The 72,089-nt window shown below is 41.1% G+C and overlaps 3 protein-coding genes across 3 annotated transcripts in view; 1 reads left to right on the forward strand and 2 right to left on the reverse strand.

Annotated features, from left to right (window-relative positions):
• The window catches only part of Rexo2 (RNA exonuclease 2), a 12,975-nt gene extending 4,675 nt beyond the window's left edge, over positions 1–8,300 (reverse strand). Inside the window, exons 1-5 of the mRNA XM_051197362.1 lie at positions 8,074–8,300; positions 7,098–7,181; positions 2,840–2,917; positions 2,123–2,234; positions 655–763 (exon numbers count right to left, since the gene is read on the reverse strand). Coding sequence (XP_051053319.1) covers positions 655–763; positions 2,123–2,234; positions 2,840–2,917; positions 7,098–7,181; positions 8,074–8,220 — 530 coding nt within the window. The 5' untranslated portion in view covers positions 8,221–8,300. The remainder of the gene's footprint in view (positions 1–654; positions 764–2,122; positions 2,235–2,839; positions 2,918–7,097; positions 7,182–8,073) is intronic.
• A 10,071-nt stretch (positions 8,301–18,371) lies between these two features.
• On the reverse strand, positions 18,372–25,612 carry Rbm7 (RNA binding motif protein 7). The gene is made up of 5 exons (XM_051197363.1): positions 25,368–25,612; positions 24,090–24,252; positions 23,260–23,347; positions 20,863–20,953; positions 18,372–19,952 (listed from the first exon to the last, which is right to left on the reverse strand). The coding sequence occupies exons 1-5, from the start codon at positions 25,461–25,463 to the stop codon at positions 19,593–19,595; spliced, it is 798 nt and encodes a 265-aa protein (XP_051053320.1). The 5' UTR covers positions 25,464–25,612; the 3' UTR covers positions 18,372–19,592.
• A 21-nt stretch (positions 25,613–25,633) lies between these two features.
• On the forward strand, positions 25,634–26,192 carry CUNH11orf71 (chromosome unknown C11orf71 homolog). Its single transcript, XM_051197364.1, has one exon. It carries the CDS (start codon positions 25,789–25,791, stop codon positions 26,140–26,142), a length of 354 nt encoding a protein of 117 aa, XP_051053321.1. The 5' UTR covers positions 25,634–25,788; the 3' UTR covers positions 26,143–26,192.
• The last annotated feature ends 45,897 nt before the right edge of the window (positions 26,193–72,089 follow it).

Below are 72,089 nucleotides of genomic sequence, written 5' to 3' on the forward strand. Positions count from 1 at the left end.
CCAGGGCTAGAATTACATGTATGTACTACTACATCCTGTGTATGCAGTGCTGGGGGCTCCAAGCCAGGACTTCCTGCATGCTGGGCAAACATTCCAACTGTACTATATCCCAGCATCCCTGTGTCTATTTGTCTTTGCTTTCAATTCCTTAGCATCCTCCTATCTCTGCTTACATTCAGGAATGCTCTCTCCTCATTCAAGCCTCTTTCAATCTCCCTGAAAAGGCCGTGTACTTGATGAAGCTCTCCGACTCCCCCTTTTCCTCCAGCATGCTGAGCTCTCTGTGGCCCCTGAATATTCTGCATGCACACTCCCATCACACAAGTCACCAGGCAGTTTATTTTTAGGGTGTTTTTTTTTTTACACCTCTGTCAACCCACTAGACTTAGCTACTCAAGAGCTTTTCATCTCCATGTCCCCAGTGGGTCGGCCAATGCCTACGTTCTCTGGTTTAATGAAAGCTGTGTGGAAGACTTCTGGCATTTCTCCCATGCCTCACCACTCAGAATAAATAAGGACCCCATACAAATGAGACTGGGATGAGAGAGACACACACCCACACAGCACCCTCATTCTATTCAATTATTTTCTACAAATTCTCCAGTAAAACATGCTACATGAGGCAATATAATGGATCCTAAATATAGCCCTTACCTGCACAGCTCTTTAACAGTGCTCACATCAATTATCCTATAATGAAGATGTTTCATGAACTGGGGCATGTATTTGTCAAGAAACTTCTTATCTGCATGAACTGAATTCCCTAGAAAGACACGAAGCATACCGCGTCTGCGTGTTTCTAACAGTGTACAACATGATACAAACATTCATAGAGCATATCTGAAATGGAAGTTAATTTTTTTTTTTCCAAACTGTTCCTAAAAACTAGTATGTCCATCGAATTTGAGTACTTCAAATTAGGTTACAAATATGGACTTTCCAGCAGGTCATCAGTCTAGCTCACAATAAACTCATAAGCAGCCTCTCATGGGCAGAATGACCGTCTAGTGTTCCATGTACTTAAAGAGTTTAAATCTGTTACTTTTCAAGTTCATACCAGATGTGCAAACTTGTTCCCAGTGTCACAAAATCCACACTACTAACACTAAAAATTTAACTGAATCATATAGTAGATAAACCTTTATTTCACATTCCAATATTTTTGACAAATAATATCCATATTCATGTTTCCATACAATAATTTATACTATAAACACTGGATTTTTAAATGAGAACTTTAAAATAGACATCAGCCACATTGGCTAAGAAAAATAAAATCATTTATACAATATATACTCTTATATATAAAATGCCAAAATTGTTCTTTGTATTTAAAGTGTTAAGTTACCATATCAATTTACATACACAAATGCAAACACCCCGTCACAGAACATTCCCTTCCCTCTGACAATGTTAACCCTTCAAAAAACCCTAGGTTAACAGACCTGGTCTCTTAAAGTCAGTGTCACAGGGGAGGAGCAGGGGTGGGGGAAAATAAGTGAATGACTTTAGACTAACCAACTAGAGGTGAAATAACCAAATAAAAATAAAATATATATATATATATATATATATATATATATATATATATGACTAAATCTGGGTTCAAAAACAGACACTTTAGGATGCTTCAAATGTGGGCTGAGTACCACGGATATTCTTAAATGGCATTAATGATTTCCAATGCAACAGTAATACTGTGTTACGTAAGAAAATGCCCTTACTCTTAGGAGCTGCTTGGGGAGGGGGAGGGGGCTTTAGGAAGTATCACAAAGCCTGCCATTTATTTTCAAATGTCCAAAAGCAGCAAGAAAAATATAGGGATAAAAGCAATGTGACAAAGGCTAAGGATGACCAAATCCAACTTTTCTGCGCATTTGGAACTTTTTCCATAATAAAAATATGGGGGGAGTTTTTGCTGAGTTCGTCTGTGTTTCTCAGATCTCAGATCAAGTTCCAAACCATTTCACCAATACACAAAAGTGAGACGTGTACTCCAAACCAGGGTGAGTGGAAGGCAAGAATGCCTCAGCTGGTCTCTCTGAAACTCTGGGATTCTCTGGTTTCTTGAGCCACTACTACAGAAGACTATCTACAAGATAGACATGGGATTGGATTTTACCTGCAAGTGGACAGAGCCCCGGAGGAGTCTGCTGTCGTACAAAGGACAGAAATTCATACTCTGCCTGCTGCAATGTAATTGTACTCTCCTTCACTGCCTTGGTAAGACCAGACTGCAAGAGAGAATCCCCAGCCCCCACCAGAAACACATCAAGTCAGTTTTCAAAAGTATCCGGAAATGAAATTTCACTTCTAAAATGGGTAAAGATAACCACAGCTGGACCAGTTTTGGGGGGCTGGAGTTTGAACTGAAACTGCCATCGTTACACCAATTCTGTTTCTTAAAGAATCCAGACCAAATTTAGTTATGCTCCTGATTGTTAGTATCCCTTTCACATAGTCAGAAAAGATGGTGCTCAAAGTCCAAGGCTAGAAGCTCTCGGAAGAGGCAGCTACCACCAGGAAAGCAGCAGTCCCCATTCTCTGTGGGTCGAGTTCTAACCTTATCCATAAGACTGACTTGAGTAACACTTGAAATTCCACAATGTGTTCGCGACAGACTGAATGTAGAAGAGAGAAAAAGGACATTCAGGAGAAGGTGATCTCGAGAGGTCCCAAGGATGCAAAGTGCACAAGCAAGCAGCTGCCCAGGTTTGCCAAGCCATCTTCCTCTAACCCTTTTCTAACACCATCCACCAAGGGCACAGGATTCAGATGTGGGAGCAACAAGCTTGTGACTGGTCCCCAAAGCAGCAATCCTGTTATTTGGTAATGTTACCTTCCCATGATGCTCCTTGCACCAATCTGACATGCTGTCCAGCAACTCATCCGGCTGTTTGATAATCAGGTTGGGACCCTGTGGGTAGGAAGAGCCATTAGTCATCGAGAAAATCAACAGAAACTGGGGGTGGTGGCGTACACCTTTAATCACTGCCCTTAGGAGACTGAGACAGAAATGGGACTCCTTGACTTTGAGGCCAGCTGGGTCTGCATGGCAAGTTCTAAGGCAGCCAGAGCTATGTAAGAACTAACAGAAACAACCCTACTGTCAAACTGCACTTATTTTTATGAGTGTATTAGGGAGAAGGCCATATATGCCAAGCATGTGAGGTCAGAGGACACCCTTGGGTGTTTGTTCCTCAGGAGTCATCCACCTAAGGACCTAGGGCTTGCCAATTAGGCTAGCCAGCAAGCCCCCAAAGAGGCACTTGATTCCACCTTCCTGCAACCAGGATTACAGATGCAGAGCACCAGGCTGGCTTCTTACATAGGGGTGAAGATCTAACTCAGGGTGCTCTGTTTACACAGCAAATACTTTACTGACTAAGCAGCTACCCTGACAACATCCCTTTGTTTTAAAATGCACATTGTATTTGCATACAAAATGTGAAGAAAACACAAACACTATGGAGAGGATAGGACTGAGAAAGAGGATCAAATAAACAACAGATTGAGATAGATGTGTGTGTGTGTGTGTGTGTGTGTGTGTGTGTGTGTACTGTGAAGTTACATTCTGTAGTTTTAGTTTTACATTTAAAGTTAATGTTTTTAAAGAAATAAGTAATATCTGAAGAAAAAAGTGGCCCTCAAATTCTCAGTTCCATGTATGAATTTCTTTGAATTAAGAAAACCTTTAAAGATCTAGTTTTAGCTATGAATTTGCTTGTGTGCCTATGTTCATGAGTGCTGGTATCCTTGGAAGCCAAGGAGCACATCAGCCCTGGAGCTGGAGTTACATGCAGCTGTGAGCTGCCCAACATGGGTGCTGGGGACTAAACTCAGGTGCCCCATGAGAGCACTATACTACTTTAACTGCTGAGCTTGCTCTCTGGCCCCTAAATTTTATCTGCATACACACGCATGCACTTGTGCACACACACACACTGTAACACAGCACGAATGTGGAGGTCAAAGAACTTGTGGGAATTAGTTCTTTCCTTCTAGCAGTTGGGTTCTGAGATCAAATTCTGGTCATCAGTCTTGGTTGCAAGCGCCTTTACCCACTGAGCCAGCCTGCCAGCCCTCCAGTCCAGCCAACAGAGTCTGTCACACAGCCTGACTAGTAGAACTAAGCTAATAATAATCACTTCTGTTTTTCCTCAAAAGACAAAGGTTATAAAAGAAGTTTAACTTTCCCCATCAGGAGCTAAAAGTGTGCAAGAAATTACAGGCAGCTTATCTGAACTCTGCAGAAGACTATCTGCTACTTTGGGCAAGGAAGTATGACAAGAAAGGTGGTAAAAATAGATTTCAATCACTGAAAGGAGTTCAAGTTTAATCAGCACAGCTTATATCCGCTTTTAAAATTTTTATTAAGTTTTTATTTATATGCAAGAATGTAAGTATAACACATTCCTCTCTCCCTCTCCCTCCCTCTCTTTCTTTCTCTCTCTCTCTCTCTCTCTCTCTCTCTCTCTCTCTCTCTCTCTGTGTGTGTGTGTGTGTGTGTGTGTATCAGAGAACAAGGTCCTCCTCTCCTTCTTCTGTATGGTTCCTAAGGATTGAACTCAGGTTGTTAGGACTGGCAGCAAGCAGGGTCCCACTGATCCCCTACAAATTAAACTCAACAGCTAGTCTAGAACTGTACTAAAATAGGCCTGCTGTCTAAAACTGAATTGTAGCCAAATACAAAAACAGATGCTGACAATCTCAGTGGAGAAATTAAAAAAAAAAAAAAAAATGTTTAAAAAAAACCTGAAGAACAGAAAAAACATAATATAAATCTACTGGCCTCTTCTGGACTGTCCTTTGGCAAACTAAGACATTCAAATTAAGTTTGCAAAACAGGATGCTTCTAGCAGCAAAAATAAATAAATAAAAAATCACGTTCCTCAGATCCTTGCATGAAAATAAAACATACTTTCCACACAACTGACATCCCTTAAATATTTTCTTTAACACCCTTATCCTCATATGACTTAAACCTTCAAACAAATTCCCCATTCATGAACAACTATATTGACATGCATCCGAAGTTCCCCTGGGTACGTATCAACCAACTGATCCATTAATCCCTATTTTGGGTCTAAAAGAAAAATACTTCTTTGGCCAAGGCTAAGCAGAGCTGGTAAAATAAAGATACTTGACTGTTTATTGCCAGGAAGTTCTAAGCCAGAAAAATAAGCAAGCAACCTAAAGCTTGGTGCTTGGTTTATTTATTTACAAGTTTTAAAGAAGTTGTTTTAAGAAATAATCTCTAGTTCTCTTCCACATAAGTCTGATGCCATTACAAGACAGGGACTCATCTCTAAATGTCCTTTGTTGTTCCTTTTTGTTTTTAAATTCTGTTGTTGTTGTTATCACTGTGTAGCTGTGGCTGATCTGGCACTCACTCTGTAGACCAGCCTGACCTCAACCTCACAGAGATCTGTCTGCTTCTGCCTTCCAAAGTGCTGAGATTAAAGGTTTGTAACATCATGCCCAGCTAAAAATGCCTCATCTCCTTTGTCTACCCAAGGAATAAAAAGAAGTCCTAACTGTAGGCTTAGGAGATAGCTACAGCTCCAGTATCCATCCAGTCTACCCTCTGAGAACCTGATTATTAACAAGACTCCTTTCTCCGCAGCATCCCTACTATCTACGGGTTTTGGTGCTGTTTTATTTGTTGTTTAATTTTATTCCTATGTGTATGCATAGAATGGGGGGATACCTGGATACCTATGAAGGCCAGAAGAAGGCCATCAAGTCCTTTAGAGCTGGAGTTATGGGTGCTTGTGAGATACCTGCTAAAGGAAGATACTGTGACACAAACTCTTCATGATTGAGTAGTACATGCTTTAACCACTGAGCCATCTCTCCACCCCCACTATGTAGCCTTGACTGGCCTGGAACTGGCCATACAAACCAGGCTGATCTCAAACTCACATTGGGAGGCCTGCCATTGCCTCCCAAGTGCTGGGGTTAAAGGTGTGCACCTTTAACTATGCCTGGCCTGTTTTGTTTTCTATTGACTTCAAATATTGAGGACAATATCAAGATCAGAGATTTCATCTATGGTTAAGAGATACCACAAACTTTTAAAATGCTTCCTGAGCGGCTAAAATACAAATGCCAACAGGTGTGTTTTACTTGCTTTGCTAAATGTTTCAGTTAAAAGCAGCATGGTCAACATTTTTATCAGGGCTTGTAATGTCACTAAGAGAACAGTCTAAGTGCAACAACAGACAGTCTACAACCCTAACACAGACGTGCAGGAAGCACACATCCAGCTGAAAAGGCAATCAGCCGTTTGAACAATGGGTATTGTTCGAGAGGATTCAACCAACTCAGACCTAACGTCATCTGTCTGTAAGGAATGTATATGGATTTTTTTTTATCATGCCTGATGTAAAAACTATTTACACACACAGACATTGCATCGGGTATTCTACAGGAAGAATGACAATAGGCAATCTAGAAGTAATTCAAAGTGCTCATTTGGTAAAAGATGTAGGCGCATAAGATTTTGATCTCTATAGAGGAATCCTGGAGTGTATACCCTATGGAGTGGTGAAGGGATAACTATATATGGAATTAAAGTCAAAGTTATGACGTTAAGATGGAACTCTGGAAGAGGTCACCAAACCTGATAGGACCACAGCTTGCTGGACTACTGGTTAAGAACACGTGAGACTGCCTGGGTTTAGAGAATAGTTTAACCAGCTTCCTCAATATCTAGCTAAGTCCCCCAAATTTCTGCAACATAATGTCTTCAGGTACAAATTGAGCATCAGTAATAGAATCAATCTTATCATCATAAGAACAAACCTGTATAGCCTTCAGGATTGTTTAGCCCTTGGAAAAAAGACAGGTTGGTTTCTATAGATATCAATTGAAAAATTAATCCAGTATGAGATAGATTAATAATCCTCCTCATAATTGGTTCTACATCAATGCTAGTTCTGGTACCAACTCTAATTAATGTCCTAGCATATTATGGTGGACCTTAATCTACATGGACCTCAATCCACTAAATTTTTCAATTAGAATAGAAGAAACCATCTTTAGATTCCCGGTGCCCTTAAGTGGTATGAAAGTATTTACATGGCATCACCTACTTCAGCCAAAATGTTAAGATCAGAGTCAGTTATCAGACAGGCCATCTCGATAATCTGATCCTTCTCAATGTCCAATCCTGTCATCTGCAAAATAAACACATAAGGATATAACACATGAAACCATCTTTAGTAAATCTCTTCTGCCCACGTTTATTTAATAGATTCCTTTGTGCATACTCAGCTTACATTCTAGGATAAATAACTATGTTTCCTGGGCAGTACTTAGGGTAGTAAGTACTGAGCACTAGCTCAGTGACTGCTACAGACATTTACTGTAGGTTAGGTACTGTCAAACTGTGTTTGTCCCAGGAACAGACGCAAAGTAAGCAAGAAGAACACAAACACTTCATCACAAAAAGTGAGCTCACCAACATTACCTATCTGAAGTTTATAAAAGTTCCCTATTTGCTCCAACATCTGATCTTTATCATAATCTAGCATAAAAAGTTAGCAACTAAACTCTTTTCATAAGGAAATAACTGGGGCTCGAGGGAGGCCTAGGTATGAATGCGTTAAAAGTAAAATGGGTTCGGTTCCCAGTGCACTTTGAGTAACTTGAATCTTCAACTGGGGCCTCAATTTTCTCTTCTATGGAATGAGGGGTTAGGCTGAGTCATCTTCTGAGTCCCAACCAGCTTAAGCAACCTAGTCTTTTAAGGCTAGGAGATGGAGGTGAGGGGCGCTCAGAGTAGCTGTTCCCACTCTCACCCTTGATCCTGATCCCAGAGACACTAGGCGTTAGGCAAATTCACATCTGGGTGGAGGTAGAGGCTGCGGAGAGGGAAGACACATGGATGGCTCCACCCAGATGGAAAGAAATCCCACAGTCCAACACAGTCCCAGAACCACGCAGAACTCCTGGCTCGGGCCGTGCTCACCTGCCGCACCTGACACCCGGACCCCCACCACCTCCCGGAACAGGTGGGTCCTTGGGTCCCATGCTCGCCTCCCCGCACCCCCAGCCGGACTCTCTCACCTCCAGGTCCACCCAGACCATCCGCTGAGCCATGCTCTCCCCTGCCGCCATGGCTGCGCCACTTTCGCTGACACCTCGCGCCCCGAACTGCCCGTGCCTGCCACCCACGCCCCGCAACAGCCTGGAGCCCAGGGATACGCCTAGCATCACCCGGCACGAGCCGCCACGGCCCCAGCCCAGCCGGCCCAGCGCGCGCAGGCGCCACAGTCGCTAAACGTCGCAAACCCACGGGGAGGTGCCGGGAGAAGACTACAAACCCCAACATGCCCGGCGCCGACGCTCCCTCCACAGCCACTCTTGGCTGTCGAAAGGGCTAGTGGGAGTGGGAGTCCTTGGTCCAGCCGCCAGCTCCCCTCCCCCGCCACGTGTTTTCGGATGTTATGGGACTTGCTTGTATTTCATTACTAAAGTTTGTTTCCAGGAGGTATCATTCCTGTTTTTATTTGTTCTGAGCCGCGGAGTTGAAAAGGTTTGACTTCGAAAAAGAATCTAATTATCTAAGTTTTTTTTAACTGTATCTTTCCCTTATTGCTACCCCCCCTTTTTTTTTTAACCTGCCCCTCCCTTCCACGTATTGAGTGTATTTCTTATTTACTTGGAATCCGAGAATGACGTGCTATTTTGAGCTACGAGGCCAAATCCGCCATCATCATTTAGAAGTCCTTAAATGGACTCTTGTCTGAAAGATGACTTCGCACATATCAGGTGTTCCATAAATGTTCCTTTCCCGTCAAGGGCAGAAGCCTTGTCTCATATTCCAGGTTGCTGGAACGTGTGGGATGTGTTTGTTAGATCCTATACTACTCTACCTTTAAAACTTCTCAAAGTTAAATCATGCCTTTGTATAATTTTTGCAACCTACTAAAGCAAACTGGAATAGCTCTGCCTGTTCTGTCGTCCACTCTGATTTTGTCGTCCATTCTGTTTTTGATCAAAGGTCCTTAATCTCCTACAATAGCTGCGGTTTTTATAACCTCGCTGGAAGAGGCCTCTGTCGGGATTGCTTACATTTAAGTTTAGTAGCAAACAACTCTGTAAAGGTCAGTTTTGTCACAAACGTGCTCAGTCTTGAATCACAGACTCTTGTGTCTTTTTCTGAAAGCTGTGTTGCCAGTAATTACAGAGCTTGTGGTTGATGGCATAGTAATTCCTACCTGGTGAGCTGGTTTTGTGAGACAAGCATTGTTGCCTAATCAGAGCTTTAGGGATGCTGCAACCTCCTCCTAGTGGATTTCAGCTACTCAACCTGACAAAGTTTGGTCAAAGAACTGAAAGCTCTTGGAAACATGTGACATTGTATGTACAATTTTACCGCAGAATAGATACCTATGTTATAACAGCATTACCTACTGAATCATACTGTTTTTAGTTTGTAATCATTTGTGGCCATATTCATAGGAAGCAGAATTCCACTGGCTTGTTGAGACAGACTACAGAACTCTAGGTGGCCTGGAACTCTACCTCCCATGTAGCACGAATAATAAAAACGCAGGGGTAGATATTGGAGTTCAAGCTAAAGAACAGAAGAGCAAAGCAAGTAGCTCTTACCTCTACCAAGGCTGAAATGGAAATCCTGCCTTCCCTTGACTGGAAACAGAATTTCACATGAGACCCTTTGCTTCTCCCTTATATATCTCTCCAGTGCTGGGACTGGACAGTGTGAACTCTGTTATTCTTTTAGACTAATTCACTCTTGTGTAGCCCAGGGTGGTTTTAGACTCATAGGGATCCATCTGCCTCTGTCTCCTAGGTCCTCGGATTAAAAGTGTGTGCCATTATTGACTGGCTTCTATGCGTTCTGATCCCCAGGCCAGCTTTATTAAATCATAAACAATATATCACCACACTCCCAAGTGCTGGGATTAAGGGTGTCCATAATCATGCCTGGCCATATAGAAACTTTTTACTCTAAAGTACTATTCTTTTACATTTTGAAGGAATACCTTCTGTTTTCCACATCTTTAGGCTGGGGAGATGGTTCAAAGATTAAGAGTACTTGCTGCTCTTACAAAAGATATATCCCTGATTCCATGGGATGTGTTTCCCTCTTCAGACCTCCAGGGCACCAATAACGACACACACACACACACACACACAGAGTGAGAGAATGCACAAATAAAATAGATCTTTTTTGAAATTACATCTTTGATGATGGTATTAACAGCTTACAACCTAAAAAGCCATGTCCAAGATTTTTTTTTTTAAACAATGAATGTTTAAAATTACAGCTATGTAAATAGGTCATAGGAAACCCTGCCTCAAAAGAAACAGAAATGATGTGGGGCTTTTGGAAAACTTCTGTGTTTATTCAGCTATAGTAATATGCTCCTGATACAATGCTAAGTACAGATTTACTGTTGTTGCCATAAATAAAACACTCATTTCCTCTAAATTCTAAAGATATCATAAAACAGAAAATGGTAAAGGAAAGTGGATTTGGATTTACACAGTTTGGCCAAACTAAGGAGAGTGGGTATGTGTGCTAATTTCTTCTCCACCATATCTATGGCCATTTGTAGCAAGCTATGCAGCAAAGGCTACAACATTGTGAACTGTGAGACAGGGCCTTTCCTGGGGGTGGGGGTGGGGGACATGGGTGGCCCATAATTTGCATTCACTGTCCCTTTTTTCTGCTACAAGAACATTTGAGGTTTTGTCTCTTTGTTTTATCTTTCTTTGTTTGAAACAGGGCCTTACTCATTATATAGTCTAGGCTGGCCTCAAACTTATGACAGTCTTCCTGCCTCCCAAGTTCAGGGACTACAGTTATGAGGTAATACGTTTGGCTCCGGAAATTTTTTTTTAATTCATATCTCCCCTACATCCATTATTAAAAATAAAATAAGCTGAGTGCACCTTGTATACAATGGCCACTTTTCTTTTATTAAATCTAAAGTGCATTTTACATCAATTCAGTTTAACAAACACATACCACGTACTTAGCACATATAGAGCACTGGACTACGAAACTGTTGGAATTTGATCTGCAAGTCTGTCAAAGGCCAGAATGTTAAAGGCTTTGGTCCAGCATCGTGTTGAGAGCTTGTGAAAACTTTGAAAGGTGGGACCTTATGATAGGTCATTGGAAGCATGGCCTTGATGGGAATAGTGAGACCTCTACTCCTTCCTCCTGCTCTTTCTTCTCAGCTTGGCTCCACAGCATGCTACCTGCTAACATGTACCACCCACCCCACCACAGGCCCAAAAGCAATGATTCCACCTGACCTCAGATTTAAACCTCTAAAACCGTGTGCCAAGGCAAACCATTCTTTTTCCTCAGTTGATTATCTCAGGTACTTTGTTACTCTAATGGAAAGCCAACACAAATGACAAGATACTTACGATACCAGACATGATAAGTACTCAACATATTAAAGTAGGGGTCTGTGAGTTATCTGTTTTCTGGGCTTGGGGAAGGGGCAGGGTATGTCAGCTCACATTTCAGTAAAGCGGCCTTTCAGGCAGGGAGATTATGCCACCAGGAGCTTGAGGAAGATACCTAAGTTGAGGAAGTTGCTCAGGAAGCAGAGACGGGTAAATCGTAGGTAGTTTTAATTTCTAAAATTAGGGTACCTTATTTGTGATCTGGAGCTATTTCCTTGATAGGTAAGGAAATGACTCCTTTCCCATCTGTAAAATGTGCTAGTAGCAAATAAGGGAACAAATGGGAAAAAGCCTTTGTCCTTGTCACCAGGTGCTAGCTCACCCTCCTGTTTCTCAGACAAAGAAATATTAATAATATTTCAGAATATTAAATTTTTGTTTTTCTAAAGGAAAGTATAATGTACACTGATGTCAAAATAAAGCAAGATAATAAGGCTTATAAAGACATTTGAATTATGCAAATCTACTGAAGACCATTCTTTACCAGATACACAAAAATTGCATTCAAATAATCCCAACTCAATGTTTATACTGTGTAGTACAAAAAATGAAAAAAAAAAAGAAAGAAGCGCTAACAAGCTGATTACTATGTAAGTACATTCTTTTTTCTATGAGATTAAAGATTTTTAAGACTACAACTAGTCATATTTTAAAATGGAATATCAATACATCTTTGTATATCAAAATCAGAATTTAAAATATTACACTGACTCCAATTTTGCATTTCATTTATTGGGACTCAAACTATGATCATTGCATAAGCAGTTAGGTCTCTGCCACCTTTTCTATTATCATTTAGAGAGAAAAGTGCTGAAATTACAAAATCAACAACCTCAAATTTTGTATTTTGTTGTTGTTAGTGTCTGTATATATGGTACGTGGTGAAGGGTGCAAGTGTGTGCCCATAGCCTCTGAAAGTCAGAGGACAATTTCCATTGTCTGTTCTCTCCCTTCCTCCTTGCTTGGAGGCACAGTCTCTTTTACTGTTTCTGCCTTGCTATATATTCCAGGCAAGCTGACCTTTGATATGCCAGGCAACTCTCCTGCTTCTGCCTCCCATTTCACTGAAGGAATACTGGGATTACAGATGCATGCCACCACAACCAGCTTTTTTTTTTGGGGGGGTGTGGAGACAGAATTTCTCTGTGTAGCCCTTGCTGTCCTGGTTCTCACTCTGTAGAGCTGGCTGAGCTCAAACTCAGAGATCCACCTGCCTCAGCCTCTCTGCCTCCCAAGTACTGGGATTAAAGTTGTGTGCCCTGTAACACATCCAGCTTTTTTATGTGATTCTAGAGAATTGAACTCAGTTCACTAGGCTTATGAAGCAAGTGCTTTTACCCACTGAACAATCTTGCTGGCCAACAATGTCTTATTTTACAAAAAGTAAAAACAGTAATGATATCTCAACTCTTGAAAATGGAGACAGGAGAATCATGAATTCAAGGTCATCCATGGCCATATAGGGAGTTCAAGGCCAGCCTGGGTCACATGAGACCCTATCTCAAAAAGGAAAACAAGTTTCAAATATTAAGCCATAATATAAAAATCAACTACTATTGTGGGATATTTTTAAACACTGTGTGAAGATGAGTTGTTTGATTGGTTTAATAAAGAGCTGAATAGCCAATAAGACAAGAGAGACTGGCAGGATTCTCAGGGAGAGAGAGGACAAAAAGGAATCTATGTGCTAGGGTTATGACACATAGGCACCAGGGAGACAACAGGAGATGAAGAACAAGTCAGAGGTAGCCAAGCCACGTGACAGGACACAGATTAAAACATTGGGTTAATTTAAGTTATAAGAACTAGTTAGGAACAAGCCTAAGCTATAGGCTGAGCTTTCATAATTAATATTAAGTCTCTATGTCATTATTTGGGAGCTAGCTGGCAGGACTGAGGAAGACTCAATGCAAACTACATCTCCCCTTATGCTGTCACACCTAATTAAAGAAAGCATGGAAGCAAAGAGCCTGGTTTCTGGAATTTTAGACTGAATTAGCTATGACTGGCTCCACTCAATGTATAATCTTTGGGAAAGTTCAAACTTTGTCTTCTATAAAACCACTGAAAGTAGCTTAGTAACAGTTTAATAAGTACTAGTTTCTAAAAAAGGAATTCACATTTACATATTAATATATTAACACTCAGCTGGGCAGTGGTGGCACACACCTTTAATTCTAGTGCTTGGGAGGCAGAGGCAGGCAGATCTCTGTGAGTTTGTGGCCATCCTGGTCTACAGAGTGAGTTTCAGGACAGGCTCCAAAGCTACACAGAGAAACCCTGTGTTGAAAATCAAAAACAAAACAAAAATCAACATATATATATATATATATATATATATATATATATATATGTATATATATATATATGTGTGTGTGTGTGTGTGTGTGTATGTATGTGTGTGTGTGTGTGTGTATATATATATATATATATATATATATATATATATACACTCAAGCTCAATATGACAGCATGATTTATATTTGCCAACTGTTTCTCCTTAGTGATATAAAAATTTAAAAATTAAGCATGTCTATATAATCTTATTAAAAAGTGTATGACAAAGCTTGTTTTGCTTTTAATGTGAAAAGCTGAGGGGAAAATTGACTAACATTGAACTATGCAAACAGCAAAATTTAAGTAATGAAACCTCAAAAAATGTACATGTTCAGAAATTTACTAAGAAACAAAAGAGAAGGAATGACTTATTTTTAATAAGTTTTGTTGTTTTTGACAAATAGAATGCCTTTATAGGCTGTATTGTGATATTTTATGTGTATACATTGTAGGAGGATATAACAGGGATAACTAGCAAATCTACCACCTTCACCTCAAATAGTTATTTCTTTGTAATGAAACACTTGACATATACACAAATATATATAGTAATATATAAATATATATATACACACACAAATATAATAATACCCATCACACTAGGTAACAGATCAGTAAGAATTATTCCTCTTGTTGAAACTTGCTGTCCTGTGATGGTTAGAGTCTGGGGTTTTCATTTTTAAAATTTATTTTTATTTACATATATATATATATATATGCTTGTGCCAAATGTATGTGAGTACCCACAGAGGACAGAAGAGGTGGTCAAATCTCCAGGCACTGGAGTTACAGATAGTTGTGAGCTGCCTAAAATAGGTGCTGAGAGCCAAACTCCAGTCCTCTAGAAGGGTAGCACTCTTTAACAATCCCAGTCATCTCTCCAGCCCTCTGCTTAGTTTTGTCAACTTGACACAGTCTAGAATCACCTCAGAAGGAAATCTCAACGAAGGATAGTCTAGATCACAATAGGCTATGGACACCTTTTTGGTAGATTATCTTGATTACATTAAGGAAGAAGTCCTGCTCACTGTGGGTGGCACCATTCCCTAGGCAAGAAATTCTGGTCATTGTAAGAGCAGAGAAATGCAAATTCATGGCTCCCTGCTCTTAACTGTGGATATAACATGACTGCTTTAAGTTCCGGCTGCTTTTGAATTCCTTATAAAGATGAACTGTAACCTGAAATTGTAAGCTAAAATAAAACCTTTCTCCTTGAAGTTACTTTTGTCCAAGTATCTCATCAGCAATGGGGAACAAAATTACAACATACTCTTTAAGCAATATCTCCCCTTTTCCTGTCAACACCCTATCCCTGTTTCTTACTGCCCACTCCCCACTTCTGGGTTCAACTTTTTGAAGAATATGTAAACCATTTGTAGCACTTAAAGAAAAGTCCAAGAGATGGAGAATAGCACTGGAGGTGGTCTGTATGCTAGTGGAGGAGAAGCAATAACAAGTGGGAAAGCTGTCAAGCAGTATTTGTTTGCTTTTTCCAAACAGGGTCTCTCTGTGTATCCCTAGCTGACCTAGAACTCACTCTGTAGACCAGGCTGGCCTCAGACTCACAGAAATCTACCTGCCTCTGCCCCTGCCTCTGCCTCCTGAGTGCTGGGATTAAGGGGATGCACCACCACAACCCATCTCCAGTATTTTCTTAATAGGGTATGGAAGAGGGAGTTGATGGTACCATGGTAGCTTTATGCTCTGTCAACTTAGCTAAAATAGAATGATGGTTTCCAGAACCTCCTATAGTAGTTTCTATTTAGAGTTGGTTTTGAAGAGTTAAAAAAAAAAAAAAAAAAAAAAAAAAAAAAAAAATGGGGTTTTTGTTCCTAACTCTGGGAGATCTGGGAGAAAGTCTAAATTCTTGGAATTTCTCAAGTTTTGGCAGTATCTTCATTATTATCTTCAAATGGTGAACCATGAAAGTTTATGCTACTGTGGTGACCTTCAAAATAGGACAAGATCAGCAGGTAAAGGTCAACCATGTGATCCCAGGGATGGGGCTTTGAGCTGCATAGTAGTCTGAACCTCATGAGAGAAAAGCAAGATTGGGTTTGATCACATAGCCAAAAACTCAATTATGATGACTATTCAATGGAACTTCAATACAATCTGGAAATGTACAAACTTTATTAGTGTGTATGTTTCAGTGTGTTTGTGCCATGAGACCTGTGTGGAAGTCGGGAAAACTCTTTGGTGTGCACTTTCTCCTGGGAAATAAGACTGGTTGTCAGACTTTCACACCAAGTGCCATTATCTGCTGTGCCATCTTGCCTGTCCTCCCATAAAATTTCTGAATGGACAATAAAGCTCAGACATGTTTCCTGGCTGACCATGATGCTTTGTTTTGCTAGGAAGGTGATCCAACCTAAGGACAAGTGACAAAAACATGGAAGCTTCGCTTCTGAGAACTTTCCTGTTCTTTTCCTATGCATCATCTCCTTTGGGGTACTTTATCATTTTTATCTTTTTTGCTATAGTAAAACCGTGTCTTTGTGTATAGCTCTTTCCTGAATTGAGTCTTTGTACTAAACTATCATTGCTTAAGGTACAATGGAAACCCCTGAACTTTGTAGCCAATTTGTCAGACCTATGGGTGGCCTGGGAGTTTCTGCTCTTCTGGAGATCTGAATTGAGGGTGGCCTCAAGAAACCTGTCTTTTCCAGAACTTTGGCTCAACTCTAGAAAGTTACTCTTTGAGTATCAATGCTGTTGACCAAACAGAAATGTCTATGATGAACAGATATAAACAGGCCAGGTAGGATAGGGACCCCAAAGCAGTAGTTCTCAGAATGTCCTTGCTCAGGCCAATACCAGAAAGAGGTGTGGTTCCTATATGATTTCCCCTAAATGAGCACCTGTGCCTAAAGGCCAGAATGCAAATGAAACCAGGATAAGGTACCCGGATGGGTCAACTGCTGCATCATCCTCTCATGGCTCACCCAGCTGCTACCATAGTCCTTTAAAAAGTATCTACACTAACAGCTCTTTGTACTCTTTATTTCCCAGGATGCCTTCTGCTATGCAGGAGCTCTGCATTCTTTCCCTGACTAAAGCTCCCACCTCTCAATCGGTAATAAACTTGTAAAATTCACCCTCTTTGACCTCTGAGTTTCATCCTTTGGATTCCCGAGACGAGAACATGAAAGCTACTGGTTCAGGGCAGCTTGGGTGGCTGCTGAGTTTCTGGGACTCTAGTTCTTTGAGAAAGGTTCCATCATCCTCAAAGATGTAATTCTGTCATCAACAAGATGTAGTTAAGATGTCTAATATCCCCCCACAGGCCCTAGTGTTTGGACACTCACCTCTAGCCAGTGGTACTGTTAGGACTAGGAAACTTTAGGTGGTCTAGTTGAAGGAATTAGGCTACCAGTGCTGCAGGGGTTTCCTTGAAAATTACTTCTTGGCCCTATGGTCATGAAGTGAACAAGCAGCTGTCACATACTCCTGCTGTTATGACTCATTCTACCATGCCTTCTGCTCTATAACAGACCAACAAAAAGATAAATTGCCTGATGAACTATGCCTTCTATTCTGATAGATGAAAATTACCCTAGGAATGTACACCAAAATAAATTTTCTTCCTATATTTGTCAGGTATTTTGCCACAGCTACCACAAAAAAAAAAAAAAAAAAAAAAAAAAAAAAAAGGTATCTAAAAGGGAAGTAACAGGCCTGGTTCTTAGAATATGGAGAACATTGAAGGATAATTGTGGCCCTGTGGCACTTCATGCATTGCTTATGGACTGCTTAGCTCAGTGTGGGCACTGAGTCGTACATTTTCTAGTTCCTATCATGTGGGGCACAGAACTAGGCATTATAGCTAAAAATTAGACAATAAAAACTCAACTTAGTTTTTAGCCTTTTCCAGTTTCTTCCTGCTCAGTTTTGCTCTTCAGTTGTCCCTCTCAATTGATTCAGACTGACCCATGGTAACTTCAAACCCAACACCAGATGTTGGCCAGCATATTAGTATATCAACAATCAAAACTATGTTAAGTTTGCATCCCTGGAATAAATTCCTCCCTCTACATCACTTAGTTCTGCTATTCTAATTTTGTTGTGACAGATACAGACCATCCATTGACTTAAAAATAAACAAAGCACCACTTGGAAATAAACAAGAATGCTTATAAACAAACAAACAAACAAACAAACAAGAATGGCTCTACAGCTTCCCCAACCCTGCTGCGCATTATTCTTATGAATACTGACACCAATAACCACACACTCCTGAGGTTTTAGAGTATATCCTACACACTGAAGTATATCTTTCTTTTTTTTTTTCCCCAGAGAGGTTCCTAGGTTATAGTAATGGAGCTTTCAACTTTTGTCTATAATGAATCCCATGGCTCTCTTGCCCTGACTGTTTACAAAGTACAGATATTTAGTTTATTAGTTTGACTGGGTAAAACTGAAAGGAAACAGTCACTGATCTTCCAAGGCTTGCCCCGAAAAAGGTATTAAGCCAACATTATTGTGATCACCTATGGATCAACATGACTTAGTCCAAACTAGATAAATTGCAATTCTCCAAGTAGATAACTAGAAATACCAGGCTTATTGCAAATAAAACTGCTTAAGCAAACAATTTATTTAACAAACAAAACCTTAACCTATGCCAAGTGAGAACACAGAGCCTGGACACTTAGAACATCTGAGAGTAGAAAGCAAAGGAACTAATAATAGTTCACAGTGCTCTACACCATAATCTATGTTGAGAGAAGTCTTGCCATGCATCAGGGCAAATCTACAGAAGATGCTGTAAGATGGACAATCTTTACCAAACAAAGCATGAACAAATAAGACTTAAAGTACACTGCTAAGTTATTGGATACCCCTGACGTCAATGATGCCAAAATAAAGAGACACATTCTCTTTTCATGAATTTAATATAGAAAAAACAGTATAAATGCTGTGGTATAAAGAGGATCCATTTTTCATAATAAATTCTTAAAAATGATTTGCAGTGAATGAGCAACAGGATCTTGAAACATGCACGTTTTGTTAAACAAAATTTCAAAATAATAATCCTTTCAGTGAAACATTTGCCATTTTATGTGCTAACATCGTTGTTCCTCTAAAAAGAATTTTCATCAACACTGTCTTTTTATGTAAAAATATACATGTAGATATTTAACTTCCTGAGTGACTAGTCATACAGCAAATACAATTTAATGAAAGAGTTTTAGAGTTCTTAGAATGAACTAGTATAGATTTACAATGTATGTTTGTGATAAAACTCAAGAGCATACCACAGAATTTGTACTTAAATTCTGAGTTAGAAAATGATTCATCCTCTAAAAAACAAATCAACTGTTTAAATAAACTGTTAATAGAATGGATTACTGAGAAGTTCTATTTTCTCATTTATTAGCAAAATGCAGATAGCCATTTCAGACTACCAACCTGGATGTTTCCTACTATATACACCAAAATGATTCATTACCAAGAAATTTCTTGCAACACAAAAGGATGAGATAATTAAAATATTTGCTTTATAATACAACCAATCTATACAGTTCATCTCTCCTAGCTGACATGACCGGAATGGTGGCACATTCTTTTGTATAAAATCCTTCCTCTTCGGAAACCCTGAGGTAAGGTAAGTAAAGGAACAAACAGGGAGCCACAGTTCTCAGTTCTCTATGAGACTGCTAGACTTAAAAACATCTTTTTTCAAAGACAGGTGGAAAATTGTGGGGCTACTCTATACAGTTGTTAAAAATATTTCCAGAACAACTTCATTAAAAGGGCCTAAAATGGCCCTGTAAACAATGTCCTTGGAATGTTAGTTAATGTCGAGATGAAGGCCATTTCCCACCTCTACTACTGTCCCTTCTGTTATCATAGTCATGGCTCCAACCATCGTGATTCCTGTCATCATAGTAGAAATCCTCTCGGCCTCCTCTGTAATGATAGTCAGACCCATGATCAGAGTAGCGCTGCTCACGGCTATAGTGTCTATCTGCTAGGTAGGGGTGAGAATTCTGTCTTTTACGCTGTAATGACAATGCATCTTGGCGCCACTGGGAGCTGGAAGACTGGTTAAAGGTATGACCATGTGATTGAACTGATGGAGAAAATCCCGACTGATCTGAATGCGGAGAACCAAACTTCCCACCATATGACATCTGTCTGAAAACATTGTTCATCTGAGAGAAGAAAAAAAATGAAATATTAACTGTAAGTACTTTTTAATAGCAAAGCCAATGCATTAGTCAATGATATGTAGAATAAAGGAAAATCAAAATTACCCTTTCCCAGATGCATCCCAAGCTGAATATGATTTAATATAGTCTAATACTAAAGTTCCATTCATCCTGAGTATCTTACAGATACTTGAACATATATACACTACTTGCTTCCAAGAATATAAGACATGACTATAGTATGAATCACTCTAACAAACACACAAAGAATTAGACCCTCATTAACATTAGGAAGACCTCTCTGAAGGTAGAATACAATCTGAATTCAAGAAAATAAACAGAACAAAAAGAGATCATTTCAAGGGAGAAGCCCATAGCAGAATCCAGAATGGGTTCTGAGAAAAACAGCTACAAGCAGCATAGATCCTGCACCTTAGAAGCTGTTAAAAGTTGATGACAAAAGCTGGACATAGTAGCACATGCTTTTAAAACCTTATCTCTTTGAGTTCAAAAGCAGCCTGGTCTATATAGAGCTCCAGAACACCCAGCATGTCTCAAAAAAGAAACAAAACATCAAAAAACAGCAGATTTAGTTTTAGGGTAGGCCTCATGATAATATATAAAAAAAAAAAAAAAACCACTTCAGGTAAGTTGGTCTAGAAAATACATGTTAAATTATTAAAACTACAATGATCACGTTAGTCTAAATATTTGACAAAGTGTTAAGAATTAAAATAAAAACAGCTAATTTATGCCTAAGGACATAATAAAACAGAAATGAAAAGTTATCAGATGTAATAGGAATACTTTAACCCAAGTATGAAGTATGACTTTATCTTAGCAACTCAATTGGGAAAAAAAAAAAAAAAACAAAACAAAAAAAAAAAAAACCAAAGAAATCAAAACTGCCTACCACTGCTTGCCGCTGATAATCTTCTGGAGAAGAGAAGGACCTCTGGACCATCTGTGCTGAAGGAGTCATGTTACCCACCGCCCTTTCATAGCTGCAAAGAGAAAGCAAGAATGATGAGTGATCACTCAACACTCAATACCAGTCATGACTGAAGACAGTTCTCAATAATGAAAATGATTAAGATAAGCGGTTTCTATGTTATATGTTTGAAATAGCTGAAGGAAAGAAAGGGCATTTATTCTACTTTGGGTTAGCTCATCAGCTTTTCTGAAAAGATGACATTTAAATTAAGAAGTGAGGAATGATTACTTGCAGGCAAAACAGTCTTAACTGTGGAAAAGGCTAGAGAAATCAAACTCGGGGCCCAGGAGCCAAATATAGTTGTGTAACATGGTATTTTCTGGAAACGGTACTGTTTTCCTCTTGGGTTACCTATGGCTACCTTTACTGCTACAACAGGAAACACAAAGGAAACAGGGCCAGCACACATCTAAAGAATTAACTACTTGACTCTACAGAAGCAGAAAAAATGTATTGGTCCTTAAGCTAATACCATCATTCATATTGAGATTTTACTCTCTAGTTGTAAATAAAAGAAACTGAGTAAAAAAACTATAAATTTAAAATGTTATTTTAACTTGAGCAATTAGGTATGTATTTCTGAGACATTATAAAGTGAAAAGGTTTGGACAAATAACCATTTGTTTTATCCTCTTAGTGTTAAATCAGACTCAGTGGAGTTAGGAAAAACCAGGGACTTTCCTTTAATTTGGGGGTGGGGAGTGTGTGTCTCAGAGCAAATTCCAGATTCAAAGAGGGCAAAAAGTACAATTTACTTTATGCCAGAGTATGAGAATAATCTACCGTAGCCTATGATTAAAGTTAAAAGGAATGACTATATACTTACTCAACCCTCCCAAGAAATTCTAAGGGGAAGATCTTTGTTCCATTTAACTGCCTTTGACTGTTGTATGAAAGTGGCTGAAGAGGACATTTTGAGTGCCAACTGGTAAGTGTTTAAACACCACTAAATGATTTCAGCTGGCAAAAAAAAAAAAAAAAAAAAAAAAAAAAAAAGGATACAGGGAGGGAGAGAGCAATGTTTTTGTGCTACTGCTTTTTATAATTTGTCCTTCCAACATTTCTCTTCACAGCAGCCATCCAATTCTCTCTGGCTTTGGCAATGCCTTAATCCAAACCCACTTTGATCCAACAGCTCCACAGTCGCTTGCCAATAGCTTCCTAATTGGTATTTCTTTCACTATTGTCTCTTCTAACACATTCTTCTCCCATTGCAACCAAGTAACTCTTTAAACTTCTAACTACATATCATCATTTTACTTAAAATATTTTAATGCTTTCATCCTGTTTAGAATAAAATATCCCCAAAACCTGACTATAGCCCTATGAGACACTAACTCAGCCTTTACGTATTTCATCAAAATGTCCATACCTTTATTGCACTGGCTTCTTTTAGTTCCTCATCTATCTGCATCATCTCCTGCTATTAAAAAGCACTTTCTCCTCCTCTAAAAAACTAATTATAGTAATTAAACAGGTAGCCACAAAGTACATGTCTTCATCTAGATTTAAAATTCCACTTGGCAGTGTATAATATTGTGGCTTGATCATACCAACCAGGTTGTGCCTCCACACACTCCTTACAAACAGCTCAAATTTGGGCAAGTTGACTTCCAATCCATACTTTCTGCACCAAAAAGTAGAGATAAATAAATCCTATTTCATAGTTGCTTCTAGAAGTGACTGATATCATACATGCAAAGTATTTAGTGAGGCACTTTATATAACAGGTATGTGTCAATTCTAAAATGAAAGCCCTTTATGAATGGGCATATAATGGCTCTACAGAATTTACAAACAACAAAACCAGCATATAGCTGACTTAGGTAAATACAGTACTATCTTTAACCTTCAGAGAGCATTTTATTTAACTTTCTTTCTTTACAAAGTATAGGAACAGAGAAATGAGGTTTAAAGACTGCACAATTGGTCGAGGTGGGTCTACACTCCAGTTCTATTAACTCAGCCCAGTAGTCATAATTCACTAATCAGTACCTTTAAACAGCAAGAAAACAAACAAAAAACAATATTGGTGATAAAGTTACTGAACATTATAAGTATTTTTTGTTTCAATTCCATCTGTTTATGTGGGGAGGACATGTCCTTACAAACACACATGACTACAGCTGTACTTCATTTAGAGGAAGGGAACCACAGAACCCATTGTGTCTCCGGTCTCCTTAGAAAGGGGCATGCGACTGACCCAGCACAGCACAGCAGCAGAGTGCTATGCTACGAGGGAAGCCATTCACTAGTGCTTCCTGAGCTTAGAAACTTCCTGATAAATGACTTTTAACAGTGAGTGAGAAACAGTACCTGTTAGGAGACGTGGAGGTAGGGCTTAAATTTCCAACATGATGCTGGGGATATGACACACTGGCATCCTGAGAGGCGTGACTACTTCCTAAAATGAGGTAATTTCAAAAATTCTAATTGAAAATCAAAAAGGCCAAAGCAATTTGAAATGTCTCATCCAGTCTAAATTACTCCCAAGAGATAAACAGCTTAAAAGCAACACCAATCCCTCCCCCTCAAAAAAACAAAAAACAAAAAACAAAAAAAAAACCAAAAAAATAACAACAACAACAACAACAAAAAAACACCACTCAAATTGCTATACACTACCTCACAGTTTTTAGGTAGTTAATTTTTAAGTAGTTAATACCAGGAAAAAGAAAGCATTCCAAACAAGACATTACATAATGCAGAAACAGCCAATGTGGACATGGTATTAGGATCTTCATACTATATTACATGAGTGGATAGATGGAAAGCCTTATCCTTGCCTCACAGATTAGCAGCAACAAAATCGGTATTTGTAAATCACAAAGCACCCTGGGAAACAGCAAACTTTTAAGTATTTTCATCATCAATCTTTAAAATAGAAGTCTGGTATAGAGTGGACACCTACAATCCCAGCACTTGGGAGAAAAACGCAGGAGAATCAAGAGTACAAGGCTAGACTTGACTACATAGTGAGTTTGAAGCTAGTCTAGAATACCTGGAACCCTGTCTCAAAAACAAAAATGGATTAAAAAAAAAATGGATTAAAAAAAAAAAAAAAAAGCTGGAATAGTAAAATTGAAAGCATGAGCAAAAGAAACCAAAAAACCCTTTCCCTATCACCACTATACCTGAGCCATTACCTGATCTAAACTGAATTTTGATAGGCCTCCCGAAAAGTTTAATTCCATTGAGAAGATTCATGGCGTAAGGAACAGACACTTCGTGCTTGAAATTCACAAATGCAAACTGTTTCAGTTTGCCATCTTTATCTTTGGGGATTTTCACCTTTATTACTGGCCCAGCCTGCAAAGAAAAGCATTCACAACTTAAACAAGGCAATTTCAGAAAAACACTTAAACTTCAGAAATAAACAAGAATGCAAGCCTGTTATGGTGGCACATGCCTGTATTGTCAGCAGTCAAGAGGCGCAGGCAGGAGGAGCGTTCAAAGTCAGCCTCGGGAGTCCCAGGCCACCAAGGCTACACAGACGACCCTCTGTCACAAATACTAAAAAGAAGAGAACACAAAAGTTTTTTTTTCTTTAAAAAAAGGTATGTAATCAAGACCTCATTTAAAAACAAAATGTTAGCCGGACAGTGGTGTCGAACGACTTTAATCCCAGAACTCAGGAGGCAGAGGCAAGGGGATCTCTGTGAGTTCGAGGCCAGCCTGCTCAACAGAGCTAGTTCCGGGACAACCAGGAATTCACAGAGAAACCCTGTTTCAAAAAAAAAAAAAAAAAAGTCCTGACAAGGGCTGGACATCTACTTCCCTTTTTAGTAAGGATAACAATTCTAGTCCTGCCTAAAATCGAGATTATTTGGGGAAAGTTTTTGTTGTTATGTATAATATTAATAAAGAACAGAGAGCGCGATACTGTGTCTACATCTCACATGACTGTGTGACGTCTTCAAACAGCTATCATTTCCCCACTGCACGGAAACAAACATTTACAAGACAAAGTGGATTTTCTTCGACTAAAAAAACTGACTTCCGCATCGACCAATCAAATACAACCAGCTATTGAGTCAAGAAGCAGGGACAACATAGTTCGAATTTTTCGGACTTTTTTAAAAAAACACGCCAATGCTGCTTTCCTACGTTAAATTCACAGTTTAAAAAAAAAAAACTTTAATGTCTGCAACTTCCTAAGCAAGTTAATCGGAAATAGAAGCGGAAACGTGTGAGACGAAGAAAAGGCCAATTAACTCAATGGGGAGGCGAGGTACACAGGAAAGGGGAAGCAATGCTGAGGTTCCGCCTCGGGTCCCTGCACCTTCACCGGGATGGAGACGCAGACACCCACATCATCAGACGTCACTTTTGGCCCGAACGCCCCGGAGTTCGGGCCTGGCGCGCTCCGCTCCTTAGCTGGGCCCGAGTGCCCCAGCCACCTTGAGACCGTGCCCGCGGCTTACCTGGTGAAAGAGCTCGAAGAGGAGCTCCTCCGTCACCTTCGTCTCCAGGTTACCCACGAACAGAGTGCGATCGGCCTCCGCGGCCGCCGCCCCCATCTCCGCGTCGCTTCCAGCCTCAGGCCTAGTCTGACTGCTGGCGGCCCACCGACCGACCCTACTGCGCAGTCTCAGAAACACCCGCGTCCTCTCGTTCAGACGTCACGACGTAAACGCCCGTCGCGCGCGAGCGCAGGCAGGCTACGCATGCGCGCGGCAGAAGCGCCCGTTTCCGGAGGCTGCTCCTTCCGCCATTGCACTTTTGAAAATGGCGGCTGGGGTTGGTAACGGCTGTGTCCGACGCGGGTTGGAGTGATCTACGGCGCTGCCGAGGGCCCAGTTTGGTCGTCGTACGTCAAGCAAACACTGCGGGCGGTGTTTGAAGATGGCGCAGAACTCGATGTCGCTGTCCGCCGGCGATCAAGCCAACAGGGTGGCCTACCGGTCCTCTGAAGGCGATTTCAGCCCGTCTGCCTTGGCGTGGGCGATGGTCTCTGGAGACAGCTTCCTGGTTACTAGTCTTGAGCTGAATCAGTCAGGACCTCGGCCGCCAGCACGACCTAGCGTTCGGACCGACAGACGTCGAATGCCCGTCGGTGGCCGCAGCCGTAGCCGAAGCCGCCAAGGCAGATTCTCGCCTTACCCGATCCCTGGCGTCAAGCTCGACCTCTTAAGAAGTGTGCTGCAGCAGCGTCTGGTTGCGTTGGGAAGTGCCCTCGCAGCCCGGATCTCGGCGTAGAACGAATGCCTCCCCTCACTTAGCTTGCAAACAAGGCCTCTCTGAAATCATTTGTTGATGTAACGGCAGTTTTGTTTTTACTGACGTATTTGTCACCTTTGTGGGCTGTTAATATATAGCCTAACAGAGTTTGGCCAGGCGAAGTGACCCTCTTCTTTAATATCAGAACTCTGGAGGCAGGCTCTTGAGTTCCAGGCCAGTCAGTGTTTTTTTTTTTTTTTTTTTTTTTTTTTTTTTGGAGGGGGGGGCGGCTCGGCTCTTAATCAGTCCATATTGGGCCAATAAGAATGTAGGAGGGGTTTTCTACGTGTAATCCAGGCTTGCTGTAGATTGACATGTGTTAAGTTAACCATGGCCTTGAAATCATCCTGCCTGCCTGTGCCTCCTAAGTGCTGAGATTCAGAAGCATGAGCCACACTGGGCTTGAGTAACACTCAATACGGAAACCAGCTGTATACCTCTCTGAGTGAATACTCTGAGGCTTGTAATTCAAGCTTTCTTAACTTGTCTTCCTCTACCTCCGACTGCTATTAAATTCGTGTTGGTGAAAACAAGTGTCCTGCCGAGCCATGGTGGATCAGGCCTTTAATCCCAGTACTTGGGAGGCAGAGGCTTGTGAATCTCTTGAGTTCCAAGCCAGCCTGGTCTACAAAGCAAGTTCAAGGACAGCCAGGGTTACACAGAAGTCCTGTCTCGAAAAACCCGAAAAAAGAAAAACAATGTCCTTTAACACACTGCTTTTTCCTTACCACCTCACACACACACAGCCCCTCCCCATCCCTGCTCTGTTAGTTTTACTAATCTACAGACTTTTTTCTCTCTCTTTCTCTTCAGTGTCTCACTCTGTATCCCTGGCTGTTCTGGCTCTGCCTACTAAGTGCTGGCCAGACTCCAATCTTAAATATGCTAAAAGCAAGTTAGTTCCAAGTTAAGCCAATGTACACACTCTTCCCAAAGAGTCACCAAATGAAATGTGTTGTATCATTAACTCCAGATTTGTTAGTATGAATCTGCTGTCACAAAATATGCTGGTGGGACCTAAGTATCTCACAGTCACTTCTCATTTGTTTTCTGCTCCCTGTCTTTACTCTCAATCCTGGAAGGGTTTTTAGGAAACTTACTGACAGGGCCTTGCTGTGCTGCCCAGGTTGATTTAAAACTGCAAATCTTTCTTAAGGGTCCCCAGTCATAGGTGTGTACTCAGCAGCAGGTGAACATGACACATCCCTGCCCTCAAGAGCCATGAATGCATTCGGAATAGAATAAAAGGTAATGGCCACACTTGGCTGTTCATTAAGTATAGTGATGCAATTCAGGATTGGTTGTGATGGCTTCCCATGATAGCTGTTACCTTGGTTCTCTTAGGTGGCTGATCATTCTTACGCTATTCTCTAGAGTGATATTGGGAAGAAGTTTGTGGGGGTTTTGTTTTCAGACCCTTGTCTATTCAGATTTACTTAAAATAATTGAGGTAAAGCAAAATCACCACATACTACATGACAATGGTTGTTAGAACCACATTTTTTTTTTTTTTAAGATGGTATGTATGAGTGCTCTATCTCCGTGTACTGCTTTATGCTAGAAGAGGGCATCAGATCCCCCTACAGATGGTTGTGAGCCATGTGGTTGCTGGGAATAGAACATAGGGCCTCTGAAAGAGTATCCAGTGCTTTTAACTGCTGAGCCATTTCTCCAGCTCCTAGAACCACATATTAAGATGAAAAAATTAATGCAGTAGTTAATATAGTGATAAGACTGGAAATCATGCCAAAGGAAAGATACTGACAGGATATTAGCTACTTTTAATTGAGTTCATGACATTGTGCTAGAGGCCGTTGTTCAGTAGGTTGATTGTCCTGTGCTTGCTGTTGCCTGCATCAGACACAATTAAGTAGTGAACAAGGTACATCGCCAGCTTTGCTCATACCAAGTTTTTGTTACTTGATTGTCACAGCAACCTGTAGAAGGATATTGCATTTTAATTTTGTTACTGGGGTGAGGTGGCTTTTCCAGGGTCATCCAGCTTGCAGCTTTTTAGCTGAGGTCCTTTATCTGAACCATACAATACAGACACATCTTAGAGTAGTTACTTTGACAATTTTTCAATTGTAACTCATAGTTGAGAAAATTCTACATATATGCTGTGGGTTTTAGACTGGGAAGAGATAGTGAAATAAAGCTTGAAAAAATAGTGCAGTCCTTAATTTTAGAGATATCTAATGTTGGAAAATGCCACCTCAAAAGGCAGTAAGTTAGCTGCCAGAGTTCAGAATAAGCTTAATCCTTTTGATTTTATCAAATGCTTTGAGTGCAAAATTAGGTTAAAGAACTTTAGGTCTTGTCCATTCAATGTGTAATTTTGTGCTAAAAAGATGTTCAGTTGAAGTTGGACTTTGGGAGGTAGAGATTAAGAAATTATTTAAAAAAAAAAAAAACGATTGGTGCCACGGCAATCAAGGACACTATTAGCATGAAAGAGGGTGCTAATTAAAGGCAACAGCAGGCTAAATTACTCATCACCTTGGAGGTGGTTTGGCTCTTTTTCTGGAACATACTCTACCTGAGATTTGTAAATGAAAGAACAAAACCTGTCATGAAAACCTAAAAGTGCACTTGGGTAAGGGAGGACCTAGAGGGAGTTGAGATCATTTCTGTTCTGGTGTGTATATGGTCATCAGGAGTCAGGCTCTGGTTGAGTAATAGTGTAACAAGGTTTATTATTGTGTTTCCTGGGAAAGGAAAAGAGCCTTTATATAAACTCTATTGTTTCACGTGAGAGTCACTGGACATCCAAATTCTTGTTCTTAGTATGTCCAGTGCTTCAGCCTGCAGGGTCAGGCGACGGAGACCCTGAGGGGAGGTAGTGAGAATGAGGGGACAAGAGAGATGGAGACAAGACAGTATTTTGATTGTCATTTAATGAATATAACCACAAGGTTTAAGTAGTGGAGACATGAGGGAATGGGTCAGAGGGAGGCTGTGAGGGAGGCAGAATGTCCTTCCAAGCCGGATTCAGCTGTTCTGCTATAAAATAAATTGCTATATGATAAGCCTGCAGCTGGGACTCTTTCAGGGTCAGGCTGCATCATATATTCAACAAGAAAACAGTCATGGGGGAATGGAAAATTACCAGTATGTTAGTATCTAAGAGAGTAGTAGGAAAAATGGCTGTTAAGATGCTGACTTTGCCCTGGGGTTCCCTACTATGCAGAAGTGTTGAAGTTACGGTGTATCACAAAAACTGTACAGTGGAAGCAGGAACCAACACAGACCTTTGAAGTTACCTGAAATGGACCAGTACATGTTCCCAAGGACAGATCATATCATTAGGCTGCTGCACAAAATGTCTGCAGTGTTAGTAATGTGCATGGTGACCCCATAACACAAGTTCTAAGAATAGTCTGTTCTAAGAAAGTTAGCATGTCTTTATAAGCACCTGCAGTTAAGCAGCTGGATAGCATGTGTTGAAGTGGGATCCTATTAGCATACTTTCTGTACAGAATTAAAATTCTGAAAACATTCAGGATATAAAAGGAGGCCAGTGAAACCATTGAGAGATGGTAAAAGCTATGGAAAGACTGAACAACCTGAGTTCCATCCTTGGATCCCACAATGAAAGGAGAGAGCTACTCCCAAAAGTTGTCCTCTGATCTCTACACGACAGCTCATGTGCATGTGCACACACACACACACACACATATGCAGGTACAAAATAATGAATACAAAAATATTTACAAGATTGACTGTAGAAGGAAAGGGCAGGGGAGGAAGACAGGAAGGAAATACTACAAGAAAGAGCAGTGATCATCTGAAGATCCCAGTCTCTTTCCAGCCAAGTCTCACACAGTTCATTTATCCAGACCTCATTAAGATATATCTTTAGAGTTGGGCGGTGATGGCCCAGGCCTTTAATGCCAGCACTCAGGAGGCAGAGGCAGTAAGATCTCTTGAGTTTGAGGCCAGCCTGGTTGGTGTACAGAGAGTTCCAGGACATCCAGTGTTTATGAAGAGAAACTCTGTCTCAAAAAAACAGTGTATCCTTGATCTTTCCAATTTCTGTAAAAGCTGCTTGCTTTCTTAGCCAATCAAATGCATAACTTGAAATATGGTTCCTTAACACCGATGCCCTGAGCTTATTGCCTCTCCCTGTTCGTTTGCAAGGTCTTTCTTCCTCAGCTACTCTAATGTTATTTCTTGTGTGTTTGTGATGGCTTCCCCTTGTCTTTTCACAACTACTCAGTGTTTCTCAGCCTATTCTCAAGTTCTTCACTGGAAATAAAAGGTACTACTTTGTGAATGATGCAAGGACAGGTAGTGCATTTTTTATGAGTTTAGGTCACCTAATATGTGATAGCGCGTTGAAAGTTCAAATAGCAGTCTATGGGGCCTCTGGTAGTGGATCCGTATTTATCTCTGGTATACAAATGGACTTTGGGAGCCCATTCCACATAGAGGGATACTCCCTCAGCCTAGACACGTGGGGGAAGGCCTAGGTCCTGTTCCAAATGATATGACAGACTTTGAAGATCCCCCCATGGAAGGCCTTACCCTCCCTGGGGAGCATAAAGGGCATGGGATGAGGGTTGGTCAGACATGGGAGGGGAGAGAGGGAACTGGGATTGACATGTAAAACAAGCTTCAAATTTAAATTTAAAAAAATCTGTAAAACAAATCGCTTCTTCAGAGTAAGGTACCACTTTATTTGATGTGGTGTATGAGAGCCTCTCTGTACATTTAGTTTCTGCACACTTCTTCCTGTACTCAAGAACAACTGGAGACACTGCCAATGCTTTAGTGAGGTGCACTTCCTCATATACTGAAAATTATAGAGTGGGCAAGATTTTAATAAGTTTCCAGAGTGTTCTTGGGCAAATAGTTTCTTCATCAAGGTACAGAAGCCTAAGCTGCACAGGATTGACCTGTACCTGTCTATCCTGTTGGGTGGGAAGAGACAAAGGTGCACCTGCAGATCCCCTAACACAGAATGAAATCTGGTGTTACTAATGATGTCTCCTCATGTATACAGGTACAGTTATTTCTTAGGGATGCTATGACTTTTTAAAAATAAAGTTTTAGTTCTATTTTCCCCCCTGGAATATGAGGGCAGCCCTCTAGAAGGCACATCTAAATCAGAAAAAAATATTTTACCTTTGGGTTCCCAGACACCTCAGAGTCCCCAAAGCTTCCAATATACATATTGTGGCTTTCCATGATCTCATAAATCTACATTGTCAGGTCTTTTTGTTCCCCTGGGGAAAGTATATGAATTTGCAGAGTTGGCAAAGGGTAGTAAGTATTTGATATTGTGTCTTACTAGCAACTATTTACCCTCCATATTTGGTTTTCTTCTGTCTTGGAGCCCACCCTTCATTGAATTATTTGTCTAGATGTTCCACACGCAACTCCAGGGACAGATATAATCTGTTCTGTTTCATCTAATGTAAGTTTTCTGGAGGCGTTCAATATGCCTACTCTTTTGGGGGGGGGGGTTCAAGGCAGGGTTTCTCTGTGTAACTGCCATGGCTGTCCTGGAACTGGCTTTGTAGACTAGGCTGTCCTCAAACAGATCTTCCTGTCTCTGCCTCCCGAGTGCTGGGATTAAAGGTGTGCACCAACACCACCATCCAGCTATGCCTACTTTTTTATGAATATAAAGTATGCCCAAGAGGAAACAGCGCTTGTTTAATTGATAAATGAATAAACCTTATAGACAGGCTATTTCTCCTTAGAATCAAAACTGAAGAGGGAACATTCCAGGGAGGCAAGGGCAGTATTTTTTCTTTTTAATTTAACATGTGTGTGCCACACTCTATGGCAGCTGTGTGGAGGTCAGAGGCAAACTATCCAAGTCAGTTCTGTCATACCACATGGGTTCTAGAGACAGAACTCAAGTCACTGAGTCTAGTGGCAAGTACCTCTTACTTGGCAAGCCACCTTGCTCGCTATGAGGACAGTACTTTTAGCAGGTTGGTCTAAGATCTTACTGAAAGATGTCTATAACATTAAAGGCAACCTGTGATTTAAATTGAAGAAGTTTGCTTCAATTTTCAATCAACCTGCCTCTGGGACTGTGAAAGTTAGATCCTAACTGAATTTCAGCTGACATTTATGCATGTGAACATTTGAGGCTTTAAACATCTTCCTTATTTATAACAAAAAATATGGAGACATGGACAGTATGCCCAGAATAGATGATTGTGAAGGAATGTGGGTAGTCCTCCATTCTGTGCAGCTGCTAGTCACTTCACAGAGTTTGCTATATCCACTCATCACAAATGTCCTGTGATGGGTTGGTAAGTTTTTTGTAAGGAGCCAGTTAGGAAATATGTCAGATATTGTGAGCCAAGAGACAAAGTGTGGAAACAAAAAGGTGTAGAAACAAAAGAGCTAAACATATAACAAATATCCCCAGTCTTTGACAATTAGACCCTTGATGCTTAGAACCCCACCCCCTGACATGGAGTGCTTTATACATATATCCTGACCCTGACTTCCCATGGCTGGTCTCAGGAAGGACAAATGGTGCTGTGGAAGTTTTTACTTAACAAAATAGTGATATGTCAGCCTCTTGCCTGTCCAGATGGTGTCCACAAGACAAAGTTACAAAAACTTTCCCATTTCCTTTCAAGGTGCTCCCCTTCTCTCTCCCCGAGAATTTGCCTGCTGTTTCTGTCTCTCACAGTATAAGCTCCTTAGTAACACTTTCAGATTAGCTCTGATCTGATGAGTATTTAAACCCCCACACTTTTAGCTCATTGGTCCCAGTAAGACAATGGGAATGTTACATAAGAACAAATTTCCAAAAATTTATTCTGATGAAATGAGGACCTGAATTTAAATCCCTAGCACCCACATAAAGTGGAGCATGGCTACAAGGGGTTGTAAAACCAGTGCAGGTAAGCAAAGATAGGCAGATCACAGAAGCATGTTGACCAGCCAACCTAGCTAAAATCCAGCTTCAGTTTCAGTGAGAGGCTCTGTTGTGAGGAAATAATGGAGACAGCAATGAAGGGAGATATATGATATCTTCCGGTGGCCTCCACATGGACACATATGAGTAATTAAGTTCACATTATTGTAATTAGAAGGAGAAGACTAAATTCTTGGGGGGGGGTGTGGGGGTAGAGCGAATAGCATTTCACTTACCTGGAGTTCAAAGTTGTGTTCCCTGTATCATCAAATCAGCAGCAGCAACCACTCATCTGTTAACACAGAGTTTTAATGAGGTTTTATGTATTTCATCTTTGAAAATGTCTTTTCATACAGATAGACACTGCCAAATACTGATAAGAATCTCCAAGCATATGGTTTAATTGAGTATATTCATTGCTTGGAAGGCACTTAGACAATACTATTAAACTCCCTCTCTTGATATTTGCCTTCCAGCCTGTCATTACATTGCAGATTAATTGCTTTCAATTGACATTTAGGTGGAAGCTCCTCAATTGCACAGTTAAATGACTTTTTGAATATGAAAAAAAAATTGCACTTTCATCTGATTCCATAAGATGCTGTTAGCTTTTAGTTGGAGCACAGAAAATAGATCTACTGAAAATCAGTATGGCTATAGAGGCTATAACTTGTTTTGATGGCATAAGAAGTGTCTGAACAGTTTGAGGCTATGATCAGGGTAGACTGTTAGCTGTTGGTTTTGTTTGTTTTTATTTTGATGTTTATATATGTGTGCCTGTGTGCAGTTACACACTTCATGTGCATGCAGGAACCTGCACAGGCCAGAAGAGTGTCAGATAGCCTGGAACCAGAGTTAGAGGCAGTTGTGAGCTACCCCGTTTAGGTGCTGGGAAGCAAACTTGGGACCTCTCCAGCCCCTAAGACTGTTAGCTGGTGTTGAGAAAATGGGACAGTCTTCTCAGTTTGGTATGAAAATGCTTCACTGCTTGGCTTGAGCTTAGAGACAGAGTCCTGGAACAGACACTTCTTTCTAAAGCCGGTCACAGCTGCAGGTAGTTTCCCCACCACTTGAAGCATACAAAGCATTCCTAGCACTAGGGCTGGTAAAATTGGCTGGGGGCTGTATTTAGCCTTTAGGGTTTGTTTAGCAGAGAATGTTAGGAATTCTCTGCTAAACTGCCCAAAGGCACAAAACTATTCAGTGGTAGAACAGGGGTTGAAATTTGAGCAGGCAGCCTAACCTCGAAGCTAATTCCCTTGATGTCTGTGTGATGGGTTTTATTGTCCTAGAGTAGCCAGCAGCCAAATCACCATGGGGGTTCTCTCCTAACATTCTCCTTTCTTAAAAAGATGAATTATATGGTATTTACTACTTGTTAAAGAGGATGCAAGTACTGGCCAGTTTTGTGTCAATTTGACACAATCTAGAGTCATCAGAGAGAAAGGAACAGCAGAAATGCCTCCCTGAGATTTAGCTGTAAGGCATTTTCTCAACTGGTGATCAATAGTGAAGGGCCCAGCACACTGTGGGTGGGGCCATTCCTGGGCTGGTGGCTCTGGATTCTATCAGAAGACACACTGAGCATGTCAGGGGAAGTAAGCAGCCTCCATGACTTCTGCATCATCTCTTGCCTCCAGGATCCTACCCTGTTCCTATCATGACTCTCTTCAATAGTAAACAGCAATATGGAAGTTAAGCCAAAAATTTTTTTTCTCCCTAACTTGATTTTTGGACATGGTGTTTCCTTGCAGCAATAGAAACTCTAAGACATTGAGTAAAATGCAACCAGAGTCCATATACTCCCTTTATCTGTCAGTTTTAAGAAAATGCTTTAAATCCCCCCTTTATCTTGTTGTGATAACAAGCTCACATCTCCTGCAGGTACACATAGCCACTGTGTGAAATTGGTTTGCATTCCCATGCTTTATTATTTTTAACTTACTTTCACTCTATGCCTATCTCAAGTATAATATAAAATGTTTCATCTGTTTTAGAACAGTATAATTGACGTTATTCTGCATGCAATCTGTGAATAGCTTATTTTCATGACTCCAGTTTGCCAGCACACATTTAAAACCAAAGCTACATTTGAATGCCTTTTGATAGAACCTGAATTTTCACTTTCTATTTCCCCACAGCTATCACACATTTCAGTTACCTGCTTGACCTTTCAAGGATGAGCTTGCCATCCTTCATTTGCCATCCCATGTAGATATTCAAATATTTCTGAACATTTCTTTGGTCATGGGAATCTCAACAGTGTTACAATAAATTTTTTCTTATGATTAAGACCTGGACATGAAACTTTTTCATATAACCTTATCTACCTATCTGTATTGGCAAAAGCTAATCTGTGATTGCTTGAGGGTAGAGTTAGAGTGGGAAAGGACACAAAAGAAGTTTATAAAGAGCAATGAGAACATCCTACATTGGACTGTGATGATTATGACATGAACATATGCCACAGTTAAAACAGTTATCAAACCATAACTTTTGAATAAATGCCTTTATTATAAACAAGTTACATTTAAATAAAGTTAGAAGGTAGACATCATTTACTCAGTGGATATGGAATCTTAGCCAAATAAACCCAACAAATGAGATCCCTCAGCTTTCCAAGCCCTGGTGCCAAGCCGATGAAGCAAACATCTATACAGCATGTCTGCACTTCAGGGCTCCCTGGGCATTTCAAATTACCAACATTTTGCCTTTCGCATCAGATTCTTGTTTGGCATGGAAGTGTTTCAATGAATCTAATCATATATGAAGCCCGAGGATTACATCCTAGAACATAGTGTTCAGATATGTTATGCCATCAACTCTTATTAGGTTATCCCATAATTCAGCATCTTTTAGGACATACTCCTCTCACATCTGCTGTTCTTTCAACTCACGCACAGGCCCTCTGTGGCCAAAGTAAAGAGCTGGCAGCCATAGGCAACAAGTTAAATCTTTTCTAATAAACTCCTCTCTTCCTCTCTGGTAACTGTATGACTAAGCACAGTGAAAATTCTTTTTGTGAGTTATCTAATCAGATCTGCTCTCTAACAATATTTCACATATCAATTATTATCCACAGTCCACTCCGCCATGGGCCAAGTGGAAGATGCTGCCACCTCACACACGCTTTCAAGATTGTTTTTGTGTGGTTTATTCTGGAAAATCTGCCAAATTAGAACATACTAGCAATTTTGAAAAGAATCCAGTATGTTGATGTGGGAAGATGGTGCATATAAATTCTTTAATTATCTCTCCTTTGGCTTAATTTTAGCTTTGTGGAGGGAGAACAGATCTGCACTCGCTCCACTGCCATCAAATATTATGGCAGCTCCAACTTGGCTCTTTTCTCGGACCAAGCTCAGAGCAATACAACAAGACTGTGATGTGGACACAGTTTCTCTGCTAAAGCCATCCATTTTAATAAAGTAAAGGTCTAACCCACTGAGCCTGGTTGAATACAGCTGTTGCATTGATCTCTTCTGGTGCTACAGCTTCTGAGTTCATTTCCTTAATCACATTTTCCATACGGGTAAAAGCATGAAGCCGCTATCTTCCAGCGTGCATGCATTCTAATTTCAGAATTTAATCAAATGGAACTGGCTTCCTGACAGAGTAAACAGAGCAAAATACTGTATCCAGACCAGCTGCCAAGCTAGCAGCCTGGATTTATTTTCCCTTGCTTTGCAAAATGCATCTTGAATTTTTGAAAACATAGTCCAGGTTTTAAAAATTTAGCATTTTTGGATCAAGACAAGTCACCTCTAATATTCTACCATAAATACATCCGTTAAATTGCAAAAGTCAGGTAGCCAAGCTAATCCTTTCTCTCATGCCCATGGCTGCAGAAGAAAACATACTCCTTTTTCCCCTATTGATCACAGCAGTTGTATATATAGACCCTAGCTATTTGGGCTAATCTAATCCCCAGGAGGGCAAACATTAAACCAACAAACCAAGAGGGAACAGATAAAATTTCTAGGCAAGATGCACATAATACCATGAACACAAAATTTGGTGACTAATTTCAGGAAGTCTGGACATCACAAAAAGGCTTCTATCCCAAACATGGAACCCCCATCCTCCCCTAGCATCACAGTCAACCATTTGTTTGAATGGACTGAAGGAATTATGACCATTTGTTTTTGCTTTATAGGTCCTTTGATAAAACTTGGTCTTTCCACAAGTATTTTGAAGTTACAGAACTGTTGTTGTTGGTTATGTTTTTGAGACCAGGGACTGTAGAGATTTGAATAGGAAATGGCCCTCATAGGCTTGGATACTTGAACACTTGATTCCAAGTTGACAGCTCTGTATAGGGAGGTTTAGGAGGTGTGGACTTGGAGGAAGGACGGGTCACTGGAAGTGGGTTTTGTGATTCTGCAGCCCCGCTCTAGTTCTAGTTGTCTCTCTCTGCTTCATGCCTGGGGTTAAAGATTCTGTCTTTCAGCTTCCTGCTCCTGACATTTACTGTCATGCCTCCCCACTATGTTGGAATCCCGTCAACCTGGAACCATAGGCCCAAATAAACTCAGTCTTCCATAACTTGATTTTGGTCATGGTGTTTTATTACAGCAACAGAAAAGTAATTGATGCAGACTCTTGTCAACCTCATTATATAGCCTTTGAACTTCCACCTCCAAAGTGCTGGTATTACAGGTGGGTACCACCACAACCCATGTAGTATAGTACTGGGGATCAAGCACATGACTTTGTGCAAACTAAGTGAGCACTATACCAAACTATATCTGCAGCCACTGAAGGTGTAGTTCAAGGACAAACACATCTTAGCTCTCTTCTTATATGATGTCCCTTCTTTTGGAATTGATATCTTCCTTAGTCAAATGAAACATAACTGTCAAATATTGGACTGCCTGAAACATATAGTTTATCTAAAGACAATACCTGAATAAAAATCCAAGAACATTCTGATTTAAGAGCTTAAATTGGCCAGGCATTGGTGGCACATGCCTTTAATTCCCCCCGCCCCCAGCACTGGGGAGGCAGCAGCAGGTGGATATCTGTGAGTTTGAGACTAGCCTGGTCTGCAGCTAGTTCTAGAACAGCCTCAAAAGCCACAGAGAAACCCTGTCTCAAAACAAAACAACAACAAAAGAGTTCAAATTGGTTACTCAGACCTTTTATTACATGCTTCTATTTACACAAGGTAGCAAAGTCTGAATTCAAGTACCTAAACCCAACTTTTTAATATTGTGTGTGCTCGCCTGTGTGTGTGTATGTGCATGTGTATGTATGTGTGTGTGTGTGTGTATGTGAATATGCAAGCACATGAAAGAACACATGTGTGAAGATGAGAAGACAACATTCTGGAGTAAGTCATGCCCTTCTATTGTGGGATCTAGTATTGAACCCAAGTTATAAGGTTTGTGTAGCAAACACCTTTTGTTTTTAAATTTAAAAAGTAAACCAGTAAGTCATTCTGTTCTATTCTTCACTATAGTATTTGTTCTTTTCTTTTTTTTCCCACCACAAAGCCACAGAGACAACATGTGAGCACATCAGGTATAATGGATTGAAAATAGGCTATCACCATCTCTTCATTTGAAGAGATCCCTCTAAGAGTTCAGGATCTCCCTACATGAGAGCCAAGAACTGGAGAACAGCATCAACCTCCTATATGATGCTTGTTGTGGGATAATCCTTCTGCACACTATGAATATGTATCACTCTCACTGCAGAATAAGACTAGGCAGGAAAGCCAATCTGAAAATGCTGATGGGAAGAAGGGTGGAGTCAGAGAGAGAAGAGCAGGAACAAAGCATGATAGAGGACAGGTAAAACAATGAGCCATAAGGCAAAACATAGATTAATAGAAATGGATTAATTTAAATGTAAGAGCTAGTTAATAATAAGCCTGAACTATTGGCCAGCATTTGTAATTAATATAAGCCTCTGAGTGGTTATTTAAGAACTGATGGGTGGGAGAGAAATATGTGTCTGGTTACAGATGCTCTTCTCTCCTTTCTCTTCCCTACTTTCTGAAACCCTTTCACTGTCTTAGTGGCATTGGGAGCCTCAGGAGCCTCAGTGTGTCACACAGTATACCCTCTTGTCCAATCAGCTATACCTGCAAATGTTCATTTCAGTGGTCATTACTCTGGTTCAAGGCCTCTGGTTTCTAGGACACCATCATCACTGGACCCTCACCAAAACTCCTCTTGGATATCCCACAGCCTCCCTGAGTCATGGAGTTCCCCTGGGTAGAATTCTGAAGGGCCAGTTTCTTCACATGCTCCAGTGGTGAAGGGAACATGAGCCAGTCAAAGAGAGAAAGTCAGGAGGGCAAGTCCTGAGGTGTTTACAAAAAAGGGTGATTGGCTGCCAAGACTGAACCAGGTGAAGTCACTGCATGAATGGCTCATGTTCACTAGAACACCTAGGTGCATGATAGGATGACCTTTAAAACCATTGGGCTGGCTGTTTTCCCACCCTTTGCTTTAAAAGATGCTTGCTATAGGGCAATAAACAAGTCCCTGCTTGACTAAACTCCCCACTGCATCTGATTGTCTCCAGGATTCTGGGAGGCTGGGGAACGGGCACAGCTTTCCCGTGGTTGGGCTAAGACCCTGCACAGTAGGTCCTAGATGGAGTACATGTCAGGATGGGCCAACCCAAAGCCCTAGATGTGGGCCTGAGTGGTAGCTGAGCTGGTCAGTCTGGGTGATGGGGCTGAGGGGCAGAGGCAGCTCTTCTATGCTCATGCCAACAGGGCTACTTCTCCCATGCCTGTGGTGTGTAGTGGGGCCATGTCTCCCAAGTGTGGGGAGCCAGTTCTACCATGCCAAAGTCACTGGGACCAGCTCTCCTGTGAGGGTCAGGGCCAGCTCTCTTGTGCAGTGTCCAGTGAGGGGCTAGGTCAGCTTACCCAGGACCAGTAAAGTGTGGGGCCACTCAGCATGACTTTCTTTATGCATGGTTCCTGTGGTTCTATGGTCCCACCAATTAGCATATATCTTTTAATTTTTATGAACAGCCTATGAGAAAGAAGTTTGCCTTACTCTATTTCTCACTACTGCAACAGAATACCCAAGACTGTGAAATTTATGAAGAACTAAACATTTAGTTATTCATTTGTTTACCACAGTCATGAAATCCAGCATCAAGATCCTGCAGCTGGTGTGGGCTTTCCTGATATGTCACAACACAGAGGGAGGTATCACAGGATAGGGGGCAAGTGTGTAAGCTCAGGTTTGTCTTCTTATATGATGTCACAGGTCCCACACTCATGACTTCATCTAGACCTCTCCAAACAGCCACATCATATGAATGTGGTAGTTTGCTTCCCAGCACTTGAACTTTTGGAGGGCACGTGCACTGTCTGTATCTCCATCTGATAGAGCAGGAAACCAAGTCATGAAGTATTTGACCTATATTGCTCAGCTATGGAGTGCCATACTGGGATCCATATCCATATCTACTTCTTACAGGGCTTGTTTCAGGCTCCACCCTATCCCAATGTCAGACACCCACCTGTACTATGGTCCTTTAGTATGTTCTCATCTTGATATAGAACAAAAGGAAAGCATGAGTCAGAAATTCAATTTATCTTTGCTTTCCAAAGGCCATCAAGATGGCTCTGACAGCAAAGCATTTGCAAGCCTGGCTACCTTAGTTTGATCTCAGGGATCCACACTGCAAAAGAGAACCAACACCTCTATAGAAGTGCCATGGTGTGTATATACCCACATACATGCACACCAAAATAAATGCTTTTGCTTTGTTTTGGTTTGGTTTTTGGTTTTTTGAGACAGGGTTTCCCAGATAGCCATGGCTGTCCTGGGATTCATTCTGTAGACCAGACTGCCCTTGCACACACAAGGATCCATCTGCCTCTGCCTCCCAAGTGCTGGGATTAAAGGCATGAGCCACCATTGCCCAGCACATAATTTGTTTGTTTGTTTGTTTTAAAGATCTCCCTTTCCCTTCTAAGAAGTGAAAGGCACTCACCTCAAAGAAAGGTCAAGCAGACATAAATAAGAGGTGTAGTAGTTTTCTGTGATAAAACAGCATGATCAAGGCAACTTAAAGACACCTATTTTGCTTTACCGTTCCAGAGGAATTCAAGACCAACATGGTAGGGAGGCTTGGCGACAAGCTGCAAGCATGGCAGCAGGAGACCACATTGCAAGCACAAAGTGAAGAGAGGCCACAGGAGGCTTTACATTCTCAAAGCCAATGACATTTCCTCCAGCAAGGCTGTACCTCCCCATAACCTCCTCAAAACAATGCCATCAACTGGGGACCAAGTGTTCAAATGTTTGAGCCTATGGGGGATGTTCTCATTCAAAACACCCCAGGAGGACAAGCTGTACTCTAGGAGAGAATGTAAACAAAGCCCAGAAGCTAGCACAAGCACAGCACGCAGAAAGTGGAAGAGACAGATGCAGGTACAGTAGCACACGTGTGTACCCTTAGCCACTTGGGAGTTGGAGGCAGGAAGATCACTTGAGCTCAAAGTCAACAGCATAACAAGACCCACCTCAGCAAAAAGGAAAAGCAGAAATTAGAGAAAAGGAAAGGAGCTGTATTTCTGAAACTGCTCTGAGATGGCCTTGCCTTGTGTGACTGCATAAGCCCATGAGCTACAAGACAATTGGTGTGTGGGGAAATCTCTATCCCTGCTTGATTGGCAGGCACTGAGAGCAAGAGGCCATCATTCCTCCCTCTGTCCATTTTTTTTTTAAAGTTATGTATGCCTTCTTCTGCCTGTTTATATTCCTGCATGCCAGAGGAGGGCACCAGACCTCATTAAAGATTGTTGTGAGCCACCAAGTGGTTTCTGGGAACTGAACTCCGAACCTGTGGAAGAACAGCCAGTGCTCTTCACCTCTGAGCCATCTCTCCGGACCCCTCCTCATGTCCTTTTGCAGCCTCACATTGCAGATGCTGCTCCGAAGGATACTGTCTTTTGCCCTGCTCAATGATAACAGGAAAGTTTGATGACAATAAAATGAGAACAAAAATCTGTTTCTTAGGTGAAGTTGCATCCAGTGAAGGGAAAAGGACTCCAGATGCTCTTGGCTGTGTTCTTCCTCAGCTCTGGTGACCGAGAGCAGTAAAATGGAAAGAGAATATTTAGACAAAACAGTGAGACAGACATGAATCCTTATCATATTTGGTCATTTTAGGGGAGTGCTCTGTGTGAACCCATCAGGGGTTCAAAGAACTCATCATGAGTGGTCAGCTTAGATACTAATGCAAACAGAGTCAAGCCTCTCATCCAGGGCTCTGTGCATCTTGAGAAAGAGCATTCTTGGGGCTGCAGAGATGGCTTAGTGGTTAAGGGCATTGGTTTCTCTTGAAGACCACTGGAGTTCAGTTTCTAATAGCATGCCAGGCAGCTTGCAACAGCCTGTAACTCCAGCTCTGTGGGATTCTACTCTCTCTTCTGCTTTCCTGGGCACATAGGCATGTGTGCTTACACACACACATACACAATAAAAGTCAGTGTGGTGGTACACAGCTTGAATTCTGGAACTTGAGAAGCAGAGCTACATAGTGAGCCACTGTCTCAAAAATATTTTTTTTTAAATAAATCTTGAAAGAAGGAAAGGAAGAATGGAAAGAAAGGGGAAGAAAGGGAGGAAAGAAGAAAGAAAAAAGAAAGAAAGAATATATTTCTAAGAAATATAAAGGAATGATTTAAAATTTTGAGAGTTATTGCAAGCTCTTGACAGTCCATGGGGGACCAGAGACTTTATTGAGAGTGGCTTTAGCAGTTCTGGGATCAGAGGCAGGGGCCTGGGGCAGCACCCACACACTGCTCACTTCTGCCCCTGTGTGCCCAGCGAGCTGGTCAATTCCTTCTCAAACATCTGCTTGCTGTCAAGTTAGGAGCTACACCTGCTTTTCACTTTCTTGCTTGTTGAGGGGATTCTGGACAAGCTGTAATGAGGAACTAGGAGATTCTCAGGACAGCTACTTTTTAATTGCTTGGGTTGTGTCTGGGTAAGCTCAGGTGTGGGGCTGATGACTGCCTGGGGCATCGTCAAGGTTCCTGCTCTGAGTGAAGGATAGGCCCCCCGGCACGGTCCAAACAGCCTCTGCTGCTCCACAGTGCAGTCTATGGAAGTGTTAGCTACTCTCTCATTAGTGTGGTTACAGTGTGAACAGGAAATCGGGGTGTAGCCACATAGGTTTTATGGTCGTTACCTCCCAAGACTTCCCCAAAAGGGGAAGAGCTGGTAGTTGGAAGACAGGGTTGATATCAGACACCCAGAGGGCAATGTGTGTTTGCTACTTTTATTGAGTTTACTCTCAGTAATAAATTGATAGCAGGCTTTTTTTTTTCACAGTTGTTGCTTCCATTGGTGACTCTCAATTATGTAGCAGCCATGACATTTTCGTAAAACACTTTACAAGTTCTAAAGAAGTGGCACATACTCAATATTTTTTTCGTTCTGACATTTCTGTGAGATGCTCTCAAGTAGGAGAAGTGAACATTCCAAGACCCCAAAACAGACAACTCAGGCAAAATATTTTACTTTATTTTTGATGAACTGACAAGCTTGGCAAGCTTCTCTTCTTCCCTCGATTATCCTAGGACTTTTGAGTTCCTTTCCATCTTCTTCCCCACCCTCCTCTTCTCCCTTTCTCTCTGCTTTGCTGCCACCCCATTCATCCATCTATCCATATATCCCATCAAAGAGATCTTTTGTATCCAGGCTGGAACTTTCAATTATAGTCCAAGATGACCTTGACCTTCTGATCCAAAGCCTCTGTGTTGGGATTACAGAACACCATGTGTTGAGGTTACAGGTCACCATGTGTTGAGGTTGCAGGTCACCATGTGTAAAGGTTACAAGTCACCATGCCCATCTTTTGGGGTGCTAGAGATCAAACCCAGGACCGTGTGTGTGTGTGTGTGTGTGTGTGTGTGTGTGTGTGTGTGTGTGTGTGTGTGCTCAGCAGATACTTTACCACCTGAGCCACATCCCCATCAACTCTGTATGATTACAAGTGAGTCTCTCATGTGAATTGTAATTGACATGAGGTGTCTGGGATCTTAAATGTCTTCCCAGAGCTTAAGTGTGTTGAAGACTTTGTCAGCAGTTGGTGATACTATCAGGAGATGTTTGGGAGCATTAGGAGGTGAGGCCCAGTGGACTGAGTAGGTCATGGAGAACACCTCCTTGAAGGGTATATATTAGGACACAAGTCCCTTATTTTCTCTATTTCCTGGCAGTCATAAGGTGAGTGGTTTTGTTCTCCATTTACTCCCTGCCATGCATTTCTGTCTCACCAGCAGCTTGAGGACAGTGGAGCCAAGTAACAATGAACCCACTCTGAAATCATGAGCAAAACTAGACAAAACAAAATCACTATTCTTTATAAGTTGCCTATCTTAGGTATTTTGTCAAGCAAAAGAAACCTGACCATCACACATTAGAAAAACAAGAGCATATGACTCCTCTTGATCTGGTCTTAAGATGCTGGAATGGTGATAGAACACATTGCCACTACCATACTGCATGGGGAAGATACATAGAATCAGGCTGAGATAGAGATAAAGGCTTCCCTGGTGTCCCTCTTGCCTGTCTTCTCTGCCACATTGAGTGACCACCCTACTACATCCATGGCTTCTATTACTTTGGAATTCTTTATTTTCATCCCTATGGAGAATAAGTATTCAATGAACCTAGAAGGAGACCCAAACTGAAGCAACTGTATTTTAGTTTCTTCTATGCCAGCACACACAGCTGCCACCTCCCTTCCACTGTGACTCCTTCAAGAGATCAGTGACTTCATGTGATGTGACTCTGATGTTTCCAAGCATCCCCAGACTGTGGACTCAAGAACAGGAGGATCCTTGAGATTCCAGTTTAAATCTGTCCATTCTTGGCTAATATTTCATGAGAGTATTTGCAGTTCTGTATAAAAATCCTAGCTCCAAGCCTTCCTGTGAGACTGGAGGGCTGTGTCTGATGTAGGTTTGTTGTTCTGCCTGAACTCCTCTGTGCATCTTTTCTCTCTACAGTTATTCCAAGACCTGTGTCCTTTCCATCAAATTCCTTTCCCAAATTTTGAGTAAGTAGGTACCTCACTGGTGGGTGTAACCAACATGCTATGGTTTGGATCTTAAATGTCCCCCCAAAACACATAGTTGGATCATACTTGGCTCCCAAATAGTAGCAGACCGTAACTATGCCCATGAAAATCAACCTGGCTGCCAGTGCTCACAGACTTGCATATCCTGCCAGGGGTTGGGTTACAGAAATCCCTTCCCTGTTACTTCACTCATTAGTATGGGATTCTTCCAGCAGGAATGGTTGAGCCTCAGTGTGACATTAAGCCCAGCGCAGTGTCTGTTAGCTGTGTGCCTGGCCTTAAGTTGACTGAGCCCTCGGTAAGAACATGGGCTATACAGACATGTACATGTGATGATCCAAGGCACAAGCACCCATTCCCTGTGACCTCTCACCTTGTGTTGAAATTTCCAGGCCCTACCTTATCTATAGGCTGGCTCCCTTCACTCTCTTCCACTACTTGTCTATAGGTTGGCTCTCTTCCAGTGTTCTTCACTCTCAGTATGTCTCAATTCAGAGTGTGTTGATCCCTAAACAAAGGGATGATTTAAATCCTTTCAGGAAAAACCTTGTCTAACAGAGCACAAGGCATGGGGTGAGGTTACAAACCCTTGCTTAAATCCCTATCAGTATTTCAGCTATGGCCTGTCACTCATCCATGCTCAGGCTCTCTGGGCGCTACTCAGCTTGATGTGTCCTTTCACTAGTAAGTGTTACAAATACATGGTCTCAGCAGTGCTATTTGGGAGTTCTGTCTTCACACTGATAAAGGAAGGATTTGTGCACAATCTGCCTGGCCTGGAAAATCACCAAAGCACAAACACCTGTTTTTATGGAAAATATGGGTTGTGTCAGTCCCCCAGAAGGCCACCCAAACACAACATTTCATTCAAGCCAATCTCACTAGGCCCACTGCAAGATGGAGAGCAACTGTCCCAGCAGCTTTAGCATTACATCAGAAGGAGAAACCACCAGCGGATAATTTTAGAATAGGGTCAGGGCTAGGTGATTCAAGCCAAATGCTACAAGACACAGGAACAGAACTTGTAGCATGAAGGGTGCAGAGAGATGATGACCCAAGGCAAAGAGGCTCAATGTGAGTGCTGTGCAGCAAGCCACTGTCTCGATAACTTACCAAGCTAGTGAAGCTGGGTAACAAAATTAGCTTTCAGAAATGAGCCTCTTTGAGAACAAACACTCCAGCCCATTTCTCTTGTTCTAAGATGGTCAATGCATTGCATCGCAAGTGTCACTGCAGGTCCTCCTGTAGGTTTTACATATCGTGTGTTTGTCTCATTTCTTGGCTAAAGACAAAGCTTCAAGTCAGAATATGTGTCTTAAAACCTTCTGACTAGACAGTACCCAGCTCATACAGACAAACACTTTCCCACAATAAAACATCATCTCCTCTCTAAGTCTTTGGTGACACAAGAGGTTTAGGCCCATGAGATGGTTCTGCAGGCAAAGGCACTTGCTGCCAAGCCTAATGACCTGAAGTCAATCCCCAGGATCCCCAGGGCTCACCCATATGATAGAAGGAGAAAACAGATTCCTGAACACTGACCTCCAAACACACATTCTCTCTGTCTCTCTCTCTCTCTCTCTCACACACACACACACATACACATACACCATGTAAGAAAAATAAACAAATGAAAGCATGACTTTCACAATGCCATTTAGATGTATACTATCTTGTGGCAAGACGGTGCTCCCTTTATTCATGCCCTCATATTTCTCAGAAGAGAAAGCATTTCTTGCTAAAACAAAACAAATTTTTGTAAAAGTTTTGGTAGCACCTTTTGTACTTCAAAAAACATTTGTCTAATGCATAATTTGTTGAAATTAATTTATCCCATGAGAAGCCATTGATACTAACAAGAGCAAAAATAGGTTTCATTTCTGAACCCAAAGGAATTTTGGCAATTTGGAGACACCAAGCCTTGAGGCTACCCTTGTAGGTGGAGCTAGATCTTGGGGGTGGACAAAATCAGGGATCCTGTAGGGATGGGGATTGAGGAAGCCTGTAGACAGAAAGGAGGCCATCATGCTGATGGCAGACTATGACACGAATAATAAAAGCTCATAGGCAGATATTGGGGTTAAAGCTGAAGACCAGAGAAGCATAGCAACCAACCACTACAGAGTTCTCACCTCTACCAATTCTCAGACTGCAGGGGCGACCATGTCCTCTGAATCTCCAAACTGCACTACTTCTCAGACTGTCTAGACTGCAATGCATTCCTGTCTCCTCCTGCCTTACATTCCTCTCTCCATCCAGCCATATCACTCCTAGTGCTAGGATTAAAGGCTAAAGACGTGAGCTCTGTTTCTCTTTTTGACAGACTCACCTTCAATGTGGCCTGGCGTGGCCTTGAACTCCCAGAGATCCATCCACCTCTGTCTCTTGAGTGCTGGAATTAAAGGTGTGTACCACGGCTGCCTGGCCTCTATGGCTGTGGCTAGTTTAGTATTCTGATCTTCAGGCAAGCTTTATTGGACCAAAAACAATGTCACCACAGAATACTGACTGGCTACCCTAAAGGGAAAGTGGGGGAGTCTTGCTTCACCTCTGAGCTTCATACAATCAGCTTGTGAACCTGACTGTTCTGAATGTTAGCTCCATGAGGGTGAGCCAGGGCTATGGCTTGCTAGTGCCCACTGTGATGACATTACTTCACAAGGAGAAGATTAGGACAGGATTGATTATGGGGCTGACTTCCTCCCTTTACAGGGAGAGAATCAGCTTTCATGTCAACTACAGCACAATTGGGCGCATTTGTTGTTTAGCTGTCCAAAACTTTGCAGAAGTGACTGTCCCCCACTGTGTCTCTCTCCATGGTCTGATTTTGGCAGTTGTAGATATTAGCCACCCTGTAACCCCCTTTTATCTCTTTCATTAGGTGTCTCCTCCAAATGTCTTTTCAATCTCTGCTTTCATGCTATAACTTTTAACAGATCCCGGTCTCAAAGTCCAGTTTTCTCTCGGGCAGTTTTCCTTAATTGGTGATTTGGCAGCATTGAGTTTTGTCTTCTAACCTGTCAGTTTCCTTCATTTGGAGCAAATTCTGTCAAACAAATGAGTGCCCACAGCACAATTACCAAGCACAAAAATGAAAGTGCAAATATGCATTATCTTATTATCTTACCAGAGTAATGATATATATATATATATATATATATATATATATATATATATATATATGTGAGATTGACAAGAGACCAGAGTGTTTCATTTTTTCATTCGGTTTTATTGCTACAATATCCCATTGATGGCCTCCAGCTCTCATGGCAGCAGCTCCCTGCGATGACACTAATGAAGAAACGTTGCTTTCTGTTCATTCTTTAACCATTCTTTAATTCTTTCTTTAATGGCAATATGGCGCTTTCCCTCCTCTTCATGCTGTTATGAACAGGCAATTCTCTAGGGCACCTCTGATTCGTACAGCACTCATCTCCCTCTGGGATCTCTCTGATTGGATGGTAAATACACTTCCTGTCAATAAATTCAGCGTTCCAGATATTTCAAATTATGAACAGAGACAAGGATTATTCTTCCAGCTGGAGGAAAGGAAGACCCAAGGGGAAGACTGATCACTTTATTGTTTGTTGTGTTTCTCTGCTCTGTGGACTTCGCTCATTCCTTTTTAATTATTTCCCAGTCATTTTCTTCAGTCTGCTTTTGATTAAGGCTCCCACAGTTATGGCCATTTTCTTATGTCATTTACACATGTCTGGCTTCTAAATAGTGTCTAGGCTTAGCACAAAGTTGGTCTGCCTCTTGCCAGAATGTCCACTCTGGCTGCATTTCCTGTGGGCTCATTTAGTTTCTTGTTTGGTCTCTTTTTCAGATCCCTTCGGTTGGCCCAGAAGTATAGAATCTGGACCTGGGAGATTCCAATATAAATACCACTAAGATTAAGCTGCCAGAACCATCAAGGCATGTGTTCATGATGTTCACAATTCAGTCTGAACACCCTCTCCCCATCCTGAAACAAGGTTCTGGGTTAGGTTCAAGCTAACTGGGGCATAACCTGAAACAGAATGTCATTGCCAAGATCCAAGGACAAAGGGGGGGTCTCTTTTCTGGGGACTAGGGAACAAACTGGCTCTTTGCCTACTTTGTGAGCATTATATTTTCAGAGGATAATGGACAGATTTTTATGTTCCTGCACATAAATGAATCTCTACCACACAAAAACATCACATTAAAGAGAGAGAGATTTCCACTGAAGCATCTCAAATGACATGAAAAACTGGTAAGTAGATTAAGACACTTCTTTTTTATTGTAGGGAAAGAGAAGCTGATAAACATTTTTAAATAATAATTTTCACATACAAGTGAAATTGTGGAGCATGAATGCCTAGCAAAGGCTAGCTGACATTATCATTGTAATTACCAATGCCATTGTTAGTAATTCAAACCAACAAATATTGAGGCATCTTTATAAATGATGGAAGGAAAAGAAATGTCATAGCCCTTGAATTAGGCAGAGCAACAGTGACAGAAATGAACATACAAATGGCTGCTGTAAGGCAAGGTGGGACAGTCCAGGGTCTGATTAGGCAACCCAAAGGGAGCAAATACTTCTGACTTGGGCACTAATAAAAAATTGCCACTAAAAATTCTGAGAGAAAGCTGGCTTCCTTTTGGCTCATAGCCCATTATGGTGGAAAAGGTGTGGCTGTGGGAGCATGAAGCAGTTTCTCACATTCCAGCTGTGAACAGGAAGAAAACAGACAAATGCTTCGGTTCAGCTCACTCTTTCCCTTTTCTCTCTTCAAACGTAGTGTAGAATCACAGCCCGTGGAATGACCACTCATGGTAGCCTTCTCCCCTCAGTTAAATCTTTCTGGAAACTCCATCACAAACACACCCAGAAGCCAGTCTCCTATATGATTCTAAATCCAAGCAAGTTGATACTGCAGATTATGTCACAAGATATTGAAGGGACAAGGCCCCTCACTTAGCCCCCTGGTTTCGCAGCTATGGCAGGCTGCAGAAAAGACCCAGCAAGATGTGTTGAGCTTCCTGACCTTGCCCATCCTCCCAGTCACTAGGAGGTCAGATACCCTGCACGAGTCAAGGAACCAATCAGAAGTTAGCTGGCAGGCTCTGGATGTGATTTATGGTGCTTTATGGTGGCATAACAGTGACATGCAGAGCATAGCAACTGCCTTGGGAGGGCCTATAGGCCATAGCAACCAGTTGACCAATCAACACAGGACAGGTCACCCCAGCCCAGAAGTGTACCAATCCTGAGACTGTTGAATATCCCTAGACACTCCTCTTACACACTCCAATAAATCCCCAGCCTCACTGCCCCTTTTGGGCCTTCTCACTCCACCTGCTGTGATGAAGGGACAAAGGGCCCAAGTTAAGATGGTTAACTTGTTAAACAACAAAAGACTCTGCTTTTGCACCAGAATGGGTCTCTTGGTGATTTTGGAGTTGGGAATTTGGGCACAACAATACCTGGAGGGTTTCAGTTGTTTCTGTCGGTTGTTGGAACTGAACAACTGAAGCCATGAGGACAAGAAGCAAACCTGTATGTTTGTGGAATCAGAGGGATGTCTAGGATAACAACCTTCAGGTGGATTTGGGTGCCAGGCCACTTCCTTATATTTTATGGAGATGATACAGTGTGCTATTAGAAATGAAATGGACTAAGACTGTCAATCTCTATTCTGACGTTTCATAGCTTTCTGAGCTCCAGTACCAGTTTTTGTTTTGATTTGTAAAATGGAGATAATAATAATTACCACCTAAGATTGTTGTGAAATCAGATATATGTAAAAGAAATCAATAGATCTTTAGATACAAAGTAAGTTATCCAGAAAAGGTAACTGTTGTAATGTGTTTTAATATTGTAGGTGGATCATTGTAGCAGATACTAAAAATTAATTGGGGACACAAGAAAGGTGAAGAATTCGAGGCCAGCCTGATCTACAGAGGGGGTTCCAGGACAGGCAGAGCTGTTATACAGGGAAACCCTGTTTCAAAAAACCAAAAAGAAAACTGAAAAAAAAAAAAAAGAAAGAAAAGAAAAATGTGAAAAAGCAGAGCAAGAGGAGAATGAGAAAGAGGAGGCAGAGGATGAGGAAAAGGAGAAAATAATACATAGTTAATATAATTATAATACCCAAGATGTTATGGAGAAGTTTAAATGAGGAATAGAGGTTTTTAGCCAGTAGGTGAGGTAGGTATCTTTTGGGGCAAATTCCTATATATTGATGCATCTTCAAGGTGTCTTTTCCTTAAAAAATTCTTCTAGAATTATATTTTATATGCACGAGTGTTTTGCCTACATATATATATATATGTACACATATATATGTATGTATATGCTTTTATATAGTAATACATATATAATATTATATATAAAGCCTGGCTCAAAGGCTGTGGTCCAGCTAGTCCAATAATTATTGTCTCCCAATGGGAGGCCCAAAAATCCAGTAGTTGTTCAGTCCATGAAGCTGGATGTCTCAGTTAGTCTTTAATATACATGGGAATCCTGAAGAAGTAGACTATAATGCCAGTGAAGAAATGAATTTGCCAGCAAGAGCAAGTAGGCAAAGAAAGCAAGCTTCTTTCTTCCATGTCCTTTCTTTAGGCTGCCACCAAAAAGTGAGGCCCAGATTAAAGGTAGATCTTGTTCCTCAAAAGGTCTGGATTCAAGATGTGTCTTCCCACCTCAAATATCTGGATTAGAAGTGGGTCTTCCTACTTCAAATGATTTAATTAAGGAAAAAAAAATCCCCCAAAGGTATACCCAGCCACGTGGGTTTTAGTTAATTTCAGATGTAGTCAAGTTGACAACCAGGAATAGCCATTATAGATAAAAAGATATGACATACATTTATGGTAAGCTTAGCTAAAGGTCATAATGCATTTTTGAAAGGGTTAAATGGTGGACAGGAGCACTTTGGGACATGTTCATTTCATCTCATAAAGACTTCAGATTGCATTTGCATCATAATTTGATGAACCAGCCTTTCTCCATCTTATGCTTGAAAGTCACAATATATTGGAGACAAATAGATTTATTCCTGTTTATTATTAAACTCCTATTTCTCAAGGATTGAACTATGCCACATCTATAACTTTAACTACAAGTCATTTGTACTGTCTATTCAGGGAATGGCAACCATGTCTTTGTTTGAAAAATTGTTATAACCATCTTGCAACCCTACCTTTGTTTCAAAGGGTCACTATAACTACCTGTTATTAAGACCACCTTGTTTTAACTCCCTTGTTATGACCACCTTGTCATGTTCTGCTTCTGAATTCTTGCCTATTTGCCTGCCAAATCTCCTATTAGGAAACCTCCCACACCTGAGCTATAAAGACCTTATATTCCCCATATCCAATGCTGACCTCTTGAACCCTGCCTTAGGAAGAGACAGCTGAGTGTACAGGAATTTTTAAAAAAAGGACAGAGCTCATATTAATTAATTGCTTGATTTAATTAATTTGACCATGATGACTTGGGTAGGTGGTCTTTATCCTTGAGTCTTTGGGATTAACAAAAGATTGTAGGCAAGATTGTTTCTGGGCATGCTCAATTTTTGTCTTAGGCTTTTATTGCTGTGAAGAGACATATGTATTCATTCTATAAGTGCTGCTCCTCTAGAGAACCCTGACTAATACACCATCTTAAACTGAGCATGCTCATCAATGTGTCCACTATCAAGGTGCTTTCCTATAGGAATATGAATAAGTTCTTCCAAGAAAATCTCATGCTTCCTTTGTCTGAGGATGCCATTGATTTGGAATTGAATACTTGCTCTTTTTACTTGTTGCAGGCAATCAACCTTTCCACACTGTTTTGTTTCTTGCCCATGCTTGTTCTAAGTGTTTTCTCTCTCCACCAGGAAAGATGACTACATTCAGTTTCAGGTTGATAAAACTTTGTGGCTTAAAGGACATGAAGTTAAAGAGGAGTGAAATGGAAATTTATATTCTGTGTCATTGTATGTAGCAAGTGTGTAATTTCCTTTCTGATTTTACAGGAGTTTACAATTAAGAGATGGCTTGAGACAGGACTTTTACACAGCATTGAGATAAAGAGACTATGGAGACTTTTAATGTGGGACTAAGTACATTTTGCATCATGCTAGCACTACAAGCCAAAGAATGGAATGCAATGGTTTGAATGAGAATGGGTCTCATAGGCTCAGGTGTTTGAATACATGGTCCTCAGTTGGTGCAACTGGGTAAGTCTCAGAGGTGTGACCCTACTGGTGGAAGCATGCCTCCAGGGATAGGCTCTGAAGTTTAGAAAACCTCTCATCATTTCCAGTGCTCTATGCTTAGTCCTCAGCTTCTGGCTACCTTGCTGCCAGGCTTCCCCACCATGATCGAATCTTCCCCCTCTGAACTCCTTCTATAAGTTACCTTGGTCATGGTGTTTTATCACAGCAACTGCAAAGCAGCTAATTCATGAGAATGTGGGTGAGTCAAGGCTTTAGCTTTCGTGACTGACAACCCTGTTCACTATGATGCTGCTATTAGAAACAGGAACTTCAGAGAAGAACAATTTTGGATTATTCATGAGGAAGATGTTATTCAGTTCAGCTTTGGACATGATGAGAGTTATTTTTTTCTTGGGACTCTTGCAGCTATTATCACAAACTAGCTAGATTAAGACCACAGAGTTTTATTGACTCACAGTTCTTGTAATGGCTATTCTTGATAGATTGACTACATCTGGAATGAACTAAGCCCATGCAGCTGAGTACATCAGTGACAGATTTTTCTTGACTGAATTATTTGAAGGGGGAAACTCAGGCTAAATCCATATTTTTGTTGTTGTTTTCTGAGGTGGGAAGATTTACCTTAAATCTGAGCCACAGCTTTATACATGCCAGTATAAAGGGCATGAAAGGAGGAAGACCTTGTTCTTTGCCTCCTTGCCCTCACTCTCACTGGCAAGTTCATTCCTTCACTGGTATTGGAGCCTACTTCTTTAGGATTTCAACAGATACTGAAGACCAGCTGAGGCATACCGTACAGCTGAACAAGTACTTGACTCTTGAACCTTTTGCAATAGATAGTTGTTGTTGGACTGGCTGAACCACAGCCTGTAAGACACACACACACACACACACACACACACACACACACACACACACTCACCATTTGCTCATTCTATCAGTTCTGTTCCTCTAGATAACCTTGACTAATATGATGTAATCAAGTCTGGAAGCCTTAGATTAAGCATCATAAGGGTCAAGTTACCCTTCAAGCCTGTGGGCAAGTTCTCTTTACTTCTGCCTTTTGATGTTTGATAACAATGCTCCCTCACAATGATGGCCCAACTGTACTCTGGGATTTTTAGGTCAAAAAACAATCCATTTCTCCCCTAAGAGAGGAGTCAGTTTTTTTTTTCAGGGTGTTTTATCACAGCAACAGAAAGAACCGTTTTATGGGACAGTGCTTCTCCAATGGGACCCCTGGACCAGTGGTATCATATAAGCACATGCTAGAAACTAAAATTCTTGGGTCCCACCAAAGACTACCAAGTAAGAAATGTGGGTCCAGCCAGGATCCCAGGGTTGATGACTACAGCAAGCCCTCTGATTGGTTCTGATATGCACATGAGGAAGTATGAAAGCTGTTGCTTTAGACAATGCTAAATACCCACTCATGAGCAAAAATGAAAAGTGGAGGGATTTCACAGTGAGAGATTCACAACAAATTTCTGCTTATTTCTCAAGTCCGAGGCTTTGAAGATTACTTGTTCTCTAAATACAGAAGAGAGGAGCAGGATTTTAATTAGCAATGTGATTAAAGGCAACAGAAGCTTAATGCAATGCTATCTGACAACCCCTCTGATTAAGCTTATCTTAATATAATGTTAATCACAGATAGATTAGTATTCCCTCTGTTACTATAAGCAAGGTTAATGTTTTATTGGGAAGAGTGTAATTGGGCCATAGGGTCATCCCTCTTGGTGAGATGGGTGGATATCCTAGGAGGTGTATTAGTTGGATTTTATTAGTTACTTTTCATTACATGTTAAAATATCTGAAATAAGCAATTTGAACAGGAAAGGTTTGTTTTGTGTCACAGCTTAAAGAGGTATATGGTTCATCATGTGGAGAAGGCATAGTGATAGGACCAACATGTGGCTGCTTGTTCACGTCATAGTAGATCAGGAAATGAGAGACAGGAAGCAGGGTAGAGTTATAAAACCATCAGTGACCTAGATCCTCCAGTGAGATCCCACTCCCTAAAATTCCAACCTCTCAAAACAGCGCCACCAGCTGGGGCAAAAGTGTTTAACACATGAGCCTATAAAGGACATTCTTGCCATAGCGAAGATGACCCACCTAGATACTGGAAGAATATGTTAGGGTGTATTAAAACATGACTGACAGAAGTGAAGGAAGGATAATCTTTATTTTACAAACTGACTCTGGAACCCTTGATCTTTCTGCGAGATTAATACATTTTTCTGGCTTTCCTAGGGGGGAAAAGAAAGGTAGCCAAGAGTAGAGCGAGTTTGACAGGAGGCCTCCCACTCACTGTCAAATTCATTCTGTATATTGTAGTTCATACTCAATATTGGGCTACATTATCTATAGTGATTGTTCCCTATATAGACAAGTGAAGTTTCTGATGAACAAATTTGAACTGAAATCTCATTTCTTAGAGAAAGTAAAGAGCTGAAGAGTTCATGTCTATCGTCTACCCAGGCAGCTTAATTCAGGAAGGATGCTAGCAACTGCCACCTCCTCACTGTAACCAGACGGGTCACCTTAATACTCTGTGTTGGTGTTGTAGTTTCCAGTGTGTGAGAGTGGATGAGAGGAACACACATACACGCACGCACACACACACACACACACACACACACACACACACACTTGAGCAGGAATAGTGTGGGAATTAAACAAATCCATACTTTAATATTTTTAGGTCCATGCCCAATATTGCAACAAAAGGATGTAAGGGTTGGAAGGATGCCTCGGTAGGTAAAATGGTTGACTCACAAACCTGGGAATCTGAGTCTGATACTCAAAACCAAGGTAAAAATGCCAGGAAGGTAGCACATACTTGCTATCCTAGCACTAGGGGAGTAGAGACAGGAGGGTACCAGGACACACCCATCAGCCAGCCTAGTCCAATTGCTAAATTCTAGGCCAATAAAAGTCCATGTCTCAAAGGAAGTGGGCAGTAATCCCGAGAATGACATCCAGTGCTGCCCTCTGACTTATGTACACACACACAACACACTTTGAATGATATTAATTTTTAATGAATTTTTTATGTTTTTTAAACTTTATCTGTCTTTCACATCGTGCATCTCAATCCCATTCATCTCTCTTCCTTTGTATCCACCCTCTGCCCTTGCAACCGCCACCCTCCCCAAAATAAAATAAAATAAAATTTAAGAGAAAAGTAAAAAGGGAGAGAGAAAGAGAAAGAAAAGTCTCATTATGGAAGCTGTAGTGTGACACAGTGAGTCACACAGTATACTCTTTTGTTCATTCATCTTTACTGCAAGTGTTCATCGCAAAGAATTATTGGTCTGCTTCGAGGCCTTTTGTTTCTGCTACACCATCAATACCAGGCCTTCACTGGAACTCCTCTTGGACATCCTGTTGTTTCTCTGTGTTGTGGAGATGTGGAGATACTATAGAGTTAGATTTGTAGTACGTGCTCCAGCAAGATCATAGATGGGGTAGATGTTGGGGAGAGCTGTCATATAACCCTGGTTCTGGGCCTGGGTAGGTGCAGGGTTGGTCAGCCTGCCAGCTCTCCCCTGTCCTCTCAACTAGGATGAGCTCTCCAGCATTGCCCCAGCTAGTTTACAACCGCCCCCCCCAGGGCTGCTTACCTACACCTACACCAGCTCTGTTGTGCTGGCCAGGGCAGGGGCAGGGGCAGGTTTTATTAATAGTCTTTGCCTAAGAAACTGACACAACATAAAGTAAATATGAGTGCCAGGTGATGGTGGTGCACACCTTTAATCCCAGAACTCTGGAGGCAGAGGCAGAGGCAAAGAGAGAGGCAGATTTCTGAGTTCAAGACCAGCTTGGTCTATAGAGCAAGTTCCAGGTTAGGCCCCAAAGCTACACAGAGAAACACTGTCTTGAGAAATGAGAGAGAGAGAGAGAGAGAGAGAGAGAGAGAGAGAGAGAGAGAGAGAGAGAGAGAGAGAGAGAGAGAGAGAGAGAGAGAAAGGAAGGAAGGAAGGAAGGAATAGGCAGTTGAGCGATTTGCAGTTTGGATGACACAATGTGTGCTCTTTAGATGCGATGAGTCTAGATCATATATGATCCTGGGGCTCACTGCAGTAGTCTCAGTACTCAGGTAAACAAAACCATGAGTAATTCATTTGAGAAACTCTCATGACAGGTGATGGCTTGATTTTTTTTTTATTGTCAAACTCGGTCATTATTAGATAACAGATCTGTAATGAGAGAATTAATTTTCCTCTACTCCTCCTTCTCCTTCTTCTACTGAACTGTGTAAATTGAATTGAGAGCCAGGATTTTAGTCTCAGGATGGTAGGAATAAGATCACTCATGACTTGAGACAGGCAGATCTAAGTTCCAGACCAGCCTAGTCTACATAGCAAGTTCCAGGTCAGTCAGGGCCACATAGAAAGACTCTGCCAAACAAACAAACAACAAACAAGCAAAAATCTTTACAAAACACATGCACACAAAGTAAATAAACCAAAAGGATCACTCATGACTTATTAACGGTCCAAATAACAAAGCAAAACAAGCAAACAAAAACCCAGACAAAATGAAGGCTGTGGGGCAGGATACTGTTTGTGGGGCTGATTAAAGACAACAACAACACGAAAGTTCCTAAACTGCTACTGGGATCGCTCTGTGTGCAGAAGAGTGAGCTACCCCAGCATAGCGCCATGCCAGCTGGAAGACAGGTGGTGGTGGTGCTACCTGCAAGGGGCCCCATTTGCAAAGCTCTAAGTGTAGGCTCAGGGAGCAGGCTGGTGGAGGCTGTTTGCTGTTTGTTCCTAATGATGGTTAATGTCTGAACAAACTTTACTCCCAGAGCTCGCAATGACTCCATCAGTGATGCTGGGACTTTGCGACGCTAATGAAGCGGAGCTTCCAGCGGCTGGCGGAGGCTTTGAAAAGTGCCCTTAGTGGAAGCAGGAGGGAAGGAGTTGGGGCGAATGAAGTCATTCCAACCAGCAGTAGATGAAAGGGGAGTGCTGGAACAAAGACACTGCTGAAGGCAATTACATATTTAAATTCCCTTCACCCTGTGTGGCAGGAGGATTTCATTTTATCACTTTCTCTCCTGACATGTTAAAATACATAAGCTTTTGAATACTGAGGGGCTCTGATCTCCAGAGATAAAAATAAGAGGCCAGATATCCAACGGGGCATTTTTGGCACCAAGTGATGGACAGGTAGGACATTTAGAAAACAGCTCTGTCACTCATCTCTCCTCTGTCCACAGAGAGGATTGTCTGTCAGCCTCGCCTGTCTCTCTACCTGGGTACCCTCATGTCCTGTGCTGATGTTGCCACTGCCTCAGTGACTTGTTCTGCCTGGAGATCATTCTGACAGCTACAGAAACAGAGCTCTGTTTTGCCATGTTTTGCTACCTTCAAGAAAATGGCCATCCCTAATTACACAAAATGATATAGAGAGCAGTTGACTAAAATCACTGGAAATGACTGTTATTTCTCTGAATAGCTTGAAAGAATAGGTCAGTCTGGCTAATACACTAACAGCACTCTTTTCTACAGATGTGATTTCCATCACATTTCTCCGTGCTTGTGTGCTGAGTGGCATCTATCCTGGCAGGGAAAACAACCCCTTTTTGTTTTCTTCTTGTGGAGACCTCTAAAGACACATTTATGTGCCCAGACCATGATTTGTTCTATCAAGTAAGTCGTGCATTTGTAGTAAAAAAAACAAGAAAGATGGCTTTGAGTTCAAAAAAGGTGGTTGTACCTGCCCAGCAACACCTAAGGTATGAAGCTTTTGTTTGTGTTTCTTGTACTAGACAGACTGAAACACTTGACTTCACTTTGTCTAGGTATTTTCAGCTTTCCATGTGTTATGTATGTATGTATTTTGGAGAGAAGGTCTCCTGTAGCTCATGCTGGCCTTGAACTCACCAGAAGCTGAGAGTGACCTTGAACTTCCTGATCAGAGTGCTGGAATTGCTAGCATATATTACCATGCTTGAATTATAGGGCCCTCGGGATTGAACCCAGGGCTTCACACAGGTCAGGAAAGCATCCTGTCAACTGAGCTGTCTGCCCCCAGCCCTTCACATGTAAACCCACCTACAAGTCATTAGCATTATTTTGACTGATACATAGTGCCCTAATGGCTGATCTCTGGCCCTGTCAAGCCCCTGGATGTACCAGTAGATCAGAACCCAGGTAGGGTTGAGCCACATGCAATCTTGGAACTCTCAATTCTTGTTCTCCTTAGGCTGTATCCTGGTAATAGTGACAGTCAGATGGTATGTTGGCCACCTCACCAGAGCTGTATTGTCCCTAGGGAGGCAGGGCTGTGGTGAGGGAGTCCCTAGAGAAGATGCCATAGAAATGTCCCCAGGTGCCCAGCTGCTTTTCTCTTCATGGTTGCATAACTGGACCTGTGGTGTGAGGGCCACTACAGGCCAATTTAGCTCAACAAGCAAGCATTGCACATCTATCATGGAATACCTGTTTGGAAATACCTGTGGGTGCTGAGAACCACAGCACAGCTGGAAGTCACCTGTAGCTCTAACCCAAGGGATCCTCACATACACACTGTTTAAAAAACAAATCATTAAAAAAAACTTTTTAAAAATAATCAATGGAAAACGATGTTCACAGTAGTTCTTCTAACTGCTGTGCATGTGAATAAGATATAAGGGTTCTCAATAAGTATGGTGTATGTTTCAGGTGAAGGCAGCAACACATATGGTAGCAAGAGACTAGAGTGATGACTCGGCAGTTAAAAACACTGGTTGCTCTTGCAGAGGACCTGGGTTCGATTCCCAGCACCACATATCAGCTCAAAGCTGTCTGTAATTCCAGTCCTATTGTTAGGAATAAGGCATAATGGGCTGAGACCGACGGTATGTTCCTGATCCCTCGGCGGGTGATGGAGGGTTGGTGGATGGGGAAACAGAGACCTGTAGAACAGACTCATACTGAAAGTTTTATTGAGGGGGAGGTAAGAAAATAAGGGGAGAAAAGAGAAAAGAGGTAAGGAGACACAGAGAAGGGGTGGGGAAGACAGGAAAGGTCCAGTCTGCCCTCCAGAGGAAGGGGGTGGAGAACAAAAATGGGTGGAGCCTTTTAAAGGGCCAGGGTGCATATACCTGCCCTGCACAGGTGTGTGAGAGGTGGGGCCAGGTTTGCCTGGATTACAACACCTATGGGATCCAACACCTTCTGGCCTCTTTGAACATACATGGACATGGTATACAGACACTTCTGTAAGCAGAAACCCATATACATAAAAATAAAGGTTAAAAAAAAAAACAAATATGGCTACACAAGGCAGGTTGAAGTAAATGAAGTAATTTGCCTTAGGACAGTTGTTAAGGAGCTATCTCTTAGCTCTGACTGGACTAGAACTCACTATGTAGACCAGGCTGCCTCAAACTCATAGAGATCTGCCTGGGTCTGCCTCCCAAGTGCTGGGATTCAAGAGGTGTACTACTGTACCTGATTAAGGAGATGTCTTTTGTTTGTTTGTTTGGTTGGTTGGTTTTTCAAGACAGGGTGTAACAGTCCTGTGTAACAGTCCTGGCTGTCCTAAAGCTTGCTTTGTTGATCAGGCTGGCCTTGAACTCACAGAGATTCACCTGCTTCTGTCTCCAGAGTGCTGAGATTAAAAGTGTGTGACAGTGTGCTCAGCTAAGGAGGCATCTTTTAAGAATGGTTTTTAATACAAATTTAGGGCCTGTTCAATGGCTCAGTCACTACAGTATGTTCCATGTAAACACAAGGACCTGATTTGATCCTCAGAATCCATGTAAGAAAGCACACTTGTAATCCTAGCACTGAGGCAGAGGACAAAGTCAATGAGAGGCCCTGTCTCAGTGAAGAAACTGCCAGTCTAAAGAATAATGAACACACACACACACACACACACACACACACACACACACAGTTGTGTATATACACAGAAAGCATAATACTAGAAAAAAAATAATGTGGTCATCGCTTGCAAGTGAGGTATAAGTGATTTTAATGAGCTCAGAAGAGTAACCATGACTAATTTATTTTAAAGACACATCTGCACCTCAAGGATGGCATTGTTAGCATCACGTTCCTAGGAGCCATCTAGAGGACTCCAGAAAGATGAGAGGAGAGACCACATGTTCTCAGCGTTCTGAGCACTGTGTGCTGAACACTCTTGTCCCTGAGCTTTTCCATGCTTGATTCCAGCATTCCCCATTTTGATTGTGAACTCTCTCAGCAGCCTTCTGATACATTTTATTTTGGACTTAGGCTAGTTTGCCTTGGGTTTCTTCCCTCCCTTTTAAACAAAAGTTCTCAATAACAGCGTGTCTTCATGGATGAATCTTCTCTAAGATTCTAAGGGAACATTCCCATTCTGTCTCTGGGGAAGCTGACCATTCCCACAGTTCACACTGCCACAGTCTTTGATCTGGGGAAGTCTGTTAGTTCAACACTGAGCAAGCATGGTGTTCAGTCAAGACATTCTGAAAGTCTGGGACAGACATTTTGGAGGCCCATTTTATTTAAAAAAAAAAAAGACATTTATTTGTTTAGTGTGTGTGTGTGTGTGTGTGTGTGTGTGTGTGTGTATACCACAGTGTAATGGTACAGCTATTAGATGTTCACTCCTTTTTATTGCTAAGTAGGATGCAATGATATGAATATTGCTCAACTTATCCTCTCTCTGTGGATAGGCATTTATGTTTTCTACTAACTCACTAAGTAATATGAATTAAACTGCTACTAACGGATCACTTTGTGCATATGTATTTCATTTCTCTAGTCCAGACAGGAGTAGAATTGTTGGGTGAAGGGGTAGGTATATATTTAATTCTGTGTGTATATATGTGTATATGTTCAAAACATTCCTAACACAGTTGCTCATCTACATTAGTAAGACAAGAATGTACTTTTAGTATTGTCAATACTTTTAGTTTTCTTGTGGCTGTAGGTGGGATCTTGCTGTGGTTTTAATTTACAACTTTCTGATGAATGATAATGTCAGGACATTTTTCATGTGTTTATTGAGTCATAACTTTCTTTGTGAGATATTTGCTCTAGTCTTTCATCAATTTAAGAAAATTAGTTCTTTGACATTTTTTTAAATCATACATTCTGTAGACACAGTCCTTTGTAAATACTTTATCTCTGTAGCTTCTCTCTCTCTATCTTTCTCTCATGAATACAATGTTCTGCCTGCATATATGCATGCACTTCAGGCCAGAAGAGGGCACCAGATCTCACTATAGATTGTTGTGAGCCACCATGTGCTTGCTGGGAATTGAACTCGGGAACTCTGGGAGAGCAGCCAGTACTCTTAACCTCTGAGTCATCTCTCCAGCCCCTGTAGCTCATTTTTTCATTCCTCTTTATTTGTTTGAAACAGAGTTTCAGTTAGCCCAGGCTGGCCTTAAATTCTCTGTTCATCTGAGGAAGACCTTGATCTTTCAATCTGCCTACCTCTCCCTTCTGAGTGGTAGCATTTCAGGTATTGTCTACTATGCCTGGCTTTATGCAGTTCTGGGGATGGTTTTTAAGCAGTTCTAGGTATCAAACTCAAGGCTTTGTGTGTTCCAGGCAAACACTCTACCAACTGAGCCATGTCTCCAGCCCTTAATAGAGGCTATTGAGGAGCATAAACTTTACAATTGAGGAAGTCTTAGTCTCCAATGTTTTCATTAAAGGCTGGTACTTTTTCTGTTATATTTAGGTACATCTCAGCCATAAAGATATATAAGAAGGAGAGACAAACTATTTTCTCCTTACATTCTCAATATCAAAACAAACCACATCTAAGAACAAATGGGCAGAGGGGAATATATACTGGAAATTATTTTTATTTATTTTTGTTGTTGTTTTTCTGAAATGGAGTTTCTCTGTGGCTTTGGAGGCTGTCCTAGAACTAGCTCTTATTGACCAGGCTGGTCTTGAACTCACTGAGATCCACCTTCCTGTGCTTCCCGAGTGCTGGGAATAAAGGTATGTGCCACCAATGCCTGGCTAAGCTGGATATTCTTCAATTCCATTCAGTTCATTTCCGTTCAGTTCAGTTCATTTCAATACCTGGAATTGGTCTCATGTTCCATGGTCTAAGGAATCTGAGACTACCCCAACTTTAGATATGTGAGTCAACAATGGAGCTGCTTTGTCCACATTAACCATGTGCAGTAGCTCAAGTTGGTGTGGTGATTCAAACACAATATGTCTCCCATAGGCTCAAGTATTTGAACCCTTGCTCCTCAATTGGTGATGCTGTTTAGTGAGATTCTGTCTTTTCTTCTTCTTGTCTTTCTGCACTGTTTAAGATTCATGATTCAGGAAGGCTGGAGAGGTGGCTAAGTGGTTAAGAAAATGTACTGCTTTCACAGAGGGCCAAAGTTTGGTTCCTAGCACCCCTACCAGGCAGCTCATAACAGCCTGAACTTATAGCGCCAGGAGATCTGATGCCTTCTTCTGGCTTCTGTGGGCATCTGCACACACATGCACACATCCAGCATGCCCCACACATCACACAAACAAATCTGAAAGACCTGCAATACAATGTAAATAGAAATGGCAGTATCAGAAATTTTTGCTTTGTTCTCATTCTTAGTGAGACAGTGTTCAGCATTTGACTAATTTAATACTAGCTGTAGATTTTTAAAATAGACTTTAAAATTTTAATCAGCTGAAGAAGTTTCTTTTATTTGCTGAGAATTTTATAATAAATGGCTATTGAATTTTGCCATTGATTTTTCATCCACTGAGACAATCATGTTGTACTTCTCTTTAATTCTGTTAATACAATGAATTACAAATTTATTTGAATTTTTAATCTAACATTGTACTCCTAGAACAAATCTCACTTTGTCATTGTTTATACATATCACTAGACTTGACTTGTTCATAGTTTTTTGAGGTTTTTATATTTATTGATAAGGAAACTTAGGCTATGGTTTTGTCTTTTAACAAGGTCTACAATTTTTCTCATTTTTTAAATATTTTTATTTCATTAAACATTCCAAACACAGTTCTCCCTCCCACTCCTCTTCCCACTCCTGCCTTCTCCCACCCATTCACCTTCCTCCAGTCCACCCCCTGTTCACTCCTCCTCACGGGTAAGGGCTCCCATGAAGAGTCAACATAGTCTGGAACAATAGGTTGGGATAGGGCCAGGCCCCTTTCCCATGCATTTGACTGAGCATTGCGTCCCACCATAGGGATCTGGTAGCTCATGTACCAGTATTATATCATGGTCCTACTGCCACTGTGTATGGCATTCCATCCTAAGGAATGGGCTCCAACAAGCTAGCTTATGTACCAGGTTTGTACTGCCAGGGGCCCTTCTGATAGTTCAAGCTTTATAACTGTCTCCCATATATGGAGGGCCTAGTTAAGTCCTCTGGAGTCTCCACAGTTGTAGGTCTAGAGTTCATGAGTTTACACAAGCTTGGTTCAGCTGTCTCTGTAAATTTCTCCTCTGTGATCTTGACCTCCCTTGCTCATATGTTCCCTCATCCCTCTCTTCAACTGGATTCCCAGAGTTTGGCCGGTTATTGGTTGTGGATCTCTGCATCTGGTCCAATCAATCACTAGATGAGAGCTCTATGATGATAGTTGTAGTATTAATCAGTCTGATTACAGGGGTAGGCCAGTTCAGGCATCTTCTCCACTATTGCTAGGAGTCTTAGCCGGGGTCCTCCTTGTGGATTCTTGGGAGTTACCCTAGCACCAGGTTTCTCCCTTAGCCCATAGTGGCTCTCTCTATTAAGATATCTCTTTCATTGCTCTCTTATTGCATCCCTCCCCACCTAGGCCATCTCTTTCCCTCCTGCTCTCATCCCCCTCACCTCTCCCTTGCCTCCACATCACCCCCAGTTTGCCCTGTAGATATCATTTAATTTCTCTTCCCAGGGTGATCCATGTATCTCTCTAGGGTCCTCCTTGTTACCTAGCTTCTTTGGAGCTGTGGATTTTAGTCTGGTTATCCTTTGTTTTACATTTAATATCTACTTAAGAGTGAGTACATACCATGTGTGTTTATCTTTCTGAGTCTGGATTACTTTACTCAAGATGATTTTTTCTAGTTTTATTCATTTGCCTGAACATTTCATGAAGCCATTATTTTTTTTAACCACTGAGTAGTACTCCATTGTGTAAATGTACCCGCATTTTTCTTAGCCATTCTGCAGTTGAGGGGCATGTAGGTTGTTTCCATGTTCTGGCTATTACAAATAATATTGCTATGAACATTGTTGAGCAAATGTCCTTGTGGTTTGATTGAACTTCCTTTGGGTAAATGCCCAAGAGTTGTATCACTGGGTCTTAAGGTAGTTTAACTCCCAATTTTCTTAGAAACCACCATACTGATTTCCAAAATGGCTGTACAAGTTTGTACTCCCACCAGATGTAGAGGAATGTTTCCCCAACTCCACATCGTCTCCAACATTTACACCATTCTGACAGGTGTAAAATGGTATCTCAAAGTCATTTTGATTTGCATTTCCCTGATGATTAAGGATGATGAGCTCTTCCTTAAATGTCTTTTGGTCATTTGAGATTCTTATGGTGAGAATTCTCTGTTTAGCTCTATACCCCATTTTCCAATTGGGTTATTTTGTATATTGATGTCTAGCCTCTTGAGTTCTTTATAAATTTGTAGATCAGCCCTCTGTCAGATGTGGGGTTGATAAAGATCTTTTCACATTCTGTAGGCTGACATTTTGTCTTATTGACAGTGTCCTTTGCCTTACAGAAGTTTTTTAGTTTTAGGATGTTCCATTTATTGATCAAGGTCTACATTTTTAGCAGAGGTAGCTTGGCAATGATTTGGTGGGCTATGTTGCTTGTACTACTTGGCAATCAATTTATTATCTACTCTACTACCCTAAGACTACATACATACATACATACATACATACATACATGCATACAAATGATGTCTTGGTATATTTCAATTACTTAATCCAACTGACTATATAACAAGTTAGATAAACTGAGCCTAAAATATTAACATTGCAAAATGAAGGATTAGTCACTCAACCTTATATAAAGATAGGAGTGGGAACTTGTATATTTTTATATCTCATTCTAATTTTCTTATGTTTTGACTTATATGTTTTAAAGTGGGATAATTCAACTTCTTGGGTGTGGGAGACAAGGCTTTTAGGTCATTTCAGTAATCTTTATGTGTAGGTGCATCTAAAACCATTGGTAAGTTCTGGTGGCAGGTCCTTATTAATGACAAGTCATGTGGGGTTTTGTTGACAGGTCTTTGGTTTAGTTTTCATTTAAGAATCTCCGCTTAAAGGCCATTGTCCCATAACTCTGTCTTAACTTGAAAAATAAAAAGATATTTATATCTGCTAAGAGCTACCAAAAGGGCAAAAGCAAACAAATTGACGAGAAGGAGACAAGATAAGTGTCTTGCATTGTGTTTGGATTTGAAGATAGTAAGAACATGGCACTAATGTGTTAAAAATACACGTTTTAACAAAGCTGACAACAAAATTGTTGAAGAGGGCCACCTCCTTAAAATACAAAGCATCCACATCTTTACTTAGGGACAAGTTTGAAATCAGAGATAGGAATGAAGACACACACATATTGAACTATGAGAATACAATTATAATAAAAAAACTCTAGCAGTAGCTAGAATAATTCAATAATTTGAATGTTATATAATAAATAAATGTAATAAATACAATGCAACTGTTGATAGTTGTAGTTGTGAAATATTTACAACATCATAGGAAAGGTCCATAATAAAGTGTAACAGACAGTGCATACATGCACATTGAAAAACAATAGACCCAAAGAAAAATAACTAAGCAATGAGGAAGATCAACACTAAAAACCTAGACATTTACATGGAAGCAGGACCATGTGTGGTATGTGTGGGCATGAATGCCACAGTACATGTGTTTAAGTCAGAGAATAACTCACAGAAGATAGCTTTGTAAGCAAGTTGCTAGGCAGTAGACCCACATCTATGGTAACTCCCAGGTTCTGTTTTGTGTACATCCTGGGGATACACTAGCTAAGAAACCAAATTTGATGCTAGTTCATGCACATGCTTGGTCCATTGTCTGGAGACCTGGGAGGAAGGAAAATACTGGGGGGCTCAGCAGCAACAGCTCTGGATTCACATAGGACAAATCTTCAGTGGCTTTGGGCCTCCAGCTCATCTGTGAATGAGTAAATTAAGGACCTTTTCTACACCATTTACATGGAAAGGCAAAAAGAAAACAGAATGGAACTTGGTGTGGCTGATTACTAACCAAACTCAAGAGTTACATACAAACCCACAGTGATGGAGACAATGAGCTGTTGAAAGACTGGCCCAGAAAAATCAAGGAAACAAAACAGACAGCCCAGAAAAAGACCAGTAGAAACACATCTGCTGACCTATGTAAGGGAATAAAGGCCTGCAGAAGAGAAAGTATATTCTTAGTCATCAAGCAAAGTTGAAACTACTGGGCACTGACATGTAAAAAAAATGAATTTTCCTTCATATCCACTCCTTTCACAGAAAAAAAAAAAATGAACTTAAAATAGATTGTAAGGCTAAATGTAAAACTATAAAAGTTATAGAAGATAATGTAAGAGAATATTCTACATGATCTTGAGTTTGATGATGATTTTTGGATTTTTTAAAAATTTGTTTTTGTTGGGTTTGTTTTGTTTTGTTTGAGATGAGGTCTTGTTACATAGCCCAGGTTGGCCTTGAACCCTTGAGGGTCCTAGCTCAGCCCCTCAGTACTACGTTTACAGGCTGAGCTACAATGCCTGGCTGTATGATTTTGTGGATGCGATACAGAACACATGACTCATGGAAAAAAAATAAAAGCAAGTTGGTCTTCATTAAAATTAAAAACTTCTCCAGGGAAGACAGTTAAAAAAAGAAAAGACAAGTCAAACTGAAAGGAAATATTTACAAAACATATATTTGATAAGGATCTGGCTTCTAAGTTATACCACATAGAACTTAAGAAATTCAACAGAAAGAAAATAAATACTCCAACTTTAAAAAATAGCCAAATAGATCTGAACAGATAAATCACCAGGAAAGATCCACAGATGGGGTATAAACATGGTCAAAGATGGCCTCATCCTATGTCATCAGAGAGCGGGAAGTTAGAACAACATTGAGAAGCTGATCCAGATAGCCTGCACCAATTTGTGCCTGTCAGAGTGGCTGGGATCCAAACACTGACAACACCAAATGCTAGTTCAAATACAGAGTAATGGGAACTCTTCTTTCACTGCTGTTGGGAAGCAAAGTGGTATAACCATTCGGGAAGATAATTTGACAGTTTCTTAAAATAAAAAAAATAAACACATTCTTACCATATGATACAGCAATTACATTTCTTGCTGTTTACCCAAATGAGCTGAAAACATATGTACACATTAAAACTTTCATATAGATTTTAGATTTAGTCCTAGTTTCTAAAACACAGACACCAAGACTTCTGTCAATAGGTGAATGTACAAAGTTTAGTACATCCATACAATGAAATATTATTAAGTGATAAAAAAGAAATCAAGTTGGAAATAGAGTTATTTTAAGTCTCAAAAAAGACATGGAAGACACTTAAATGAAAATTGTTAAGTGTAGGAAAAAAGCAAATATGGAAAAGCTTTTGTGTGAGTTCAACTATCTAATGTTCTTGGAAAGGCTAAATGATGGAGACAATAAAAGGAGGAGGAGAAGAAGAAGAAGAAGAAGAAGAAGAAGAAGAAGAAGAAGAAGAAGAAGAAGAAGAAGAAGAAGAAGAGAAGAAGAAATCAGTGCTCTCCAGGAGTAGAGGATGGAATGAATAGATGGGACATAGGGGATTCTACTTTGTTTTGTTTGGGGAAATTGGATCTCACTATGTAGCCTTGGCAGGCCTAGAACCCACTATGTAGACCAGACTAGACTCAATTTGACAGATATCCCCCTACCTCTGTCTCTCAAGTCCTGGGATCAGATACTTGCACTACCATACCTGGCTACATAAGGGGTTTTCTATGGCAGTGAGGTTGTTATCTATATTATAAGAGAAAATACATATCATCATAATCTTGCTAAAGTATGGAGAATGTACATGTGGAACCTTAATGTGATCTTGGGTTTTAGGTAATAACATTGGACCATCAGCGGAAATGAATGAGCCACACTAACACAGGACCCTAGTATCAGTGTAAAGTGGACACTGAGGGAGAACGGTATATAGAGGTGTGGTTTCTGTTGAATTTCTTATAAACCAAAACTGCTCTCAATAATAAAGTCTCATTTTCTAAATCATGAAAGCTTCTTTATTTAGTTTATTTTACTCTGTAGCTTACTCTGTAACTTGCTATGAAGACCAGGCTGGCTTTGAACTCACCACAATCTCCCTGCCTCTGCCTTCTGAGTGCTGGAATCAAAGGTATGTGCCGCCACACTCTAGCATTGCAGAAAGTCATTTTTCAGTAAAGCATTAAGTATTAAATGAGGCTTACTTTGGCTGTAAGTAACAGAAGGTCCAATTACAAATAAAAGTAGCTTAAACTAGAGGGCTCGGGAGATGGCACAGAGTACCCTGTAGGCATGAGGACCTGAGTTTGAATCCCCAGCTCCCATTTTTTAAAAAAAGGCATGGCTGTGTATGCCATAACCTGGGATTTGGAGGACAGAGACAGGTGGCTCCTAAGAACTTTCTGGCCAGCCAAGCTATGCCAAATGGCTGAGACAATGGGATAGAGAGTTATGAAGGCCTCCACATGCCTATGCATAGACCCGTGCACCTACAAGCTCACATGCGATTCACAAGCACACTACATACTCTATACCACATACCACACACACACACACACACATACACACACACACACACACAGAGAGAGAGAGAGAGAGAGAGAGAGAGAGAGAGAGAGAGAGAGACATAAACAGACACCAGGGAAGCCCTGTTCCTTTTCATGAAACTATCCCTCCAATCTCCTGAGTTGTCTGTGGACACAGCTCTGTCACAAATACCAGACTGTGTGATGCTACAGATTTCACTCAGTATTTTAAATACTTAAAAAAAAAAAGCAGTTTGTCAAAATACAAAAACAAAACAAAACAACCCCATTCCCACATCCCTGAAAACCTGATTGTATTATGCTTGTTTTGGGGACTGCTTACTTCCATGACAAGTACTTTATTTTCTCTAAGTTCAGAAAGCTCCCGAGGTGGCTGACCCCAGTGCTGAAAGACATCAAGGACTGAAGCTCTCCTTGCTGATAATACAGTGTGTGATGCTTATGTGGACACTTGGTCTCTAACCAATAGCTTCTTTTGTGCATCCTGATAAGAAAATTGTTATCAGAATTACTATTGGTACTGCTTTTGAGTGTCTTAGGATGGAAATCCTGAACTAGTAAGATGAATGATGGCTAGCCCATGGCAGCTAGCCAATAACATCACCCTCCTCACAAGTGATTGGCAGGTATGAATGGGAGCTTCTTGGAGCTGAGTGGTGGGTGAGTAGTTACCTGATCATAGAAGAGATGGACCAGGAGACCTTTTCTTCCTTTTGAGTGCTATGGGAGGAAGCTGGGCACCTGAGCTACCATCTTACTGTCACAAGGAAATAGACCTAAGAAACAAAGGAAACCATATCGTGAGCATATAGACAGAAGACTTTAGTCCTTTACATCTTGCAGGCATGGAACAAACCCATCTTGGAGAAGTTGGTTCTGTCCTTCCAACTCAGGCCATGCAGTTTGCTGGCAAGTCCTTTACCAGCTGAGCCAGATCCCAGCAGTGAATTAACTGTCTTGGTAGCACCTTGCATTTATTACTGATAATAAAAGCACTGGTCATGTAAGCCAAAACAGGAAGAAGAAAAGCCTTCAATTTTTTCTTGTGTTTTGACAGGGTAAAATCAGTAACTTCAGAGACCATTGCTTACCAGAGGGCTTTGTCCAGAGATGGGTGTGGCAGCTCCCTTCTAGAAGTGGGTGTGGCAGCCCCCTGAGGCAACAGGGTTTCCCTGGGTGTTTGTGTTCGTTTGTATCCAAATTGTAACAATTTATACTTTGTCCACGCCCAGTTAAGGAGGTTCAGTGTTTTCTTTTTACATTTATTTGTGCCTCTGTGTGTGTGAGAGAAACAGAAATGGAGACACCCAGAGAGAGACCAGAGATAATTTATGGAAATGAGTTCTTTCCTCCCACCAGGTGGGTCCCTAAAATTGAACTTAGGTTGCCATTCTTGGCCACAAGTGCATTTCCTACTGAGCCGTTTTGACAGCACCAATTTAATGATTTTGTTATCTTAAATAATAAAATGTAAGAAACTTTGGGAGAGTATCTTAAAAGATTGTTCCAAGTACTCTAATTGGCCAGGTTTTTGTTTTTTTTAAAGACTGATTAACTTCAGATGAACTGATATAATCTACTTTAGGGCATCTAAATCTAGGACCCAAACCCAGCTGCTTCCTTGACCCCATCAGCACCATGACCTTTGAAAGTCTTCAAAGTATTCCCAGTTAGAAACACTGGTATTTCCTGGCGTTCAGCTCCCCTTCAAATTTTCTGAACTTTTCCTCTTATGTTTTAAACTTCAATATTTTAAGACTATCTGCCTGTATCATGATTAAAAAGTGCTTCAAAACTGACCTTGAGAGAAGAGAAGTAATCAGCAATGAAGTCACTAGGGATAGACGCCAGAGAACAGAAAATAATGAGAAAGCATAGTGAGAGGTTCTCCATACGCAAAGATAAAAATACACATAATATCACAAAGCTAATAACCCAGGAGGGCAACTAGAAGAATATCCTCATGCAAACCTTAACAAGTAGAAAGTCCTA

The sequence above is a fragment of the Phodopus roborovskii genome, unplaced genomic scaffold, assembly GCF_943737965.1.
Source record: "Phodopus roborovskii unplaced genomic scaffold, PHOROB, whole genome shotgun sequence".
Taxonomy (NCBI): Eukaryota; Metazoa; Chordata; class Mammalia; order Rodentia; family Cricetidae; genus Phodopus; species Phodopus roborovskii.

Excerpts from the sequence above, each read along its gene's own strand:
- Rbm7 (XM_051197363.1), bottom strand. The coding sequence starts at position 25,463 with ATGGGGGCGGCGGCCGCGGAGGCCGATCGCACTCTGTTCGTGGGTAAC. Across the intron at positions 23,348-24,089 it reads CAAAATTCAGTTTAGATCAG|GAAGTAGTCACGCCTCTCAG; the intron begins GTAATGGCTCAG and ends ACCTCATTTTAG. Across the intron at positions 20,954-23,259 it reads ACCTCCACGTCTCCTAACAG|CTATGAAAGGGCGGTGGGTA; the intron begins GTACTGTTTCTC and ends TTCTCTTTGCAG.
- CUNH11orf71 (XM_051197364.1), top strand. The coding sequence starts at position 25,789 with ATGGCGCAGAACTCGATGTCGCTGTCCGCCGGCGATCAAGCCAACAGG.